This window comes from Chenopodium album, chromosome 5, assembly GCF_948465745.1.
Source record: "Chenopodium album chromosome 5, dcCheAlbu1.1, whole genome shotgun sequence".
NCBI lineage: Eukaryota > Viridiplantae > Streptophyta > Magnoliopsida > Caryophyllales > Amaranthaceae > Chenopodium > Chenopodium album.
Window position 1 is genome coordinate 1,872,066 of NC_137838.1, and position 70,515 is coordinate 1,942,580.

The 70,515-nt window shown below is 36.5% G+C and overlaps 5 protein-coding genes, 1 non-coding gene and 3 pseudogenes across 8 annotated transcripts; 6 read left to right on the forward strand and 3 right to left on the reverse strand.

Moving 5' to 3' along the window:
• Positions 1-1,948: 1,948 nt before the first annotated feature.
• LOC145631465 (DEAD-box ATP-dependent RNA helicase 7-like) lies at positions 1,949-6,835 on the forward strand. The gene is made up of 14 exons (XM_081683554.1): positions 1,949-2,540; positions 3,387-3,521; positions 3,645-3,785; positions 3,907-4,018; positions 4,194-4,264; positions 4,452-4,606; positions 4,698-4,809; positions 4,893-4,994; positions 5,151-5,211; positions 5,297-5,465; positions 5,557-5,653; positions 5,744-5,841; positions 6,178-6,311; positions 6,417-6,835. The coding sequence occupies exons 1-14, from the start codon at positions 2,073-2,075 to the stop codon at positions 6,614-6,616; spliced, it is 2,055 nt and encodes a 684-aa protein (XP_081539680.1). The 5' UTR covers positions 1,949-2,072; the 3' UTR covers positions 6,617-6,835.
• A 1,026-nt stretch (positions 6,836-7,861) lies between these two features.
• Positions 7,862-11,591, reverse strand: LOC145630007 (mitochondrial metalloendopeptidase OMA1-like). The gene is made up of 3 exons (XM_081682250.1): positions 10,283-11,591; positions 9,996-10,144; positions 7,862-8,356 (listed from the first exon to the last, which is right to left on the reverse strand). The coding sequence occupies exons 1-3, from the start codon at positions 11,219-11,221 to the stop codon at positions 8,107-8,109; spliced, it is 1,338 nt and encodes a 445-aa protein (XP_081538376.1). The 5' UTR covers positions 11,222-11,591; the 3' UTR covers positions 7,862-8,106.
• A 1,346-nt stretch (positions 11,592-12,937) lies between these two features.
• LOC145630008 (pentatricopeptide repeat-containing protein At5g66520 pseudogene) lies at positions 12,938-26,109 on the forward strand (annotated as a pseudogene). The gene is made up of 5 exons (XR_014111996.1): positions 12,938-14,955; positions 15,180-15,335; positions 15,625-15,726; positions 21,797-21,986; positions 26,013-26,109. The product of XR_014111996.1 is annotated as a pentatricopeptide repeat-containing protein At5g66520 pseudogene (transcript).
• On the reverse strand, positions 23,472-25,901 carry LOC145630009 (alpha-L-fucosidase 1-like). Its single transcript, XM_081682251.1, has 3 exons — positions 25,267-25,901; positions 24,928-25,167; positions 23,472-24,657 (listed from the first exon to the last, which is right to left on the reverse strand). Exons 1-3 carry the CDS (start codon positions 25,866-25,868, stop codon positions 23,979-23,981), a joined length of 1,521 nt encoding a protein of 506 aa, XP_081538377.1. The 5' UTR covers positions 25,869-25,901; the 3' UTR covers positions 23,472-23,978.
• Positions 26,110-27,052: 943 nt separating the features above from the next.
• Positions 27,053-28,606, reverse strand: LOC145631291 (3-ketoacyl-CoA synthase 5 pseudogene; annotated as a pseudogene).
• Positions 28,607-29,804: 1,198 nt separating this feature from the next.
• On the forward strand, positions 29,805-29,886 carry TRNAS-UGA (transfer RNA serine (anticodon UGA)). Its single transcript has one exon. It is a non-coding gene; the product is annotated as a tRNA-Ser (tRNA).
• Positions 29,887-30,864: 978 nt separating this feature from the next.
• On the forward strand, positions 30,865-34,589 carry LOC145630010 (subtilisin-like protease SBT1.3). The gene is made up of 2 exons (XM_081682252.1): positions 30,865-32,537; positions 33,325-34,589. The coding sequence occupies exons 1-2, from the start codon at positions 31,355-31,357 to the stop codon at positions 34,446-34,448; spliced, it is 2,307 nt and encodes a 768-aa protein (XP_081538378.1). The 5' UTR covers positions 30,865-31,354; the 3' UTR covers positions 34,449-34,589.
• Positions 34,590-35,907: 1,318 nt separating this feature from the next.
• Positions 35,908-50,125, forward strand: LOC145630012 (glycosylinositol phosphorylceramide mannosyl transferase 1-like). Of its 2 annotated transcripts, XM_081682253.1 has the most exons (6): positions 35,908-36,329; positions 38,170-38,566; positions 39,291-39,454; positions 39,542-39,612; positions 49,627-49,772; positions 49,847-50,125. In XM_081682253.1, exons 1-6 carry the CDS (start codon positions 36,070-36,072, stop codon positions 50,015-50,017), a joined length of 1,209 nt encoding a protein of 402 aa, XP_081538379.1. In that variant the 5' UTR covers positions 35,908-36,069; the 3' UTR covers positions 50,018-50,125. The 2 variants fall into 2 exon arrangements, with proteins under 2 accessions (XP_081538379.1, XP_081538380.1); XM_081682254.1 differs by having other exon boundaries at positions 35,911-36,329; positions 49,627-49,998.
• A 3,876-nt stretch (positions 50,126-54,001) lies between these two features.
• On the forward strand, positions 54,002-56,720 carry LOC145631467 (receptor-like serine/threonine-protein kinase At2g45590 pseudogene; annotated as a pseudogene).
• The last annotated feature ends 13,795 nt before the right edge of the window (positions 56,721-70,515 follow it).

Here is a 70,515-nt window from a genome sequence, read left to right on the forward strand (position 1 = left end):
TATAATAATATGTGTATATAATACAATATTTTTTATAATATAAAAAAGTATACGTATATAATATAATATTTTATAACACGTGTCCTTCATACCAAGTGTAGTCTCAATCACCACTACACCAATTGGTTGTTGGTGTAGTGGTGATTGAGACTACACTTGGTAGGGATGACCTGTGTGCTCCCCTGCAACAACAATCAGAAGGGGAGTGGAACCTAATAACCTAGAACTGATCCTCAAATCTGGAAAGGGTGAACCGGATAGAACACCCAAAAAACTCAATGCATATATGACGGGAATTAACTTATCCTTTATCTATCTTATACAAAACTCCAAAGTCTTTTTTTTTTTTTTCTAAATATGATAATAACATTTGTAAATTTTTGTTAATATGAAAGATATAAACCTATCAAAATGTATATATAGTTAAATTGTTTAATAACTTATATCGAATGCGTAGTTTTATTAAAATTATTTGCATGTAGTCATTAAATGTGTTAGATGTTGTGTAGCTATGCAATGTCCAAAACTTTAGTTGAGCGACTTAGATTTAGTGATTGTATGGTAAAAAGATATTGACTTCGATCTTGAAACCTAATAATAGTCTAATAAATTCTAAATAGAAAAATTAAAACAAAAGGAAATGAAAATAGTAAATGGCTTTAAATATTGAAATAAACATAACCTTTTAAATCAATTTAGCGAATTCCAGAGACAATTTTAAGGCACTTAAAATTAAATGGGGGAAAATATATGTAAAAAGAACATTTTTAGATATATAAATGTCCATGCACTATTATAAGAGTTTTGTTAACCTTTTTATAATTAAGGTAGGGATAAATCTTAGTAATATATACTCCGTATATTTTATTTATATAAAATTATCAGTATCCATACCTATATACAAAGTATTTGTGTCGTATACTATATTTAGTCAGCTGTTGGTTATATATATGACTATTATATAATATATAGTTTTTGGCACAATGCTTAACTTAGGAAAATATATGGTCTGGTAGGTCAAATATAAGGTTATTATTGTGTCTATAGATTTAATGAGTGCGACGGGTAAATAAAACATGTATATATTAGATTAATTGTAGCTACTGATGCGGATGGTATGAGAAGAAAATTTTAGTTTTTTTCTCAACGGGAGATATAAATAAATTAATCCACTTCTTATATAGCTATGTGGAGTATTATTCAATTATTTTTCAATTAATAAAATAAAATTATAAAAAATTAAAAGAAATTTAAATAACATAAAATACTATTCAAATAACGTTCCTTTAATTTTTTTTTTTATTGACCATTAGTACAAGTCCTTTAATAGTAAATGAATTATCTTTGTTTTTATTTTTATTTTTCCTACGGGTTTAATAATTTGATTTATAATCCGTGCATAGCACGGGCACTATGCTAGTATATACACTAAACAAAGGACTTATATGACAATAATTAAATATTGTAAGGTTACACAATTAAGATTGCATGTTTAACATTTACAAGAATATAGTAAAATAACCTTACAATAACCACAATTTTAAGGTGATTTTCTTATCGTTTGCTAAATACGCTAAATTAACACAACAATTAAACGTATGAGTAAATTATAAAACCATATCACTTTAATTAAACACAACAATTAAACGTATGAGTAAAAAATATTCATCATATTTCCCTCATTGCTTTTCTTGTGGTCATAACTCATAAGATTAATAACTTATAATAAAAGTATAAAACACATTAAAACCCCAAAACATAAGATATTTTTTACTTTAGTTGTAAAAAATATCTCCAAAATCCAAGCATATACTTTATGCTAATTCCAATTATACCCCCTAAAAAAAAATCCAACGGCAACATATTCAATAGAATAGGGTTTCATAATCGGACGGCTAAAATCACCCCGCCTCCAAAATCTAACAAACATATAAAACCACCTTAAACCCTAACCGTCTTCTCCCTCTTTCCCTCCTTCTGCAATTCAGAAAGAGGAATTTCGTCGCCATTAAACCTTCAATCTCTCTCCTCCATTTTTCAATCTCCTTCATTTTCTCTCTCCTCCAAATTTAATGCCTTCATTACCAATGATGATCGATTCCGTTACCCCAGAAACCCTAAAAAAGGAGAAGAAGATGAAGTCGGAAACCCTAGATTCCGACAGCACCAAAAAGGAGAAGAGCAGCAGTAAGAAGGAGAAGAGTAGCAGCAAGAAGGAGAAGAGCAGCAGTAAGAAGGATAAAGATGAGAAGAAGAAGAAACGTAAAGCTGTTGATTTAGATGATTTATCTGATAAAAGTGATACTAGCTCTGAATTAGTTCAGGCGGTTGATTTAAACCCTAAAAAAGCTAAAATAATGGAGGTTGTTGATGATGATGAAATTGAAAACCCTTATTCTCTTTCGAATTTTCGGCTTTCGAAACCGTTGAAGGATGCTTTGATTTCGAAAGGGATTAAGGCGTTGTTTCCCATTCAAGCTATGACATTCAATGATGTTTTTGATGGGTGTGATTTGGTCGGTCGTGCTCGTACTGGTCAGGTGTGTATTCATCTTTTGATTTTTCGAGCTTTGATTCTTAATTTTTTAAATTTTTTTTAATTTTTTTTTAATGATTTATGAATTTGATTTTGGTTGTATTATTATGGTGTTTGTATGAAAATTTATTCTTGAGCTTGATTATAGTGTATTACTGGTTTGTATGAAGAATTTTTACTGAACAAAGTTGTATGATTTTATTGGTTTCATGATTATTTATCACCAAGTTTAATTTTAGTGCTTTTATGATATGATTCATATGAAGTACTCCGTATGTTATTAGGATTAGTATGGGAAGCAGAGTTGTGGAATTCAAAGTTTGAATTTTTATGTGATTGGCATTGTGTTATAGGTTCATCTTATAATCTGTTTTGGGAATTTGTGAAATTCAATGACTGACTTTATGAAGAAAAGGATGAATGAATGTATTTTAATTTATTTTGCTGCTTAGATAGGCAAGCTAATTGGTTAATACACACTATATAGCTTTTGCTAAGTATTTTAATTCAATTTTGATATGTATGTAGTAGAAGATAGTAGACTCTGTCGTATTTGATGGTTTGAAGACTTTTAACCTATTTTGTGAGGAGGTTGGTATTAGAAAAATCCTATATTTCTTGACTATGGATGTGTAGTGTATTTGTCATTGAAAAATGAAGATAATTAACTATTATTATGAGGTTTTACTGTTTTAGTGAGATAATGTTCTGAAACTACAGGGTCTTGAGCTCATTACTTGCCTTATTCTTATGTTGCGAATCATTGTTGTATGTGTATAGTTGACCAAAATTTCTTATGGGCTTTTTATTTGTTTACTGCCGAAACAATTAACTCACCGTCAATATACAGGGTAAGACACTTGCTTTTGTATTGCCAATAGTAGAGTCTTTAGTGAATGGGCGCACCAAAGCTTTAAGGAAAACTGGCCATGGAAGGCTACCAAGCGTCTTGGTTCTCCTACCCACCAGGGAATTGGCAACTCAGGTACGGTGCAGAAGATGCACTTCAAATAAATTTTTGCCCCTATGTCCCTAATGTCCACAAGATTGATTAACATTTAAAATCTAATTTAGTTCATTTGTTTATTTCTACTTTGTTTGTGTGAAGGTGCTAGCTGATTTTCAAGTTTATGGAGGCGCCGTAGGGCTCTCGGCTTGCAGTGTATACGGGGGAGCACCCTTTCATTCTCAGATTAGCAGCTTAAATAGAGGTGTTGATATTGTTGTGGGGACACCTGGTCGTGTAAAGGTATTGTTTTTCTGTATGATGTATCATGCAAACCTGATATTGTTTAATGTTTAGCTCTTGCCTTAATTGATTCTTGCACTTGTGTCTCTATTTCTTATCTTGTTTGTGAATGTCTTTATAGGATCTTTTAGAGAAGGGTGTTCTTAAACTTGGTTCACTGCTATTCCGTGTCCTTGACGAGGCTGATGAGATGTTGAAAATGGGTTTCATGGATGATGTTAAACTAATATTGGGTAACCCACATCTAACTATATCCATTTAAAACTTATTGCTGTCTGCCTATAAGTTTCTATATTATCCCTTGCTAAGTTTGTACTTTGTAGTACCTCCAATCCCATCCATCTTTTGTCAAAATTTTAATTACCATTTTTCTACATTTTTTTGACAACCTATCTACTGCTTTTTCAGAAAAAGTTGATGACTTTAACAAAGTTCAGACACTTCTTTTTAGTGCTACCTTACCCAACTGGGTCAAAGAGGTTTGTATTTCCCTTAACATTTTAATTGATTAGAAACTTTTTATGCAATGAAAGTTTAGCCTAGTTATTTTATGTGTAAAATATTGTTGTGTACTGATTTGCGGTATAAAATCAATGTTTTGCCTTCAATAGAATTTGGTGATAAATATCTATTTTGTGTTCTAAACAAAGCTGTTGTCTTGTCAAGATTTCTCGAACATTTCTCAAGCCTGCTAAGAAAACCATAGATCTGGTAAGTGATCAGAAAATGAAGGCCAGCACCAGTGTTAGGCACATTGTTATACCATGCTCTTCCTCTGCAATGGCTGATCTCATCCCAGATATAATACGGTGCTATGCTAGGTTGGTTTGTTGTTTCATTCAGTTAATTCTACGCAGAAGCCCCTTGGCTCCTTACTAGCTAGCAACTTATATCTTTATCCTGTATATTCAGTGGAGGTCGTTCAATTGTTTTTACGGAGACAAAAGAATTTGCTTCTCGACTTTCCGGGTTGTTGACTGGAGCGCGGCCTTTGCATGGAGATATACAACAAACACAACGAGAGGTATATCAATGAAGTGACTTTATACAATAGTTCTTGTTGATGCGATGTGGAAATTTAACTAACCTGGGATTTGCTAATTTTAGGTCACCCTTAAAGGATTCAGATCAGGAAAATTTATGACACTTGTAGCAACAAATGTAGCAGCAAGAGGTCTGGATATTAATGATGTGCAGCTAATCATCCAAGTGAGTATAGTGTTCTTGTACTCATCTTGTATTATGACTGTTAAACTTTATATTTATGATTAATGATTACCGTAAACTTTTCTTTGTTATATTTGGGTTTGTGTGAACCACCACCCCAAATCAATTGGGACTAAGGCTTTGATGTTGTTGTTGCAGTGTGAACCTCCACGCGATGTTGAAGCCTACATCCATCGTTCTGGCCGGACAGGCAGGGCTGGTATGTGATCTTGATGGATGCTTTTTAAGTCTGTTTGAGCCGCTGTCATTGTGGACACTTATCTAAGTGATGATGGTAATTTCAGGTAATACGGGGATTGCTGTGATGCTTTATGATCCAAAGAAAGCCAGTGTCAATAAAATAGAAAGAGATTCTGGTGTTAAATTTGAGCATTTATCTGCCCCCCAGCCTGCTGATGTTGCCAAAGCAGTTGGTGTTGAGACAGCAGAGGCTATCACCCAAATATCCAACAGGTAGTACATTTTTTATAACTCTTCATTTACCTATATATGACGCCTAAACTGCAGTCATCTTATAAAGATGTACCCTTTTTTCTGCGTTCAGTGTTATTCCTTCTTTCAAGGATGCTGCCGAGGAGCTTTTGAGTACATCTGGTCTATCTGCTGTGGAAATAATTGCAAAAGCACTTGCCAAGGCGGCTGTAAGCTTCTTTATCTGATCTTTGCATTGATGCTGTGTTGGTTGAGATTTCTCTTAAATTAAATTTGATGAGGTATGCATCTTTGGACAGGGTTACTCGGATATAAAGGAAAGATCACTTCTTACAGGCATGGAGGGTTGTGTAACTTTACTTCTTGAAGTAGGTGGGAAAGAGATTTATAATCCAACGTAAGTTTTGATATTACTGACATTTGGACAGGATTTGCTGTTGAACCTTGCCTTTTGTTTTTGATTGGTTACTTTTAGCAACAAGATGCTCCCCTACCTAGTTATATATACATTGTGTTTGTTCGAGTTGACTTTTCTAACAAGTTCAGATAAATAGAAATGGAAAGTTACTGTCTTTTATAGCAGTTTGAAACAAACCAAATTAGAAAGTAAGATACTAAAAACAATGAGAATGCAACAGAGAGATGCCGTATTATTTGCTGACTAGTGCTTTCAGCAATTGCTACTTGTGAACTGGTTCTTACAATGCTGGTTTTAACTTTTTACTCTATCCAGCTTTGTCTATACTATGTTGAAGAGGTTCTTGCCCGAGCAGAAAGCAAACGAAGTGATGGGTGTGGCCCTCACTGCTGATAAGCGAGGGGCTGTTTTTGACGTCCAAGCTGATGATTTGGAAACTTTTCTTGTTGGTAAGTAGATCTTACACATTTCTGTCAACTAAGATTCTTTCTTTTGCTGAGTTAAGATGCTCTTGAGGGCTATTTGAATTTGCTCTAACACTGGTTACTATCCAGGCTCAGAAAGTGCTACAGGGGTGAGCTTGGATGTGGTTAAAACCTTGCCTCCATTGGAGGAAAGAGATATGTTTAGAGGAAGACAAGGCTATGGAGGTGGTTCTAGATTCGGTGGAAGAGGTGGCCGTGGCGGCGGATATTCAGATAGAAGGTACAGCTCTAATGGGTATGGTGGTGGAAGAGGGAGAGGTCGTCGTTAAGTGTTGTAGAATACAAAAATATCAAGAGAGGATTCTCATCTCATCGTGCACAAAGGTGCAAAAAGTTTTGATGACGAAAAGCATGTGTTGTATTTTTTTTTTCTTTTCTATTTTCATTTTGAATTTATTAATATTCTTAATTTTTCTTTTTGAGATCTCATTTTTGGGGTGATAAAAATACATAACCTGATTAATTGGAAACTCTAGTTAAGCAATGCATTTACATGGGTCAATACCTAAATACACAATTAATCGCAAATTTTGTTGTATCATCTTTAGATTAATGTAAGTTGTTTTCGTTCACGGTAGCTATCATCTTACTGTACTCCGTAATTGACTACTAGTTAATAAAATGGAACGTGTTCATGTCAAAGTGTTGTCCAATAGTCTAACAGGGGAATAAAAACATAGTCAATAGGAGGATGATTTACAATATGACTGAAAAGCATGTATAAAAGAAAATCATGTTAGATTGCAAAAACTTGTGTGTTCTTATACTACAATCCAAATCGGTTCGAAAAAATATCCATTTTTGTTAGGGTTCTTCTAAACAAGAGAAATGTACTTGAGCATTCAATTTAGAATCAATTCCTTGTCGTCAACCAAATATTTTTCGAGCAGTTAAGCTGTTACTGTTAGTAGTTTTTCAATGATGCTGTTGACAGTCCCTTGACACCGATTACCATCTGCAGCAATAAAAATAAAACCAGATTATGCCAATTATACGAACCTAATTCTCATGATAATATGAGTAATTACATTGCAATCAAAATTCACACTTGTTTTTGCTATTCTAAACTTTATTTTATACGGGGGACTTAAAGCATTATCGTATAATCAATATATTTAATGTAATGTAAAATAAGATTGGCAAGAAAAGCCCTCATATAATCAAATTGAATAAATGGAGTAATATAAACCCGAAAACTGTTATCATTGAAATTCAAAGCAAGTGTAAAATTGCCAACCAAAAACCATGAATTGGAAAGTAGAAAAACGATTGAGTATGAAAATACCTCGACTCAATGCGTCAGACTCACAAGAGTAGATCTCTTCTTGGTTGTTCGTGTTGCATTTGATTCTTGACAGTACTGCAGCTCTAATCACTTCTGCTATGCTTCGTCCTATTTTGTCACCATTTTCTCCAGAAAATCAGATTTTCAATGAATTTGTGATTGAAACTGGGAGGTTTTACAATCAGATTGAATAATGGGAGATTTTTTTAATTTTAATATTAGAGATGTATATAGAAATAATTTGATTTACATGGATAAAATTACAGTTATTAGTTTTAACTAATATTTGTTCAATGAGTCCAGTCGATAAAACTGGTTTCCATTGAAAGGCACATCCAAAATTGTGGGCGAAAACGCAAATCACATTGGAGTCCCGAATGGAAAAACTTGAACAGATGAATTCCATAAAAGATTCAAGAGTTATTTTGAAAACCACAAAACAGGCCAAGTTGCTGGAGATACAGATGTTTATGGTTACAGAAAGCCTTCAATTGCATGCCCTGCAGCAACTTCACGGTATATATTCACTGCTTCCTCCATTATATGAGCTCGAACTAATAGCTGTGCTCTTGTTTTCCCAGACGGATGGGTTGAAAGATAATCCCTTAGTCCGGATTCACCAGAGATCTTTCCAAGCTTCTCATATACCCGGGGTGCAGCTCGTGGGTCGTATCCAGCAGAAGCCATCAGAAGAAGTCCAATGTAATCTGCTTCTATTTCCATCCTACACGATAGACACAAAAAATAGATGCCAAAAAAGCCTAAGCAATTTTGAAATTTGTAGCAGCAAGTTCCATCTTGACAAATAAGAACCAGAACGATACAAAAACATTTGATTACTAAACAATGACTAGATAGAAATTGTCAAATGAAGGGCAACAAATTACATTAAGAACACATGCTAAATATGGACTTCTCTTCTTAATAGCACCATTGTATAAAAACTACAACAGAGAGGGGAGAGGGATGTGAAATAGGAGAGAACAATGTCCTTGCCAAAAACCCAAGATTATTAAGAATATGCAAGGTAGTCAGAAAGGTTTATAACAAAACGATTATGGAGGAATAAAATTGTTGATACGATCACTAAATGTTGGAGTAGTAGTATTGAGTATTGACAATAAACAGGAAGATTAACACCTGTGGCATACAAGTGATGAGCTATAATGATCGCAATGAATTTTAAAATGCCTTACGGTCCATAATTATAATTGGGTTAAAACTTAAAAGCATGATCAAAGGCACAGGACGAACACAACTAATTATATCCAAGAAATGCCCTTTGCTGGAAACACAGTTTGATTGAGGAAAGAAAAACAACATTAACTTTCAAGTGGCATGAAAGCTTTAAAGAAGAGGAATAAATAAAATCCGAAAAGGAAGAGCTTATGAGTCATTAAGTCAGACACTTCTAACCAAGTCAAGATCAACAGATAGAAACATGAGTATAATTGGAAAATATAATTGGAAAACATATCAAAATATTTCCTGGAATTTCCAACTTTAACAGGTTGCAATCCCTGTCTCAGGTAACTACACATAACATGTATACAAAGGTGAAAGCTATTTTTCGCTATCTATAATCTGAGGTTCCACCACTAAAAGGGCACCAGAGAGTCTGAGAGTGGATGTCAAGATTGATAATAATGTCTGATGAAACAAGTTAAATGTTACAAAGTATGTGCAGTAACAGTGTGACATAAAAGCAGCTAGATGGCCTAGACGACTAACTTCAATTAATTAAAGATCTAAGGCCTAATATGAAATGACGAAGAATTATTATACCATATGACCAGTTGTGCATAGTCACTAATGTTTGAACACAATCCTCTCCAGTAAGTCCAGTCAGTCAGTCACCTTACTACTCTCCAGCTAGGTTGCACAAAAACGGGTACGGATACCATCCCTATGCCTCCCACGAGTCCCACCCCAATTTAAATCAGAAAATGGTAATTCAAAGTTCACTAGGAAACCATCCCTCTTTAATTATCTTCTCTTTTATTCAGTTCTCAGAAAACAAAAAGACAATCAAGAAATTAAAATACTATGACAGAATTCACCAAAACCATCAGAGTCTAGTAATTTTTGCTCAATTTCTCCTTCTTTGTGAAGCTTATGATATGCCCTCAGGTGTACGAAGGATTCTGATAATACTTATACGTACAACGTAGCAGTATGAGAAGACAATTCAACTCTCAGTTATTATTTTATTGTAGGACAGGACCTTATGTTTTAAGGAAATTTATAAATAGAGGTTGAAAATAGAAGAAACTGAAAATTATGTCATGCAAAGGGATTTTTACTCCATAAAGAACATGCTATAGGAAATTATCAAAATAACATATTAAGAGTAACAGACTTACTTTCGAGAAAAAGGAAGCCTCAGTAAAAGATTTGACATTGCATTGGCAAAATCAGGCGCGATGAATTGAACAAGGATCAGTTGTAAGATTGCAAGCCACAAGTTCTTTGTAATCTGTTCTGCAGAATGTCTAGCCACAGCATGCCCAACCTGACAAAAAAGACACCCACATAAAATTGACATCCACCATGGAAGAGACCTGACATATCAACACTAATGATCAAACAATTCTTTCAAAACACAAGAAAGAACAACATAACAATTTCGCAAACCAAAGTAATTGCATACCTCATGTCCAATGATTGTAGCTACTTCAACATCCGAGTTAAAATGCTTGAGCAATCCAGTAAAAACAACAATCTTCCCACCGGGCAAACAAAAGGCGTTGACAACCGGTTCATCAACCACCAAAACTTCCCAATTCATCCCTTCCAAATGCTCAGTATTTGCCTTAGCATTATGCTCCCTCCCCTTCTTCCTACTATCCTTAACCCAATTATCATCAAGCACCTCCTCCTCCTTACGCCAACTCTCAACTGCATTCTCTTCCAGCTTATCAGTTAACACCTTCTGAGTTTCGTGTCCATTAGCCTCGTTATAGCTACCGCCTTCCACGGCATAGCCTGGATCACTCCACACTTGCTCATGGCTAATCCCTCTCTGCAATGACTCAATGATTTCTTTAGATATCAACCTAACCCTCACACTATCAGGGTGTATTGCAGGCAAAATTTTCCCCTTATATTGTTTCTTCAACTTTTCAAATTCACTTTCCCCAATTTGCCTCTCTAGGGTTTTTGACAAAAGGACCAAATGCTTCCTCTTTGTATAGGGCACAATCTCAGAATTCCCAAAATAAACAGTAATCACAACACCAGAACCAATCACAATTACAATGAACAAATGCCTAGGATTCTGAAACCATGATTTAAAACCTCTTGGCTTAAAATGATACATTTGGTTTCTGTCAACATAGTAATTTCTCCTAGTAATACCAGAAATCAAGCTACTTTGATTATTCTTTAACCCATTAAAATTCCCAAATTTTGAAGAAATTGAAGGTGACCCAAATAACCCAGAAGACTTAAATTGATTGCAAAATAAAGAAGATGAACTGGAATCAACTCTTGGGGCAGGAGATTGAACTGGGGTTTTAGGCAATAATCTAGAACTAAAGCATCTGAAAGTACTGTAAACAAACCTTGATCTTCTGTACCATGACGCCATGATTTTAGGGGAAGAAAATGTGCTTATCTTTGATCAAAATTCTTCAATTACTGGATCATTTATGAACTGGGTTTCAAGAAAAACGATCGATTTTTCGTATATTGAATTTGTTACAAGATTAACGATGCTGGAGGAAAGTTAAGTTTTTTTGTTTGAAGAAAACTTCGTTTCTTGAATGGCAAGAAGGGCGTGAATTATATTGAAGATTTAAAGCTAAAATAAGGGTGGTGATGTAGAAGAATCTGGAAGTTTGAAGCCATTGTCTGTGAATTTTGGGAGCCTTGGAGGTGATTATTGATTATTTAAATTGGTTTTACCCGGAAAAGGTGACAAGCTTTTATTTCTTCAAAAGAAACTCCGAATAATTTGTCAAAAATGGAAACGGGTCTATTATTTGATTGGCAATCTAATTTAATTGAACTATAGAGTAGAACTACAAGCTATAATCAATTAACTACTAAAAGCGAATCTATAGAGACATTTGTCAATATGTTATTAAAAAATTTCCCGCCAAAAGTACTTTCTCAAAACATCATTGTTGATTAAGGAAAAAATAAATTACATCTAAATTACGACATAATTTGTTTTATATAAAATATTTTAAATATTTTCTCTTGCATGGTTTTATTTTTGATATACTCTATATTTTTTTATACTCAAGTCATTATATTAAAAATTTTATAATAAAATTATCAAAAATATTTAACAACCGTGCATTGCACGAGATTTAACCTAGTGCTATATAAACACCAAAAAACAAGCTATAATGCTATATAAACACCAAAAAACAAGCTATAATGCTATATGCCTATATCTATATACTGGTAGAGTAGTAGTACAAAATATTTCAAATGTTCAAGTTAAAATCAAGGATATTTAGGGTAATATTGTAATACTCATATAATAGAGGTAGTGAATTATTTGATCGTACTTTAAAATGGATGATATAAATTAAAGTTGATTGTGATCGTCTTGATTTGAATTCAAATAGACATATATAGCTAAGTCGCTACAATTCCTATTCCATATAATATGTTTATGGACAAAAATAGGAAGTCAAGAAAGTTACTCAATCCATTAAATACAATTTGACACAACTGATTTGATTGTCGCTTTTACAATCTTATACTCCGAGTAAAGTATTCAACTTATATAAAGATGAATCGTTTAAATCTCGTTGAATAACCTGTCAAACTAAATAACATTAGGTTTAGGGTTGTTTCACTTGCTTAGCACCAACACTAAAATCATTAAAACTAAATTCCATTAGTATTTTTTTTTAGAAATTGAAAAAACTATGTAAGTTACCCTCGATATATAATTCACTATAGGAAAAAAAAAAGTTCCATACTACCAAAGAGGATGTTACTTAAATTTTTGCCCAAATTTAGTTGAAGGGCACTATTTGATTTTCCTAGCAAGTAGCAACAATAAAAAATTGCGTGATTAGTTAGAATAAAAAAGAAAACTTTGACCAATATTATTGGTGGGTAAGATTTAACATTATGTGAAAATTTATAATCGTGTTAGATTTTCTTACTAATAATTTAACTAGTAGTTTACTACAAATTACAAAAGATGTAGACTATATTGAAGTGAACTAAATTAAATCAAATGGAAGAAATTGGAACTAAAAAAAAAAAAAAAAGCCTAATTATTCTATAGGGTTTAATTCTTGGTTCTCATTATTGACATTTACAAATAATCTCATCACAAATGTAGAATTTGGAATCTTTAGCTTTCACTAATTTTACAGTTTATAACGACTCTTTGAATACTAATGTAACCGCGCAAAAGTTCTGGGAAATCTGCAACAATGATAGAACCCATTACTTCATGGTTCAAAATCTCAATTTCCCGGTTATTAAATCAATGCAAAAGCATGAAACAGCTCAAAAGGATTCATGCCCAAATTCTTAAAACCCCTAAAATTTCAGAATCAGACCGTTATTTTCTCACTACTCGTCTACTCTTCTTTTGCGCCATTTCTGAAGCAGGTTCCCTTTCTTATGCTAACAAAGTTTTTACTCATTTGGAAAGACCAAATCTTTATGTTTATAATGCTTTAATTAGAGCTTATTCTAGTAAATTATATTCTGGGCAGTTCATTGATTCTTACCCCTCTTTAAATCTGTATATTCAAATGCTAAGAAATGGGATTTACCCTGATAATCTTACTTTCACATTTATCTTAAAGGAGTGTAGTAGAAGGGTTGATGGGTTAATGGGTTTGGCTGTTTTATCACAAGTTGTGAGATTTGGGTTTAATTATGATTTATATGTTGAAAATTGTATGATTAGTTTGTTGTGTGAATGTGGGTTTTTGAGTTGTGCACAGAAGCTGTTTGATGAAATGCCTGAGAGAGATGTTGTTTCGTGGAATTCGATGATTGTTGGGCGTTTGAAAAATGGGGAGCTTGGTTTAGCATTGAGTATGTTTAGGAAAATGGAGGAACGGAATATTTTTACCTGGAATTCTATGATATCGGGTTTTGTTCAAGCTGGCAAGCCAAAGGTTGCTTTGGAGTTGTTTCAAGAAATGCAGCTGATGAGGGATGGTGTAATTTGGCCTGATAAGATGACGTTTGCTAGTGTTATTTCGGCTTGTGCATCTCTTGGCGCAATTCACTATGGTGATTGGGTGTATGATTATCTTCAGAAGAGTGGGTTGGAGATTGATATGGTGACTGCAACAGCATTGATTGACATGTATGGTAAATGTGGTCGTGTGGATAAAGCAGTCAAAACCTTCAGAGATATGCCTAAGAAAGATGTTATGGCTTGGACTGCCATGATCTCAGCCTATGCTCTTCATGGGTTTGGGAAAGAAGCTTTGGATCTTCTAAATCAGATGGAAAAGCTTGGAGTAAAGCCTAATCATGTTACTTTTGTTGGAATTTTGTCAGCATGTGCTCATGCTGGCTTAGTAGAGGAGGGCCGCCTGTGCTTTGACATGATGACACATGTTTACTCTATTGAACCCCGTGCTTATCACTATGCTTGTATGGTTGATATGCTTAGTCGAGCCTCGCTCTTTGATGAGGCAGAAAAGCTTATCAATGGCATGCCAATGGACCCAGATGCCTATGTTTGGGGTGCTTTGCTCGGTGGTTGCCAAATGCACAAGAATGTAGAGCTAGGGGAGAAGGTTGCTTTGAGATTGATTGAATTGGATCCCCTGAATCATGCTTTCTACATCAACCTTTGTGATATATATGCTAAAGCTGGTAGATTTGATGATGTAAAGAATATAAGAAACTTCATGCAAGAGAAGGGAATCATGAAGGCTATGCCAGGCTCCAGCATGATTGAAATTGATGGTGTTGCTCATGAATTTTCTGTTAGAGGATCACCTGAACTTGTGATGGATGAACTAGTTTGTTTATTGAGTAGACTTAATTATAAGATGAAGATAGGCTCTCACGGAAATGATCTGGATGAATTTAGTCAATAATTGTGAATGTTTATTGATATTATGGGATATTGGGATGTGAATGTTTTCAGTAGCTTGAATTAAACAACTGCGCCCTAGTTGATAAACTGAGAATCACCCCTATTGCTTTCTTTACTTCCAAAAAAAATAGGGGAAAGCATTGCAAGCATGCCAATGAGAATGATCATCATTCCAAACCTCTATTGCCAAATGTCAAGGAGCCTTGCGCTGCTTTCAGAAAAGTTACTCTCTCAGAATTCAGAAGCACGTCAAGACCAGAACTTCTTGTATCATTATAAAGGTAACATCTTTTGCCATACATGAAAAGGATGTAACTTGTCATGTTATCATATTCTTGACAGCTCCTGATTATAGTTCAAGTTAAAGAATTTCAGATCAAAGGATACTGTGTAGCTCCATAATAGAGTACTTTTCTTGGTCTGAGTAGTACACTGCTTGACTGCTTCTTTGACACGAATTTCATGCTTAAAACATCTTCAATGAAGCTATCTTGGACTTGGACAGGTTTCTAAATCATGAATGAGAATGCATCGTCCACATCTACAGCTCTAATCTAGATGAGAACCAGCTGTTGCTTTCACAATAAACAGTCTGTGCTAGTGTTGCTAGATGCTATTTCAATTTCTAAACAGAAGATGGAAGTGTTAGACGATTAAAATTGTAAGTGCTGGGATTGGTCATTTAAGCAAAATATTTGCCGTTCCTTGTTTCGGGCTCAAAAGTATTGTTTCTAGTTAGCATCACTTTTTAGCTTGTAAATTAGATGACTTGATCTTTAGTTTGATAACACTGCTACACAATTAGCATGTTTTGCAATTGCTTTCATGTAGAAGTTGCTGAGAGGTGGATGCAACAAGCAAATGTTTTGTGCCTGTTTGACATATAATGATGATCTGACTTTCTTGTTATTTATAGATTTGCTCTGATAACTGAATCAATTCTGATGCAGCCTCCAAATTTCACAGAATATGACCTCATTCAAGATTATGAGATTATCTACTGTACAGTTATTGCCCTCTGCACACAGAAGCATGCCAAACATATTATCAGGGTATGAAATGTTGACATTTTGCTTTGATTCAGAGTAGCGTAGCAAACTTGGTTGATATTTGAAAGTTTAGTGCTCTCTGCACGTAGAAGCATGCGAGACAGTGTAATAGACCGACTTTAGGGGGTAATTAAGTAAAAGACAAATTTAATTAAGAAGAAGAGAAGGAAAGAAAGCAATCAGCTTTTTGTATGTTTTAGGAAAATTTGTCAGAAAAAACCTTTTAAAAGGCTCATTTTGCAAGAAAAAACCTTTTAAAGCATTCTTTGTTTAAAAAAACCTCGACGATCACTTTTTTTGTTGAATGAAACCTGAGTCTTCTTTTCCGGCTTTGACCATGACTTTCAGGCGTTGACTCCCCTATTTTCCTACTTGCTGCCCTTTATTTTGTTATTTGCACTCCCCTTCTAATTGTTCCCCTAATTTTCCCTCCAACTAAGTTGCTCTGTATTCCCTCTCTCATCTCTCTCTCCTCTACTCCATGAATGCTCTGCAAAACTATCCCATCAAAATGGGTTTCTCCCTCTCTCTCTCTGCTCGCAATTAATACATGATCAATAAAATACGGTAAGTGTTAAGTAATCTATTGTATGTTCGAAAATAGCCCAAAAAAATTGGGGTTTTACTTTGTTCAAGACAAGCAAAGTTGCTCACTTTTTTTTTACTGTATTCAATGGGTAAAGGTCGAAGGAAGACGACGCTTGGACGCAAATCAAACTTTCCCAATTACGTAGTGAAGTACAAAGCCAGGTATGTTCTTCATTTGCGCAATTTGCGTGTCAATTGGTAGATAATATCACCAAAAATCAGCGTAAATCAAACATAATTAACCTAATTGTTGTTGGTTGCTCATTGATTTTGATCTGTGATGGCTTAATTGATACATGCAAACTTGTTTTTGCTTATAAATTGATTTGAATTGTGACTTTGTTGCCCTAGATAATTGAATTTCTGGAATTTTGTTGTTGTTGGTGTGTTTATCAGGTTTAATGGTAGAGTAAATGTGTTTGAACCTCGATTTATATTCATGGAACCTATTAACATTAGGATGTACTATGGTGGTCATTTTGTGACTAAGAAAAACACTACAACTTATGAGAGAAAACCAAATGTAGACCCAACAAAGTGGGGGATGGCATTACGTGTGAATGTGGAGGAGGTTTGCTATTTTGAGTTTGCATACTGGATTAAGTCTGATTTAGGCTTTGATGAGATTGGGGAAATTTGGTATAGAAAAAAGGGATGCTCTTTACACACTGGGAGGGCTAAAATAGAGGGAGATAAAGACATAGCAGAGTTTCTTGATGCACCTGAGAAGGATGGCTTTTACCACTTGTATGTTGTGCATGCAGAGAAGGTGGATGATGTTAATAGGAGGTTAATATATGGGCCAGGTGTTGGTTTTTATACAGATAGTGAGAGCATTAGTGAGAAAGGCAGTGAGATGGCAAGCAATGGGGGTAGTGTGTCATTAAATAATGTAGAGGGGGGTCCACAAACACAAAAAGAGCATGACTCTCAAACTAAAAACCCTAGATCTGAGTTGCCTGGTAGTCAAAGTGCATTTCACCAAACAGTTTCTGAAAATGTTCTCCCTCTCAAAAAAACAAAGCTTCCAATAATTTCTGCAACCAAAAAACCACCCACCCAAATTATTGACATAAGTACCCCTTCCAATTCTGCCAATAGCTTCCCTGTTCTTCCAGATTTAGGGGTTCTTCCTACACTGTCTACATTGCCAGAAACAAACCCAGAAATAGGCATTGAACAATTGATGCTCAATGATTTTGAATTTACAAACCTGACTGATACAGATGATGATGAGGAGTTAGCTGGGGGTGAGGAGTTAGCAGGGGGTGAGGATTTAGTGGAAGATGATGCTGATTTAAGTGAGAATGATTATGAGGACAAAGATGATGATGATTTGTTTGATGAGTTTGTGGATCATGACATACAAGAGAGGGTGACTAGGAGTTTAGGGGGTCTGTCAACTGCAGTTTTAGATGATGGTGGATATGATGTTGAGGATGGTTTGCAGATTGGAGATGATGAGGACATTGTGGACTCAGATGGTGAAGTACTTAGTGAGGTAGGTTCTGATGATGAGGGGCCAGTGTATCCTGAGTTCAACCCAGAGGTTGATTTCAAGGGCAAAGTGGTGTTGACTAAAGGCTTGAAATTCCCAACTAACAAGTGCTTTAGGAGGGCTTTACAATATCATGCAATTGACCATGGTTATGACTTTTATTTTCTACATAACAACAACCAAAGAGTGAGTGCATATTGTGCTCATAGATGTGGGTGTCCTTGGAAGAGAGCTAGAATTTTGGAATGCACATGCAAGGCAAAAAGAAAGTGTAGGTTTAAGATACATTGCAGAAAGTTAAAAGGTGAGGCAACTTGGCAAATTAAGAGTTTAAGGCTTAAGCATATATGTGGGCACCAAGTTAAGAACTCAAAGATAACTTCACAGTACCTAGCTGAGAGGTACCTTGAAGACTGGAGGGATGACCCCACTTGGAAGTTAGGTGCATTCATTAAAAGGGCAAGAAGAGAGTGTAAAGTAGAAATAGGCTACTACTTAGCATGGTATGCTAGGCAGAGGGCTTTCAAGATGATTTTTGGAGATGCAGATTTAGAATATGAGAAGGTTTGGGACTATGCAGCTGCCATATTGAAGTATAACCCAGGTAGTACAGCAATTGTGAAGGTAGATGGAGTGCAAAACCCCCAACCTGTATTCCAGAGATTATATGTGTGCTTGCAAGCCTGCAAGCAGGGATTCATGGCAGGATGCAGACCCATCTTGGGAGTGGATGGTGCTCACTTGAAGGGGGCATATCCAGGCATCCTTTTGACAGCAGTAGGGAAAGATGGCAACAACAACATCTTCCCTGTAGCCTGGGCAGTTGTAGAGGTGGAAAATGGAGAGACTTGGACCTGGTTTTTGGAGCTACTAAGGAAGGACATTGCATCAGTTGCAGATTCTGTCACTTGGGTTCATGAAGCTGATGAACTCACTTACATGAGTGACAGGCAAAAGGTAATTATATTGCTAAATGTTTAGTCCATTTTTCATATCAATATCAAATTTAGTTTGCTAATTGCTTGCTGGAATATTTGGAAACAGGGACTATTGGATGCATTTGCTACAGTGATGCCTAATGCAGATACTAGGTACTGTTGTAGGCACATTTGGAGCAATTTCAAGAATAAATTCCCTGGGACTGTATACAAGGAGCATTTTTGGAAAGCTGCAAGATCAACTACAGAGGTACATGGCATAGTGTAGTATTCTTTGGTTACATATACATATTATTCTAAGACCCTAACACTTGTTATGTTGCTGTTGTTGTCCATAGCATCATTTCAAGCAGCATATGGAACAGATCAAGAAGCTCAGTGCAGATGCATACAACTACTTAAATGCCATTCCACCTGCTCATTGGTCAAGGCACAAGTTCAGCTCTCATTCCAAGTCAGGGATGCTCTTGAACAACTGTTGTGAGAGCTTCAACAATGTTCTCAGAGAAGCTAGAACTAAGCCTATTCTGCAACTGATGGAGTGGGTAAGAAGATATGTTATGGGAAGGTTTTTTGCAAAAAAGGAAGGGCTCAAGCATTTCACTGGTTTGATTATGCCAACTGTTTTGAAGTTTGTGCATAGAGGTTTGCAACAAGTGTCCAACATGAGGGTTACTCAAGCTGACTTGATGGAATTTGAATGTGATGACTCAGAAGACACTTATGTTGTAAACCTAGAAACCAAATCTTGCAGCTGCAACAGATGGACACTTATGGGTATTCCCTGCTGGCATGCACTTGCCTGTATTCAATTGAGAAGGCTGGACATAGAGCAGTTCATTCACCCAGCTTATCATGTGGAGACATACACCAAGACATATGCTCCAACCTTTAAAGCAATGCCAGGTCATCAACAATGGGAAGTCACCCCTTATCCAAAACCATTACCTCCTCCTCACAGAAACCTACCTGGAAGGCCTTCAAGTAAAAAGAGGAAGAAAGAAGCTGGAGAAGAGAAAAAAATGAAGACTGTGAAAAGGGCAAAAGTGCAAAATAAATGTTCTAACTGTGGTGGGTTGGGGCATTACAAGAATAAGTGCCCAACCCCACCTATTGAAAAGCCAAAGAGGCCTCCAGGAAGACCAAAGAAAGGTGCAGCAACAGGGCAACCAGTAACAGGGCAAGCAGCAGAAGCTACCTCATCTCAGCCTTCACAGCAGACCATCTCACTGTCTGCACCACATGGAACCCAGAATGGTACCTGAATATTGCTATGAAGCTTAACATGTTTATTGTTTTGTTAAAAAATTTGTGTACTTGGTCATAATAGTGTTTATGTGAACAATGTTGCAACTTTTGCCTTTACCAAGCTTAACAACATTGGTACTTGGAACAAATTTTTTGTGAACAAACTCATGATGTGGAGATCTGTTTATGATCACATCATTTTGTGTAATGTTATGAATGATTTCAAAATTATTGTAGCTATAAATAAGCTGTTTTTGCTTGCTTTGTTTTGGGTTAGTTATACCACTAATCAAATAGTATAAAGGACTAATTAAGGAACATGAACCAAAAATTGTTTGATACCAAAAGCTTGTTTTTTTTATTCGATAATAAGGGGTACAAAATACACAAAATGCTTAGCTTTTCAATTAACTTAAACCCCCCACCAAAATAGCCAAGTCTACTTAGCTAAAAACAACAACTTACCTACCTTAGCCCCTACATACTTACCAAACCACCAGCCCTAGCATTCTAACTACATAAACATTTTCATCACCACACTAACAAACACAGAGACAACAACACAAATGACAGGTAGCTTAAACCCCCCTTGCTGCATCTCTGGTGCAGAGCTTCTTTGCATCCCCCTTTGAAGATTGTTATGATCTTCAAGGCAAGCATTTCTAGCCTTCATAATAGTCAACTCGGTTGCCCTCCTATGCCTCTCAGCAAGCAGCACATTAATCACATCACGCTGCCACTCTGTTTGCTCCTCATCCAGCCATTTGAAAGTGTTGCAACCTCTTTCTCCGGTGTCGTGGTTGTACTTTTTGCAAGCCTCGAACCTTCTTCCCGGATTTTCATGTGTCCAAGAGGTCCTCTTCGCACAGGGAAAGCCACAACCGCAATTCACCATTTTACCTACAAAATTATACAAAAGAAAACAGAGGTATTAGAGATAAGAGAAGAACCCAATTGGAGATTTGAACACCATAGTTGTGAAAGAAATTGCTGAAGAACCCTATTTTACCTTTTGATTGATCTGATTTTGGGGGGAAATTTGCCCTCATTCGAAATGAAGTGATTTGGGGAGGGCTATCCTAGAATATATATAGGAGGGAAATAAGGGAGACAAAAAAAAGGAGGGAAAAATTAGATGCTGTAGGCTGCAAGTAGGAAAATAGGGGAGTCAACGCCTGAAAGTCATGGTCAAAGCCGGAAAAGAAGACTCAGGTTTCATTCAACAAAAAAAGTGATCGTCGAGGTTTTTTTAAACAAAGAATGCTTTAAAAGGTTTTTTCTTGCAAAATGAGCCTTTTAAAAGGTTTTTTCTGACAAATTTTCCTATGTTTTATTATGGTTTTTCCATTTTTGTTAAGTAGTCACATGTAAGCTTTAAGGTCAACCTTAGTATAAGTAAGTTAGTATGTGCAACATAGAAGGTAGGCAGAAATTGAGTGAACCTCTTGAGAGACTTGTAGCCTCAAGCTACTAAAGAGATTTGTAGCCTAAAGCTACTGAGAGATTCATAACCTCAAGTTATGACTATCCTTATGTAATCCAACCTTCAATCAATCAAATGTTCAAGCTTTTAGCCTTAAATTAATATTCTTTGTGTTAATCTTGGGGTCAGAAACCTGGTCTATAACAGACAGCTAATTGGTGTGTGAAGCTGATTGTTGTCTAGCAAAGCATGGTATTATTGGTATCGAGTTGTTTGTTGTATGTTTGACAGTCTTTCAGCTTTTTTCTCGCTCTTTTAAGAGTTACAACTTATCCTCATCTTGATCTTATCTTATGGTTCTGTTTTTTTTGGTGTTAGTTGAGAGAGTTTAGGATGCTCTAATTGTTTGGAGTAGAAATTGGCTCCTTTCCAGTGAAGGCAAGTTAAAGCTGTAAAAGTGTGACAAATTAAACCTCCAAAGTTCTCACAAGCTTGAATCTGGAGGATATAGTTGAAAGAAACTATGTGAGACCTAGGTGCAAAGGAAGTTGTCCTGATCACTTTTCAAGTAAGTATGTTTGAATTTCAGTTCCTGAATCTTTTCTGATGAAAGGTCATGCCCTTAATCCTTTTAAAATATATGGTTGAACCATCTTGCAAGTATAATGGTTTTTAAGTTCATGAATTTCATCTGAAATTTGTAACAGATGTAAAATATTCACTATATGAAGTGCATGTCATTATTGGCTCCCCTGCCCTGGGATGGAGGTAGACCATGGTTGTTTTCATAATGGTAGCACGATTAACATTTGCATTGCCTTCATGATAGAAAAGTGAAGTGAAAGGTAAATAAAAGGAAAAGAGAAAATAAAGAGCTAAACTCTTTATACCTAAATGTTAGGCGCTAAATAAAATAAAGTACGATCTTTATCTTTTAAGAGTGAAAAAAGTTAGAAATATTGAGGAAAAGTATGACCTTCTTGTTCTGAGTCTACCCCTGTTTAATGGCTACAATTAACCAATAGTCTTACTCTATTATATGATTAGAATGTCAAACAACAAAATGTAACTAGCTATAAGCATAAGACAGTGACCTTCAAAATGCCAAAAAAATATACTTCCTCCGTTCTTTTATTATTGCACCACTTGCCATTTTTGGAAGTTTCACAAATATTGCACCATTTCCTCTTTAGGAAAAAAATTATTTGTGTTCACACTACAAATACCCAACATACCCTTGCTTTTCCACATTTACTTTTTAGTTTATTAATATGTCACATGGGCAATTTTGTATTTTTACCTTTCTCTCTCTTACTTTTTTCCACTACCAAACTATTTGTACCCAGCAATAATAAAAAAACGGAGGAAGTAGAAGAAATGTATAGTACAATGTAGAGATCATGAACCTATTTTGGGAATGAGAGTAAACATATGCCACTTGAAAGAAAAAGGTGAAAGTATATGATAATATGATTGTAATGTGAATAATTTAAAGCACTCTTTTTATCACACATTGACTAAGCAAATAAAATGCTGTTTGATATGGATTTCTCTATACCTCATTTATAGCAAATTCAATAATACTCTGTAAATGGTTTTCTGTGAGCGTGTCATTACTATATTTCTACATTCCCCTTTGTCTCAAATTGATTGTTCCATTGCCTTTTTACACCATTCGTAAGGAAGGTTAAAACCTGCTCATGCTTCGCACATAATTTGTTCTTCCTATTCTTCTTCTTTTGAGTACATCTTCTTTATTGAAATAACAGTTCATTTTATTTTTTTATCTCTGCACTTTTTATCTTCTAGAGCCTTTTCTACGGATTACCTAATCATAATCTTCATTCATGGGAATCTTATAAAGTCAAGTGTGATACTGATTAGTGATTACTGACAGTTACACTCACACACCGACAGTATAGCATGATCCTAACAACTCCACGTGTGTTTCACTAATTCTGTAGACTTCTGCTACACATTTCATTGCTTTTTTGAGTAGTACTTTTTTAGTGTTATTGTTCACCTTAATTATAGAAGAGTTTACTGTAAAATGTAAAAAGTGCTGGATTTCATTTAACTCTCATTGAGTTATTGGGATGCTTACACTATATTCCATATTAGAGTTAAAAATAAGTACTCCCGTGACTCCATTATAGGAAAAATAAAATTTAAGCATGAAGAATAAGTACTTTGTAGTTCGTAGTATGGATTGAGTTAGGAACTAACAAGTGCACGCGCCCACACTTTACATGCGCGAGTGCATGTAATGGCCGGATGATATGGGGGCCTTGCGCATGTAGATAATGTCCACTTCTAGCCAAGTTTATTGTAGGAGTGCTTCAAATACCACTTGGAAAACCAACACATGTAAACCTTGTGAAGTTTCCTTGCACTTCCTAAATCTTTTTTGGGAGTTTGGATATACAGATAGACAAAGACAGGAATATTGAGTAAAACAAAGCTCCCATTAATTTTGTGTACGTCTGTGAAACATTTTGTTGCCTTATGTTGTCATTATTCACCTAAATCAATGAAGAAAGCACATAATTCTTGTTTTCACTCAAATCTCATTGGGATGATTATAAGGGTCGAGAAACAATCCAACAGAAGAGATCAAAGGCAAGTCCCGTGACTTTACTACCCTGATCTTCACCCTCTTGGCATGCACACCCCCAACTCCCAACCAATGAAGCCTTTTATACCCTACGGTTGTCCCTTTTGCAACCTGCTTTCCGTCTACGTATATCTCATGCTGTTGGATCCTCTGACCTAGCCCGATTGCCTCTTGGATCATGATTACATTGAATCTAAGCCCTTGATTATCCGCCCTTATCTCAATCCATTTGTCTTCCTTGTCATCTTCACTAGGTGCCCAATAAGTCCATAAGTGGTCCTGATCGAGCACATTTTCTGGTCCAAAACTACTTCCTTTTCCCCCCCTTTGGCTACTTGATTTAACTAAGCACTTCTGCGCTAAATTCTGAGAGAAAATTGTGTTGATTGCATTTCGGAACTCTGTCAGCCGTCTGATGTCAATTTCGGAGATGAGACCACTGGAGTTTGGTGGTACATTTAGTAGTAATACACAGTTTCTTCCTACAGAATTGTAGTATATTTCTAGGAGCTCACTTAGCTTCTTTGGTTCTTCAGATTTATGCCAAAACCACCCTGGTCGAATCGATACGTCACATTCTGGTGGTAACCAGTCTGTTCCTTCAGAATCTCCAGTGCTAAGATAGCTGCACTTTTAACAGAAATCAGTTGTTGATGACACAAACATCACATAAACCATATTTGCATGATACAAAATTATAAACTCAAAATAAACCAGAAAAATAAACATTCTTTTTTTGATATACTAGCATTCCTGTAAGACAGTATACTGTATTTGCTGCATCTGGAGGAGTGGAAAATGATTGGGATGGTTTGAAGCCATTCAATCAAATTTCTACTATGAGTAATAAACCATACTACTTTTGTTTTACCATTTATGCATAAGGAATACTCACTCAACAATGCTGGCATTGCCGATTGACAACGATGTCCTGTTAATTGTAGACCAGCATGTGTTCCCAGCAAATCCTTTTTCATTTCCCACCCATCTGACGTCTGGACCGGCATCAGAAAATATGTTGATTGAACTCTGGAGCTCCTTAACCATTGCAAACCAATCCCAAAAATAGTAGGACATGTTTGGTGCATTAGAACCTTTGGCTCCATCAAACCAAATCTCTTTGATACCTCCATATCTGTGATAACAGAACAACTCACATTAATTAGTCTGATGAGTTTCCGAGTCCAAGTAACATAGCTACCTAGTGAGTAATTTCAATAGTGGACTTAGTTACCTGGTTAGAAGCTCTTGTAATTGAGCAAGGTAGTACTCATTATACGCCTTCTCGTTGCCATATCTCTTATCATGTCTATCCCATGGGGAAAGGTACAGCCCTGCATCAATTCCATGAGCCTTGGCTGCAGTAACAAACTCCTGAACAACATCCCCATGACCCTGTTTCCAAGGGCTCTGGGCAACAGAATGGTCAGTGTACTTAGAAGGCCATAAACAGAACCCATCGTGGTGCTTAGCTGTAAGAATGGCCAATGATATCCCTGTCTCAGCTGCAACCCTGAACCATTGGTCAGGGTTCAGTCGAGTCGGGTTGAAAACGGCTGGTGATTCATGGCCGGTGCCCCATTCGGAGTCAGTGAAGGTGTTGACACCGAAGTGGAAGAACATTATTATCTCTCTTTGTTGCCATTTTAGTTGGGAGTATGAAGGGAGTGGTAGGATTGGCAAAGGTGGTGGTATTGCTGGTTTTTGTAGGGAAGTTGTAGGAATAATAAAACCAAATAGGTGTATGAGGAGGAGCAGAAAGTATAAAGGAATACAGACATTAGCCATTTGTACTTTTTGCTCTTCTTTTAAAAACATTAGGCCATACATACACATGTTATATAGATGTGGAACAGTGGAAGTCTACCTGTTGCCTCATGGCTTATCTATTAATAAAGTAGGAATAACATTTTTTTGAAATTAATATTGCTTTCTCTATGTAAACCTGAAAACTAACTCTTAAATTGAAAAACTGTGAAGGGAACTGATAGGTTGAGCTCCAGAAAATTTTGCTAATCCCCGATCACCACCACTAGAGGCGTGTTCGAAGTACCGCCACAGTCCACGGCTATCCAAGGTATTGTCAAAGTTATTAACCACGATAATATTTGAATTGTTACCATACATATCTAATGACATGAGATTTAATTGTTTTGTTGGTCTTTAAGATTAACTAGTAGTTACACACTTCGGTATCTAGTACTATAGTGAGTAATGAGTATAGTCTACAATAGTAGAAAGCTTATAGAATCAATAGATTGATTAAAAACCATGATGCATTCTAGCTTGCTTTTTTATGCCTTTCCTGATTCAAAATCTAAATTTCACATTCTATACTATGAACTTTTTATGAGGTTGTGTATGGTTGTATAACTTGAAAACAAAAACTCATACTTTGGTGTTAATCCTAATTAGTTGGTCAAAACTTTCAAGTTCTGGTTAGTTTTTGTTAAGTTTGTGAAATAGGGATTGTAATAATGAGATAAGGAAAGCTAAAGACAACAGATAAGACATATAAAGAGACATGGTACCAAACAGAAACAAAAGATCATTTCTCCTGTTTGTATCCATCCTTCCATTATTTCTTTGTTTCTTCACCCTGCCCAAAGACTGAATGGTTCACAAGTGAGCACTATTACATATAGCCATATAGGGTCACTTTGTATATTATTTGGTGTATTGGCGATCCATTTTTTGTAAAACAAAGTGAATTGGCTTGGCGAAAATTATAGGATACATGTACGAGTAGTTTGATTTATATGAAGAATTAGTTTTGGGATGAAAGTTTGTTGTCGACTCATCCTTGTAAGACCGTTGGTTTTACTTTTTGGTTGAAGTTTTGTTTATTTATAGTAGACTTTCATTTACAAGGCTTAAAAAAGTGTTACTAGATAAAGTTTTATGTGGAACATGTTACAACAATTCAAAATTACAGTACACATACATTATTCTATCAGTACTGCACATTTTAAACAGAGCATATTATAAAACTGATGTATTCATGTCTGAAGAGATTATTCTCAACTATTAAATGCTAAAGCTGGATACTTATATATGGATCCAGCCCATGGGCCCTTCTTGGACTCACCAACAATGGGCTTAATACATTCTAATACAATACTTGTACACTTAGGCCCACTTCCCATCCCAAGCATCCAAACTCTATCTCCTTTTTTCACTCTCTCCTTAGCTTCAATGTAGGCCAATTCATACCACAAAGAAGAAGAAGACTGGTTCCCAAACCTATGCAATGTAGCCAAAGCTGCCTCCGTTTCTCTATCCCCCAATCTCAGCCCTTTCCCTATCTCCCTTATCACTGGCTTTCCGGATACCGGCAAGCAAAAATGTTGGATGATCGTTTTGAAATTTGGCACATAAATCTCAGCTGATTTCTTCCAATATTTCTTCTTAGCAATAGATGTAACAAACTTTAACTTCTCCCAAGTAGGCAACATAAAGGATCCGAGAGCGATTAGTTGGGCCCGGATCATATCCGAAGCAGCTTCTAAGATGTCCTTATTAAGAGTAACCCCAGTAAGCCCATTAGAATCCTCTTCTCGAAATGCTGACTTATAGGCCCAATCATTGATGGCTTGTTGGGCCCTAGAAGTCCAAATAACTCGATATTTGGACTTCTTCCGGGCTAGTTTTTGATTCGACAACAAAATGGCCGCCCCACCCATTCGGAAGAGGCAGTTTATTACCAATTTGGGCCGTTCATTACCCGAATACCAACCCGTAGTTAGGATCTCAGTACTCAAAACAACCGCATTCGACTCTTGATGGACCAAGAGCAAGTTATGGGCCAGGCCCAAAGCAATCATACTAGCACCACAGCCCATTCCAGAGATATTAAAGCTCTTAACATTGGGCCTTAGTTTGAACTTGTTAACAACTAATGATGTTAAACTAGGAGAAGGGCAAAGCCCACTACAATTAACAATGAGAATGTCAATGTCAAGAGAAGAGAGATTGGACTTTAGTAGAAGATCCTCCATCATAGGGAAAATGACCATTTTAGCCTCTTCGACGGCGTCGTAATGGGCGGGCTTAGGAGGAATGTAATGCAAAGGTGGTGGGAGATAAGTCTCTGGGCCTTGGCCCGAAGAATTGAGGATCTTGGACATAAATTCCGCACTTTCTTTGTTAAAATAGTTGATTAGATGAACATGTTCTATAAATGAAGAAAGTGGGATTCTACAATAATTTGGAGGTTTATAACATGAAAAATCTACTAGGTATATGTTAGGAGGTTTTGAATGAAAATAATAAGCTATAATGTATGAAATTATGCATACAGTTAGAATAATAATATGGAAAAATATATCATATTCTAGGAGAATTAGAAATGATTTAAATGAAGCAAAGACTAAAGTTGCTAAGAACTTGAGATGTTCTAATACTGGTAAGTTGTGAAAATTTTGTAGGATTGAAAGTAACTCCATAGAAGAGAGAAAAATAAAATAAAGGGGAAATTGGGAAAATAAGGGGTTATTTTTTCTTATTTGATGAGAATGAGTAAAAGTTAAGAAGTATATATATATATATATATAACTCTGAATATAATGGAACATAGAAAATTTTAAGAAAAAATTCTAGTACTAGCAATTAAAAAAAGTGGTATGTTAAATTTATTGGACATGCTTTCATAAATAAACTAGTAGGTGGTCGCATTTACTATGAGGTAATTAGGTAAAAACAAGAGTCAAATTGCAGTAATTGGAAGGCATACCTAGTAAACTGTAAACGTGTATGCCTTCTGCAAATCTGCACCAATTCATATGGTGAAAATTTGTTACTGTAGTACCTTTGAATCTTTCTGCTAGGTTTTGATTTGTTTAATTTACTGTATTATTGTTGTGTTGTTTCTTTAATTACTATAGGTTGTTTCTAGTTTGGAAGCAGGTGGGTAAAAGTTACAAGTAAAACTTATTAGAAATTTAGAATTCAAGATTTCTTAATGTAATGAAGTTTATTTATCTTACACTTTACTTTCGGTCAAAGTAGTGTATATAGTTGCTGGAATGGGAAACCCTATAGGTTTGAATGAAGATATAAAAAAAGGCATGCCTAGGACATTGAGGTAAACAAGATTCAATCCCATGTGTTGCGTATCACCTTAGTATGTTAGCTAGTTTACATTTACTAATTATATGCATTATGAGCATATATGCATATTATAGATAGTGGTGTTAATTTGGTGAGGTTCAGTCAGGTTATGTCGGACCTATTTTATAGTTGAATCATGCTATATTAGTAATTTAGTATGTCTATACGTATCGATATATGAACTGCGTTTTTTCGGGTCGGGTCGGATCGAGCCAGTTTTTGACACTAGTTTTGGAAAACTTTTTTTTAAAAAAAAAAAAAAATCCTAACTAGTTGAAATTAAAGATAGACTACAGTTTAATATCCTCCATCTCAAAACAAGGTATAATTTCTAAATTTAGATTGTTCCAAAAATATTAATATATGAGAGGGTAAATGAGATGAATGATACAAAATATTGTGTAATCGTTTGATCAATTATATGCTTCTTAAGAAATTCATTTCTATAAAATTTACGGAGTACTTATTACTTTTGAATTTAGATCGTTTTGAAATACGTAGTAATAAGATATGAGAGGGTAGATGAGATAATTGATACAAAGTACTTTGTTATGTAATCGTTTGATCAATTATATGCTTCATAAGAAATTGACTTCAAAAAAATGTCATATTTTCAGGTGCAAAATATTTATATAAATTAGAAGCGACAAACCAAACATAAGAGTCGATATGTCCGAGTGGTTAAGGAGACAGACTTGAAATCTGTTGGGCTTCGCCCGCGCAGGTTCGAACCCTGCTGTCGACGATTTTTTTATTTCCAATTTTTATTTTATTTTATTTTATTATTATTTTTTTTTTTCGTGGAAGACCGTAAAGGAATTACAAAAATAATTGGAAGCCCAATAAAGGACATCGTGGAGGTTCAGGCCCATATAATTTTATATGATCATGAGCCCAAACCCAATGATAATCTGCTAAAGAATTAATGTGATTTTTGTTTTTTTAACTCATGTGATTTTTCACTTATAGTACTTCTACCGTTTTTTTTTTTTAAATATTACACCACTTGCTTTTTAAGGAAGTATTACAAATATTGCACCATTTTTATGTTAGGAAAATAAGTACTTGTGTACACACTACAAATACCAAATATACCCTTACTTTTCAACACATGATTATTTAGTTTATGAATACCATTACATGGACAATCTTGTATTTTTACCTTTCTCTCTCATCCTATTTTCCACTACCAAAAATCTTGTGCCAACCTCCTATGGTACAATAAAAAAAGAACGGAGGAAGTATAAAATCTAAAAATACAAATTACGGACGTAAACTAGTTTAATTGTATATATAATCCAATATTATAATTTCATTTCAAATTGGCTAACTTATGAAATTGTTTTCTAATAATCTTCTAAGCTCAACAATTTCATAAAGTTAGCCGATTTGTCATTGGCAAGAACCCAGAGGTGGCAGGCGGTCCTCAGATGAGGTCATTAACTCAATTCCTACATGCAAGTTGCGAGCCACAGTAGGGACCAATCTTACTTTTAATGAAATCATCTTTCCACCAATCCACCATAAATCCATCTTGCTAGATATTTTCCTGAATTCCCTCTTTCATTTTTTCATCACGTACCAAAAGGTACTAATCAATGTTTTCTTCATTTACTAGTATAACATAATTTTGTAAGAATGCTCGTTTAAAAAAAAAAATGGTACGTATACACAACTACGAGAGTATCATACAGTAATAATTTACACAAGGTGAAAAAACAAAAAACACGTAACGACAATGTTATCCATTAATGCGTATAACCAACCTTTAAAACTCGATAATTCAAACCCGAAGTTACATTAAATTTACTGTCACTCTCTAATACTCCATAATTCAAAGTAGCTAGAGATAGGACCTCTGTTTATCAAACATTGAAATAAAAATAATTCCTGTCTAGATGAAACACTCTATCCTAGACAGAAAAATCAGTGCCTCTTCTATTACATGAAAAAAATTGGAACATAAAAATAAAAAAGACCATATCATATATCATATGCCATGTTGCATTACATTACATTGTCATCCCAAATTAATTTTCACCACCATCTTCTGTACTACCCTATTTTACTCTGCATTCATGGCATCACCCACCTCCTTTAATACATTCACATAATTACGACACTTATATTTTGCACTCTTCATTTCCCACTTCACATTTTTATTTTTCTCTCTCCTCTTTTTTTGAGAGAAAATTAACAAGAAGAAAAAAAAAATGTTTAAGGAATCAAAATTTTTGGTAGTATGTTTTTTGTTATTTTTATTATGTTTTAATTTTGTTGTTGCTTCAACAACAAAGAAGACATATATTATTCAAATGGATAATTCAGCTATGCCATTGGTTTTTACTAATCATTTTGATTGGTATTCTTCCAAAATTGGCTCAATTGTTGCAGATGAAGATAGCAGGATTATCTACAATTATCAGAATGCTTTTCACGGGCTTGCGGCCCGACTCACTGAAGAAGAGGCTTCTAGATTGGGCCGAGATCATGGGGTTGTGGCTTTGTTTCCGGAGACAATGTACCAACTGCATACTACTAGAAGCCCAATGTTTTTGGGCTTGGATAAAGAGGAAGTGGTTATTGACAAGGCCCGAGCCCAAGGGAATTACGACGTCGTTGTGGGGGTGTTGGACACCGGGATCTGGCCTGAAAGCCCGAGTTTTAATGACTCGGGGTATGGCCCGATCCCGGCCCGGTGGAAGGGTGCATGCGAGCGGGGTCGGGCTTTTGACCCGGATCGGCATTGTAATAAGAAGATTGTTGGTGCAAGGGTGTTTTACAAGGGGTATGAGTCTGCCACGGGGAAAATAAATGAGGAGATGGAGTATAAGTCTCCTAGGGACCAAGACGGCCACGGGTCCCACACTGCTGGGACCGTGGCCGGGTCCCCAGTGCATGGTGCGAGCCTACTTGGCTACGCACAAGGCACGGCCCGAGGGATGTACCCTCGGGCCAGGATCGCTGCCTACAAGGTGTGCTGGACTGGGGGGTGCTTCAGTTCAGACATCTTGTCGGCGGTTGATCAAGCAGTGTCAGATGGAGTGGACGTACTCTCTATCTCTCTAGGAGGTGGAGTGTCGTCCTACTTTCGGGATAGCTTGTCAGTGGCTACATTTGGAGCTATGGAGAAGGGAGTATTTGTTTCGTGCTCGGCGGGTAATGCTGGGCCTGAACCGGTTAGTCTTACCAATGTCGCCCCGTGGGTTGCCACCGTCGGGGCGAGCACGTTGGATAGGAATTTCCCTAGTATTGTTAGGCTTGGGAGTGGGAAATCATTTAGTGGGGTGTCTATCTATAAAGGGAGAATGCATTTGTCACCTGAGAAGCTTTACCCGGTTGTGTATTTGGGGAGTAACTCAACTAGTCCGGATCCGAATTCCTTGTGCTTGGAAGGTATGCATACCAATACTTGCTACTTCTTGAAGAACCTTACATTTTTATAAGTCATGTTAGTCGACCCCAAATTATTTCGGAACTAAGCCTGTTGTTGTATTAGAATGTTAATGGAGTATATTTCACATTGCTACTGTAGTAATTTATGCATTAGAATGAATTGCTGAATTGAATTGAATTGGTGTTATTGGTGCAATTATGAATACACAATCTCAATTATAGTTAGATAAGTATTGTGAGAGTTAATTAATTATTGTGTAGGTGTAATGAGAATTATGATGCACTGTAGTGTTAGATGAAAATTTTAATGTCCTGCAGTTGTTAGAAGTTATAAGGGTACTCCGTAGTCCGTACTAGTCAATTAGCTATGACACTTCACATGCAAGGTTGATAGTTGATTAAATGTAAAAGTTGACGCGTTACTAATGTTGTGCAGTTTTCGTTTTATACTCCATTCAATCCTACGTCCTAATATTTTGTTGGTCGTGTTTGATTGGTGGAAAGTTTAACTTACTAAATTTAGAGAGTGACGTTAAGTTTAGACGGTGTGAGATGAAAACATGGCCTACCATTCCTTTGTCTGAAATCACCATTTGTATAAGGTTGTCACTCAATATAGCATGATACATGAAAATGACAAATTTTTATTAAGTGTAGTACTCTACTAGCCAAAATAAGAATATTCTAAAATGACTAAGAATGCATTTGATGCAGTGTAGACTGTAGAATATAGAATAGCAATGTTTGTACACTTGTTAACTTGTTTACTCATTTCATTGTTCAATAGGTACTCTTGATCGACGAAAAGTGCAGGGAAAGATTGTGATTTGTGACCGTGGAATCAGCCCTCGAGTTCAGAAGGGTCAAGTAGTGAAACAAGCTGGAGGAATAGGCATGATCCTAGCCAATACTGCAGCTAATGGTGAGGAGTTAGTAGCTGATTGTCACCTGCTCCCGGCAGTTGCAGTGGGAGAAAAGGAAGGCAACATCATAAAGCGTTATGCATCGCGTGCAAATGCCACAGCAACTATATCTTTCCTTGGCACTAAAGTAGGCATCAGACCATCACCTGTGGTTGCAGCATTTTCCTCCAGAGGACCCAACATCCTATCTTTGGAAGTCCTGAAGCCGGATATGGTAGCCCCTGGCGTGAACATCCTTGCAGCGTGGACTGGCAGCACAGGCCCCTCAGGCGTGTCTGCTGATACAAGAAGAGTCAAGTTCAATGTACTGTCGGGTACATCAATGTCGTGCCCTCATGTTAGTGGGGTGGCCGCCTTGATCAAGGCTAGGCACCCAACTTGGAGTCCTGCTGCCATAAAATCTGCTTTAATGACTACAGCATATATCCATGGTAATAGTAGGAGACCACTAATTGATGCAGCAACTGAGACACCCTCAAGCCCTTTTGATCACGGGGCTGGTCATATAAACCCGGTGAGAGCTCTCAACCCTGGTTTGGTCTACGACATTACCCCTCAAGACTACTTCGAGTTCCTCTGTGCCCAAAATCCAACTCCCACACAGCTCAAGATTTTCTCAAGAGGTGGTAAATTGGCTTGCCATAACAAACTTTCCAAGGCAGCAGGGGACTTGAACTACCCTGCTTTATCAGTTGTCTTTACATCAAATGCGAGCATCTCTAGTATAACTGTTCAAAGGACAGTCACAAATGTCGGTCAACCTGTATCGAGTTACCGTGCTAGAGTCACCCCGTTTAAGGGTGCTAAAGTGGTTGTTGAACCAAAGGTCCTGCACTTTACCAAGCTGTATCAGAAGCTGTCTTACAAGGTTACATTTAAGACGGTTTCGAGGCAGCCAGCACCAGAAGTTGGGTACTTAATGTGGAAGGATGCAACTCACAAAGTAAGAAGTCCTGTAGTGATGATGTGGTTACCACCGTCCAATTAGAATCACTGAGGATAAAGACACTTCATTAGTTTGAATTGGGACAGTAGTAGGTTCAAGTTATTTACCATGTACTTGGTTTTTTTTTTTTTTTTTTTTTTTTTTTTTTTTTTTTTTTTTTCTTTTTTGTTACTGTAATGGAAAAGGACTTCAATTTATCTCTGAATAAGACTAAGGGCTGGACCTTTTTTTTTTTTTTTTTTACAGGAAGAGGATATTGTATTATGATATGGTATGAATTAATGAATGCAATATTACAGTAGAGTTTTTTTAAAAAAATTGGGAAGAAACAGCTTTTTGATTAATTTAATTAGTGGTAAGAGTACATATATTTGGACCTTCTCAAACTTTATTTTGAAGATATTCCCTCCGTCCCTAAATTATATTCCTCTACTATGTGAGCAATAAATGCTAGATGTAGGAATATAATTTAGGGACGGAGGGAGTATTATTAAATTGGATTAGTATTATTTGTGACAAACCAGCTAAAATTAAAGTCTATTATGACTTGCCTGTCAAAAAAAAAAAAAAAAAAAAAAAAAAAAAAAAAAAAAAAGGAAAAAAAAGTCTATTATGACTAGGTTATTGAAGTTGACTGTCAAAATTGGTTAATGTGGCAAGTTAATTGTTAAAAAAAAAAGATTAGACAAGCTATTAAAAGGATGAGGGGCGAGTGTTAATGAGCTTAGGTAATACCGTAACACATTAACACATATGTAGTTAAGTTATAACATTAAACTTCAAAATTTTTAAATCAACTTCAAATTTATGATAATTCGAACTTGACATATTTAGGGCCTGTTCTCTTACGTTGAAATTCAGTTCAGTTCAGTTCAGTTCAGCTCAGCTCAGTTCAGTTCAGTTCAGTTCAGTTCAGCTCCTAATTTCCTTCTCTTATAAAATATTCAGTTCAGCTCAGCTATGTTCAGTTCGGTTCGGTTCGGTTCAACTCCGTTTAGTTCAGTTCAGTTCAGTTAAGTTCAGCTGAGTTCAGTCAATGAGAACAGACCCTTAGTAGGTTCCAAGTTAAAATTAAAGTATATAGACGATTTTAATCAACCATGCTCACTCAAATATCATACGGTCATGCCTATACGTATACAAACACTAGAAAAGTAGAAACTTGGTAAGAGTATAAAAAATCTTCAAGTCCATAAACATATGACCAAAAAAAAAAAACCCAATTTCTTCCTCCCAAAATCACCTACACAAACTGTCAATTTTTGCTCTTAAAAGCCCAACAGTACAACAAATGTTTTTTTTTTTTGGTGTTTAGAGAGCCACAATGCCCACAAGGGCCGGGGCGAGAATCGATCTCAAAATCTCCTGAAACAGGAGAGAAGCTCTAACCACTTGAGCTATCCCTCACTCTCACGGTACAACAAATGTCAGTGACATAGTTATACACTAATTATACTTATATATCAACAATTCAACACTAATTTGCATAGAAAAAAAAAAAAAAAATCAATACTGATATTACGGCGTGCCATTCTTTCAAAAAAAAAAAAAAATAATAAAATTACAGCGTGCCCTTAGAATTTTCATAACGAATAAAATTCAACTACCAGATCGAACTATCCAACACCCTTAAAACAATTCTTTGCCGGAGTTTCGCCGGAAAATGACGACACTTAACCTAATCGCCATTAGAGACGGCGAAAATAACGGCGGATTTTACTCTCCGGCGAAAGAAAAAGCTGCCATTAGAGGTCCTTACCATCAACGCTTCCAAATTTTCCGGCGTCTCAGTCATATAGCTAAGCTTAAGCTTCTCCTTCTCATTTTATTTGCGTTTTGCGGCGTCGTTTTTTTCTCCTCCCGAATTTCCTCTTCATTTGGCTGGAATCTTCACTCCTCTTCTTCTTCTTTTTCTCCTTCTAGGTAATTTTATTTCTTTTATTTGTTCTTTTCTGCAATTATTATAATTTTCTGTTTATGTTTTGTTGATTTTAACATTTGAGTATTGAATTGTGATTATATATATAATTATTATATTTGGGAATTAAGATCTTGGTTTAATTGGGATTGCTATGAAATTAATGTCACTAGTAAGTTCATAAAATGGAAAATTTTAATAGAGATAAACATAAAGCATATGAAACTCCAATTACTATGATTGTTAAATTGATTGGATATGGGATTTCTTTGAACTAGGCGTGTAATTTATGAAAGCAGTCTACTTTAGCTTTTGAGTGATCTGGGTTTTAGATTGTGTGTTCTTAGAGTCTTAGGCATATAGCAAGAATTATGTAGTGAACTCGGGTGTGTTGGCGAATTGATGTACTACCTCCATTTCATTTTATTTGCAATTTTGGGTATTATTTGTGAGATATTAAATATTCCAAAGTTGCAAATAATATGAAACGGAGGTAGTAAATTCTAATGATTTGAAGTTTACTAACTGTTTTGGGGTTAATCTAGAAGGCTAGAATGATATAAGTATATGTTTGTGAAAAATTGTTATTTTGTTGATAAAATTGGACTTGGGAAATGTTAAATTATGAAAGAGTGGTTGATCATGGATGGTATAGTGCAATTTAAAACTAGTTCATTAGACCTCTATTAGGGAAGGTGTCACTCTTTTGGCTAGTAGGGTGGGTTGATTCCTTCCATTTCCTAATGTTTTAGATTATTATCTCGGCACTTGGTGGATGATCAATCAAATTTCTGGATCAAAGTAGTTTTGGATGCTTGAATAGAGACATAAAGAAGTAATAGAAGGAGATCTAAGGGAAGAGTCTAGACTTTAGATCAACTTTTTACTTACGGGAATTATATTGTGCCTCTTACTTCCTAATGACTTGGGTGATTGTCGTTTTGGTATTCCTGTAGCTGGTAATAAATACAATTAACTGAATTTGATGGGAGAGTAGAATATTATAGAAACATGATAAACATAGCTTTTAGCTCTTTTTGACAAATCTTTTGTAATGCAAATCAGTATTGAAATTTTAATAGATTAGTCTAAGCATTGTAATATTTTTTTGTTTGTTTGTTTGTTTTGCCTCTGATAAGGTAAGCAACATAGAGGTGCTAATGTGATATTTAATGGGGACTAGCTTGTATGGCTGTTACAACTCTTACACTGAAGTAATGATGGAATGATGATGTATGAGTTTGTTGAGTTCAGGGAAATCATATCCCTTTGTATGCAGTGCTTAATACTCCATACTCTAGTATCATCAATACAAATTTATTATTTTGTTTTCTATGCTTGCTTAAAATTTTGTGTAATATTTAAGTGGCTCAATTTATTGGATGACTGTATTGCAAAGGGAAAGGAGATTTTGATCTAAATCTAATGGTAGATAGATTTATATATTTTGGAATGTATACGAAAGTTATAAGTGTATAATTATGCGGAATTTCAAAACTATCGGGATCTATAGTAATCTCTCTGATAAATTGATTAGTTGTGTTTTATTGCCTCTTACTATAAATATTTTTGCACTTGCTTTCATTTCATATTTAGGTTATATGCTGTATACTCCTGAATATACTTCCTTTATATGTGTGTGCATGTGCAGGGGTGTGGAAGCATGCACTGTAATTGCATTTCTGCGTGTGCATGTGTGTACAAAGCTTGTATACTTGAGTGTTTAGGGTCCTTAGTAGAACTTTATCATATAGCATGTTCTTTGTTTGGAAAGAAATTGAAGGTGCTAGAGTAAACTAGTTCTCTACTGATTTGTTTCCCATATAATTTTTTCCTCCTTCACAGAGGTGGATATACTGTACTCATGAATACATGGAAGCGCAATTCTCTTTTAAAGCAGTCGGTTGCTCATTATGCTTCATGTCATGGTACCGATGCAATACATGTGGTATGGAGTGAGAGTGATCGTCCCTCAAGTAAATTAAAAAACTATCTTAACAAGATTGTGATAGCGAAGTCCCGTACAGCTAGGAAACCCAACTTTAGGTTTAATGTGAATGAGGAAGATAATCTCAACAACAGATTCAAACCAATTAAGGACCTGAGGACTGATGCAATCTTCTCTGTTGATGATGATGTCATTGTACCTTGTGATGCACTAGACTTTGCTTTTACCGTGTGGCAAACTGCTCCATCAACGATGGTTGGATTTGTTCCTCGCATGCACTGGCTGGGTGAAAAGGTAGACCTATCGATAAGTTATATGTCCATTTCTTCCCTCCCCCGAAACTAGTTTTAGGGTATCATATCCTAATTACTGTAGATATGAAAGATGATGAGTGACAACTTCACTGAAGCTGAGTTTTGCCACCATGTGGTTCATAAGTATCAAAGTAACAGTCTGTCTTAAGATGGTGGAGAGTCTATTTAGAGAAGTGACATTATGAGCTCGAACATCATTCATGCATGTTTTTTTTAACCATCAATCAAGTTCATTAGTAAGATTTTTACTGGCCAGTCAAAAGAAGTATGCTTCACCCTTCACCTTGCTTGTGAACATTGCTGGAGCTGGCTACAGAGTCCTTCCAGACAATTGTTGCATTAGGGTTTTCATTTTTGAAGGGATATGGGAAGGAATAGCTTCATCAATCCCCAATAGAAAGCTTCTCTCAAAAACAATAGCCACATTATTAAGATCTTAATTTTGTTTCTCTAAAGGTCTTCATGGGTTTTGAAATTGAAGAAACAGCTAAAGCACGACTTATGCATTGCTGAAAACCATTCAATAGACACGGGTAATAAGGTATGATAGGATTGAATAGATGATTTGTGTGAACAGTGGTGCAGAGGATTTTAACTTTACTTTTGTAAGGAGATAGAATATTGAATTGAGATGATGTATTTATCAGACTATCAAAATATTATGCTTTTGGTTCTTACACACCCACTCTTTTTCTGTATGGCAGAAGAATAGCCATGCGTATTATGATTATGGAGGATGGTGGTCTGTTTGGTGGACGGGTACTTACAGTATGGTTTTGTCAAAGGCAGCATTCTTCCATCGGAACTATCTTGATATGTATACCAATCAGATGCCAGCATCCATCCGTGACTATGTAACAAGAGAGAGGTTTGGGCAATTTCTTACTTTGAATCATTTCTCTTTCCAAGGTTAATTCCACCTTTTCACGTTCCTGGTTTGTTAATTACATCACAGGAACTGTGAAGATATCGCGATGTCCTTGCTTGTCGCCAATGCCACAGCTGCTCCTCCCATTTGGGTCAAGGGTAAGTGCTACTTTATTTCAAAGATGTTATGATCTGCCCCAAGACCATGTTTCCCTTATTACTCTTTTTTTTTTAATTATTATTATTTTTTTATTTAATAAATAAACTAAGAGCTCAAGATTAGAGCTTTTATGCGGGTCGGGTTTGGGTTGGGTCATGCTTGGGTCGAGTCACGTCGGGTCATACTTCTTATCGGGTTTAGGCCGGGTTTAGGTCGGGTTAATAACAGGTCGGGTTACATTTGGGTAGGGTGAACAATAGGGTCGGATTTAATTCTGGTTTTCACGGGTTACAACGGGTTAGGGTAATTCTCGGGTTCGAGTCGGGTTCGGTTCAACTCAATAATTTGCGGGTTAAAATCAGGTTGGGTCATTCTTGGGTTTGAGTCGAGTTCGATTCAAGTCAATAATTTGCGGATTATAATCAGGTCAGGTCATTTTCAAGTCCGGTCATTCTCGGGTTCAAGTCGGGCTCGGTTTCAAGTCAATAATTTGGGGTTTATAATCAGGTTGGGTCATTTCCAAGTCGTGTCATTCTCGAATTCAAGTCGAGTTATGTTCAAGTCAATAATTTGCAGGTTACAATCAGGTCGGGTCATTTCCAACTCAGGTTATATTCGGGTTCAGCTAACTATAAACAGATAATTATCATTTTTATCAAGCTAATTATTTCCTTTGACTATAATATATATGGCAATATACTAGGAAACTATATTCTATAATTTAGGAAGATAATTATCTCCTTTGACCATAAAACAAATATATATTATATTTAACTCTTAAATTTGATGATGATGTTCCTTTCTGGACCGACTTGGGCTCCCTAGACAAAATGCTTTGATTAACAATAATAATGTGGTCTAAATTGCATTTAAGGTGATTTGAAATCGGGTCAGGAAAAATTGGGTTGAATTTAGGTCGGATCAATAACAAGTCGTGTTAATTTCGAGTCGGGTTAATAACACATCGGGTTGAATTTTTTGGTTGGGTAAGTAATAGGTATGGTAAAATTCGGGTTGAGTCAATAACAAGTCGGGTTGAATTTGAGTCAGCTCAATAACATGTCAGGTTGATTTCGGGTCGGGTTTGTAACAGGTTGGGTTAAGTTCGGGCTGTTGGGAACAGATCGGGTTGAATTCACGTCAGGTTAGTAACAAATTAGGTTTAATTCGGGTTTTGACAGGTTAAAACGGGTTTGGGTAAATTTCAATTCAAGTCGGGTTCGGTGCATGTTAATTAAATTGGCCGTTGTAAACCGGTAAATCGGTGCAAGTTGTAAACCGGTAAATTTGCCTTTTAAAAGCAGATTGCCTTTCAAAAGCAAATTGAATGGATCCACACACCCAATTGGATTCCCGAAGGATATTAGGGATCATGGTTAACATTTCGGCAATTTTTATTTTCGGACTAAAAAAAGTCTAAAAATTCCAAAATTGAAGGTTAATATCCACATTTTTTGAGAAATTTTGGAGGTTTCGTGGCCAGGTATAAAAAAGTCTTGAAATTTTATGGGATTCATCCCGGGGTCATATAATGCCGTTTGGAATTATATATTATCATTATTTGTTGTCATAAATGTTCATAGTAGGCTTGAATTAATTAATTAAATTGGTGCAAGTTATAAACCGGTTAGTTGGTTGTTTAAAGGCAAATTGGATGGTTCCACCCACCCAATTGGGACTCCGAAGGATATTAGGGACCATGGTAAACATTTCGGCAATTTTTATTTCCGGGCAAAAAAAAATCAAAAGTTTCAAAATTGCACGCTTAATATCCACGCTTTTTGAGAAATTTTGGAGGTTTCGGGACCCGGTGTATAATAGTATTAATATTTTAGGGGATACATTTGGGGATCATATAATACCGTTTGGAATCATATATGATCATTATATGTTGTCATAAATTTTCGAGTAGGCTTGAGTTAATGAAATCGGTGCAAATTGTAAACCGGTAATTAAATTGGCCGTTTAAAGACAAATTGGATGGTTCCACCAACCCAATTGGACTCTCAAAGGGTATTAGGGACCATGGTAAACATTTCGGCAATTTTTATTTCCGAGCGAAAAAAAGTCCAAAAATTCCAAAATTGAAGACTAATATCCACGCTTTTTGAGAAATTTTGTAGGATTCGGGGCCCGGTGTCGAAAAGTCTTGAAATTTTAGGGGATACATCTCGGGGTCATATGATGCTGTTTGGAACCATATATGATAAATATTTGTTGTTATAAATGTTTGTGGCAGGCTTGAGTTAATGAAATCGATGCAAGTCTGATGGTTCCAACCACCCAATAGGACTCCTGGATGGTATTAGGGACCATGGTAAACATTTCGGCAATTTTTATTTTCGAGCGAAAAAAGTCAAAAAATTTCAAAATTAAAGGCTAATATCCACGTTTTTTGAGAAATTTTGGAGAATTCGGGACCAGGTGTTGTAAAGTCTTGAAATTTTAGAGATTACATCTCGTGGTCATTTAATGTCGTTTGGAACCATATATGATCATTATTTGTTATCACAAATGTTCGTGGTAGGCTTGATTTAATGATATCAGTGGAAATTATAAATCGGTAAATAGGCCGTGTTTAGACAAATTATATGGTTTCACCCACCCAATTGTACTCCCGAAGTGTATTAGGGATCATGGTAAACATTTCGGCAATTATTATTTCCGGGCGAAAAAAAGTTAAAAATTTCCAAAATTAAAGATATCCACGTTTTTTGAGAAATATTAAAGGTTTTGAGGTCCGGTATTGAAAAGCCTTGAGATTTTAGGGAATACATCTCGGGGTCATATAATGTCGATTGGAACCATATATGATCACAATTTGTTGTCATAAATGTTCGTGGTAGGCTTGAGTTAATGAAATCGGTGCAAGTTGTAAACCTGTAAATTGACCGTTTAAAGACAATTTGGATGTTCCACCTACCTAATTGGACTATTGAAGGGTATTAGGGATCTTGGTAAACATTTCGGCAATTTTTATTTTCTGGCGAAAAAAAGTAAAAAATTTCACAAATTGAAGGCTAATGTCCATGCTTTTTGAAAATTTTTGGAGGTTTCGGGGCACGATGTCGCAAATTCTTGAGAATTTAGGGAATACATCTGGGGGTCATATAATGCTGTTTGGAACCATATATGGTCATTATATGTTGTCATAGATGTTAGTTGTAGGTTTGAGTAAATGAAATCAGTGCAATCATGGTAAACATTTCGGCAATTTTTATTTTCGAGGAAAAAAAGTCCAAAAATTCCGAAATTGAATGCTTTTTGAGAAATTTTGGAGGTTTCGAGGCCCGGAGTCGAAAAGCCTTGAAATTTTAGGTGATACTTCACGGGGTCATATAATGTCGTTTGAAACCATATATGATCATTATATGTTATCATAAATGTTCGTAGTAGGCTTGAGTTAATGAAATCAGTGCAAGTTGTAAATTGGTAAATTGGTCGTTTAAAATCAAATTGGGTAGTTCCAGCCACCCAATTGGACGCCCGGAGGGTATTAGGGACCATGGTAAATATTTCGGAATTTTTTTATTTCCGCGCGAAAATAAGTAAAAAAAATTCCAAAATTGAAGGCTAATATCCACGCTTTTTGAGTAATTTTAGAGTTTTCGGGGCCCGGTGTCGAAAAGCGTTAAGAATTAGGGGATACATCTCGGGGTCTTATAATGCCGTTTGGAATCGTATATGATCATTATATGTTGTCATAAATGTTCTTGGTAGGCTTGAGTTAATGAAATCGGTGCAAGTTGTAAACCAATAAATTGGCCGTTTAAAGGCAAATTGGATGGTTCTACCCATCCAATTTGCCTTCCAAAGGGTATTAGGGACCATGGTAAACATTTCGTCCATTTTTATTTTTGTGCGAAAAAAAGTTAAAAAATTCAAAAATTAAAGTCTAAGATCCATGCTTGTTGAGAAATTTTGGAGATTTCGAGGCTCGGTGTCGAAAAGCCTTGAAATTTTATGATTACATCTCGAGATCATATAATGCCGTTTGGAACCATATATGATCATTGTATGTTTTCATAAATGTTCGTGGAAAGCTTGAGTTAATGAAATCGGTGCAAGTTGTAAACCGGTAAATAGGCCGTTTAAAGGCAAAAAGGATGGTTCCACCCACACAATTGGACTCCCCGAGAGTATTAGTGACCATGGTAAACATTTCGACAATTTTTATTTATGGGGGAAAAAAAGTTAAAAAATTCAAAAATTGAAGGCTAATATCCACGCTTTTCGAGTAATTTTGGAGTCTTCGGGGCCCGGTGTCTAAAAGTCTCGAAATTGTAGAGAAGACATCTCAGGGCAATTTAATGTCGTTTGGAATCATAAGTGATCATTATTTGTTGTCATAAATGTTTGTTGTAGGCTTGAGTTAATGAAATCGGTACAAGTTGTAAACCAGTAAATTGCTTGTGTAAAAACAAATTGAATAGTTCCACCCATCTAATTGGACTAAGGGTATTAGGGACCATGGTAAACATTTCAGCAATTTATATTTCCGAGAAAAAAAATCAAAATCCATGCTTTTTGAGAAATTTCGAAGGTTTTGGGGAGGTGTCGAAAAGAAATGAGATTTTATTAGATACATCTTGGGGTCATATAATGATGTTTGAAACCATAAATGATCATTATATGTTGTCATAAATGTTCTTTGTAGGCTTGAGTTAATGAAATAAGTGCAAAATGTAAACCGGTAATTGGCCGTTTAAATGCAATTTGGATGATTCTATCTTCCTAATTGGACTACCAAGGGTATTAGGAAAATTGGTAAATATTTCGGCAATTTTTATTTTCGGGAGAAAAAAAGTCAAAAAAATTCCAAAATTGAAGGGTATGCACGCTTTTTGAGAAATTTTTGAGGTTTCAGAGGCTCGGTGTTGAAAATCTTTGAAATTTTAGGGGATACATTTCGGGGTCATAAATGCCGTTTGGAACCATAAATGGTCGTCATATGTTGTCATAAATGTTCGTGGTAAGCTTGAGATAATGAAATCGATGCAAGTTGTAAACCGGTAAATTCACCATTTAAAGGCAAATTGGATTGTTCCACCCACCTAATTGAATTCCCGTAGGGTATTAGGGACAATGGTAAACATTTCGGCAATTTTTATTTATATTAAAAAAAAAAGTAAAAAAATTTCAAAATTTTAGGCTAATATCCATGCTTTTTGAGAAATTTTGGAGGTTTCAAGGCCCAGTGTCGAAAATCCTTGAGATTTTAAGGGATACATCTCGAGGTCATATAATGCCAATTTGAAACCATAAATGATCATTATATGTTGTCATAAATGTTCGTGGTAGGCTTGAGTTAATGAAATTAGTGCAAGTTGTGAACCGGTAAATTGGTCGTTTGAAGGCAAATTGGATTGTTCCACCCACCTAATTGGACTGCCGGAGGGTATTAGGGACCATTGTAAACATTTCGGCAATTTTTATTTACGGGCAAATAAAAGTCAAAAAAATTCCAAAATTGAAATCCACGCTTTTTGAGAAATTAAGGTTGTTTCGAGGCGTGGTGTTGAAAAGTTTTGAGATTTAAGGGGATACATCTTGGGGTCATATAATGTCGTTTAGAACCATATATGATCATTATATGTTGTCATAAATGTTCGTAGTAGGCTTGAGTTATTTTAATCGGTGCAAGTTGTAAACCGGTAAATTGGTCGTTTAATGGCAAATATGATGGTTTCTCAAACCCAATTGGACTCCCGGAGGATATTAGGGACCATAGTAAAAATTTCGGCAATTTTTATTTTCGGGCGAAGAAAAGTAATAAAATTCCAAAATTGAAGGCTAATATCCACGCTTTTTGAGAAATTTTGGGGGTTTCGAGGCCAGTTGGCGAAAAGACTTGAAATTTTAGGAGATTCATTTCGAAGTCATATAATATCATTTGGACCATAAATGATCATTATATGTTGTCATAAATGTTCGTGGTATACTTGAGTTAATGAAATCGGTGTAAGTTTTAAACCGATAAATTGGCCGTTTTAAGGCAAATTGGTTGGTTCCACCCACCCAATTGAACTCCCGAAGGGTATTAAGGACCATTGTATACATTTCGGCAATTTTGTTTATGGGCGAAATAAAGTCAAAAAATTCCAAAATTGAAATCCATGTTTTTTGAGAAATTTGGGATGTTTTGAGACCCGATGTCGAAAAGTTTTGAGATTTAAGTGGATACATCTCGCGGTCATATAATGTCGTTTGGAACCATATATGATCATTATATGTTGTCATAAATGTTCGTAGTAGGATTGAGTTATTTTAATCGTTGCAAGTTGTAAACCGGTAAATTGGCCGTTTAAAGACAAATAGGATGGTTCCACCCTCCCAATTGGACTTCCGGAGGGTATTAGGGACCATGGTAAACATTTCGGCAATTTTTATTTCCGAGCGAAGAAAAGTAAAAAAATTTCAAAATTGAAGGCTAATATCAACGCTTTTTCAGAAATTTTAGAGATTTCGAGGCCCGTTGTCGAAAAACCTTTAGATTTTAGGGGAAACATCTCGGGGTCATAAAATGTCGTTTGGAACCTTATATGATCATTTTATGTTGTCATAAATGTTTGTGGTAGGCTTGAGTTAATGAAATCGATACAATTAGAAATTGATAAATTAGCCGTTTAAAGGCAAATTGGATGGTTCCACCCACCCAATTGGACTCCCGAAGGGTATTAGAGACTATGGTAAACATTTCGGCAATTTTAATTGCTGGGCGAAAAAAAGTCGAAAAAATTCAAAAACTGAAGGCTATATCCATGCTTTTTGAGAATTTTTGGAGCCTTCGCGCCCGGTGTCGTAAAGTCTTGAAATTCTAGGGAATACATATCGGGTTCATATAATGTCGTTTGGAACCATATATGATCATTATCTGTTGTCATAAATGTTTGTGGTAGGCTTGAATTAATGAAATAGGTGTAAGTTGTAAACTTTAAAGGCAAATAGGATGGTTCCACCCACCTAATTCGACTCCCGGAAGATATTTGGGACCATGGTAAACATTTCGGCAATTTTTATATTCGAGCGAAAAAGTCAAATTATTCCAAAATTGAAGGCTAATATCCACGGTTTTGTAGAAATTTCGAATATTTCGGGACCTGATATCGAAAAGCATTTAGATTTTAGGGGATACATCTCGGGGTCGTATAATGCCGTTTGTGTCCATATATGATCATTATATGTTGTCATAAATGTTCGTGGTAAGCTTGAGTTAAAGAAATCGGTGCAAGTTGTAAATCGGTAAATTGGTTGTTTATGGCAAATTGGATGGTTCCTCCTAGCCAATTTGACTCCCACGGGGTATTAGAGATCATGGTAAACATTTCGGCAATTTTTATTTCCGGGTGAAAAAAAGCCAAAAAATTCCAAAATTGAAGGCTAATATCCACGCTATTTGAGAAATTTTGGAGGTTTCAGGTAGAGCTTTTAATTCGGGTAAATGGGCAGGTTTGGGTCGGTAAGAGTGGGTCGGGTCAACCCGGATTAATTCCATAACCTATGCGGGTCGGGTTTGGGTTGGGTCATGCTTGAGTCGGGTCACGTCGGGTCATACTTCTTATCGGGTTTGGGTTGGGTTTATGTCGGGTTAATAAAGGTCGGGTTACATTCGGGTCGGGTGAACAATAGGTCGGGTTTAATTCGGGTTTTCACGGGTTAAAACGGGTTAGGGTAATTCTCGAGTTCGAGTCGGGTTTGGTTCAAGTCAATAATTTGCGGGTTAGATTCAGGTTGGGTCATTCTCGTGTTTGAGTCGGGTTCGGTTCAAGTCAATAATTTGCGGGTTATAATCAGGTCGGGTCATTTTCAAATCGGGTCATTCTCGGATACAAGTCGGGTTTGTTTCAAGTCATTAATTTGCGGGCAATAATCAGGTTGGGTCATTTACTAGTCGGGTCATTCTCGGAGTCAAGTCGGGTTATGTTCAAGTCAATAATTTGTAGGTTACAATCAGGTCGAATCATTTCCAAGTCAGGTCATATTCGAGTTCAACTAACTGTAAATAGATAATTATCATTTTTATCAAGCTAATTATTTCCTTTGAATATAATATATATGGCAATATACTAGGGAACTATAGTTTATAATTTAGGAAGATAAATATCTTCTTTGACCGTACAACAAATATATACTATATATAACTCTTAAATTTGAGGATGATACTCCTTTCTTTTGCTGCCTGGACCGACTTGGTCTCCCTAGACAAAATGCTTTGATCAACAATAATAAGGTGATCTAAATTGCATTTAAGGTGATTTGAAATCAGGTCAGGAACAATTTGGGTTGAATTTAGGTAGGGCCAAAAAAATGTGTGATGATTTCGAGTCGGGTTAGTAACAAATCGGGTTGGATTTTTGGGTCGGGTTAGTTATAGGTCTGTTAAAATTCGGGTCGGGTCAATAACAAGTCGGGTTGAATTTTGGTTAGGTCAATAACAAGTCGGATTGATTTCGGGTCGGGTTTGTACCAGGTTGGGTTAAATTTGGGTCGGGTTAGAAACGGTTCGGGTTGAATTCAGGTTAGGTTAGTAACAAGTCGGGTAAAATTCGGGTTTTGACGGGTTAAAACGGGTTTGGGTCAATTTCAGTTCAAGTCGGGTTCGGTTCAGGTCAATAATTTACGAGTTACATTTGGGTCTGGTCATCTCCAGGTTAGTTCATGTTCGGGTTCGGGTCTCACATACTCGGGTCAACACGAGTCTAGGGTTGGTTTCAGGTCGGGTTTGGGTCACCATTTTTTCGGGTTCAGATGGGTTGGTTAATAATTGGGTTTGAGTCGGTATTTCGGGTCAGGTCAACTTTTGACAGCTCTACTCAAGATAGTGTCTGTATAGCTGTGTACTTGTCAAAGCTATGTATCTGAAGGCTATATTAGTCATGAGACTACAACAAGGTTCTATGGGTTTACCTCAAACTCTCAAAGTCTCGCAAGAACTTGAACCTTGCTTTAATTTTGATTAGGAGCATTATAGCATGTGTGATTACAATTTACACTACTCCCTCTATCTCACAATGACTGTCCTGAGATTTTAACCAATGCTAGCATAATGGGAACAAGCAAAGATGATAAGCCATACCAATAGAGAGTACCATGGCCTTATGACGGAGTGAGTTTCTTTTGTTTTTTCTTAGTTTCATATACTCATAGAATCTTAGGAAATTATGGGAGGCACTGTTTGCATTCCTGTTGGGGGCAGACTTTGTAGACTAAATATTCGTTGCAGTTTGGTGCTGCTTAGTAGCATACCCTCCTTTGAATTTTAGCCTTCTGCATTTTCTTCTGTTAGTCACCTCCAAGAGTTTCAATAGAATACACTGTGTATATGAATATTAAAATTTAATCTTTAACATGAGCTTGGAAACTTTATTCTGTGGGCTGTCAGTGTCCGAAAGTGGGTTAGCAGAATTTTGACCTTTTTTTAATGGGGTGTGTGTGCGTGTATTGGAACAAGCCTAGAATTGTGAAACTAAGAGAGGGTGGGTTTGGGGGTGGGGGTGGGGGGGGGGGGGGGGGTGCAAGGGAAGGGAACTCCTCACGCCCCCTGGCAGGATTCTAACATTGTCTGTGTGGTAATTGGTAAACACACCCATGATATACCCAATTGTAATGTCTGTCAGTGTAACGCTGCATTGTCCCTATTAAGTGACATCACTTAGAGAATGAAATTAGTGTCGTATATGTCTATCAGTGGATCCACTGAAGTTGTTTTCTGTAATACTATTATACTTTGTTAGTGATTAGCCAGAGGAACGATTCTTGGGACTTCAGCTGTCAAAGCCAGTCAAGTAATTGTGGGCATTGTGGCAGCCAATTGAAAAGCTAGTCATAAATCAATTGGACTCAGTAGTGGTAAATTTTTGGTTGGATTCAGGAGACTTTTAGCTTATTTTGTGCAGGATTATCAAAATTCTAAATAAAGAAAAGTCAAGACTTTGCTCTCTTATTGTACATGCAGAAAAACTTTAAAGTCACTAAAATTTTGTTGCGTCAACTAAAAATTCTTTATTTTGCAGGGAAAATACATGAGCTTGGCGCATATGGCATTAGTAATTTGAAAGATCACAGTAGCAAGAGACGCAAATGCCTGAACGATTTCATTTCCCTCTATGGTGCTCTTCCTCTTGTATCAACTAATGTAAAAGCTTTGGATTCAAGAAACGTATGGTTCTGGTAGCTGTTTTTATGTTCTTAATCCTAAGTTCAATTCATCTGACCTCGATGTTTTGCTCATAGGTTGTTGTTACAAGTTCAGTTACCATTGTTGGTTTCCTTGATCATGCGAAGTCTGCATGGCAGGTCCTAATCGTACTGTATAATACAGCTGTGTATATCTGTAATGTGATCATAATTGTGCTAGTTATTAATCAATCGGAAGTAGTTTTGTACGACACCAGCTCAGTATGATCCCGTCATTGGTAGCATATTGCGTCTGTCTCGCAATCCCGAGTTATGTAGCCCCAAGGAAAAGAAATCCAACTGTCTAATTTTCTATACTTCATTGATTTTCTTCCAGTCTTATCAGTGCATCACTATCTTCCGCTGATTATGGTTGTTAAATTATTGAAGCCAAAAGCATTATTGGGAGTGGACATGAATTATCACGGACATAGATACTGACATTTGGTGCATAATTGTTTGCAAATTTATTATAATTTATTAATTCAACTAATGGCTTTTATTCTCAGGTAAGTGACAAGTTTGCAATTAGATTTTGCAAAATTTACTCGTGCTTGATTTAAATTACTTGATTCCAACTCGAGGTGTAATTGATATTAAATCACCAAAATTTGATCACACTAAGAGTCTGTTCTCTTCAGTTTAATTTTAATTCAGTTTAGTTTAGGGTTCGTTTGGCATCGCTGTGGTTTTCTGTTTTTTAAAAGTATATTATATATGTCATATAATGAATCAAAAATTATTTAGACTTATTAAAATCATGATAATTTTAAAAACTGACAATAGAAAAGTAAAAACACCTTTTTCTTGTTTTCTGTTTTTGGTTTTTAGTTTTCAAAAAAACAGAAAACTGAAAACAAAAAATGATGCCAAACAAGCCCTTAGTTTTTAGTTTTCTTCGCTTATAAACAGTTCAGTTCAGTGAATCAAAACAAGCCCTGAATAACAACTCGAAATAAATTGACCTATCTAAAAAGTAGATAATGTATTACACTCCATATTGAAGTAATTAATTATACTACACTTCGTATATGAATATGACCCGATTTGAATAGTCTATGAATAGATGAGTAAAGACTAAATACGGTCCCTGAACTTTCGTATTACGCTCACTTTTAGTCCCTCAAAAACTATTTGTGCCCTAGTCCCTCAACCACCTTCTTTGGTGTTTGTCAGCCAAAAGTTGAGGGACTTTGATGACTAAGCAAGAGTTTAGGAACCATGACTCATTTTATTTTTTGTTTTTCTTTTTCTTAAGAATTTATTTAAAAATAAATCTTTTAATTATTTGTTTAAAAAATATTAATAAAAAACCAGCTACCCTTAAAAAGGCCAGCCACCTTTCCCCTCCCGCTGCCGACAGCCAGCGCCGGCGACGGCGACCAACACCGCCAGCCACACCCACCACACGCACCACCAGCACCATAAAAATTCAACAAACTCCACAAATCAATCGATCATACAAATCAAAACCCCTAATTTATCACAAAATCATGAATTCTACACAAATTATTCAACAAATTGGGCAAAATCATACTTCCTCTGCTTCTAAATCATAATAATTAAATAGTTAAATAAATTAATCAAACATTATCAGTTGCCAAACACTTTTCAATCACGATAAACTTCACAGACCACCATCACCGTCGATCCTGCTGCCCTCATCTCAACTACCCCTCGACACTCGTCGCCACATCTAGACCACCGTCGTTGCTGCCACCCCCATCTAAACCACCACCGTACCCGCCCTCTTCTAAACCACCCCCGCTGCTACTCGACTCTCTTTTAAATTAAACTACCACCCCGCTGCCATCGTCCAAACCACCACCACCACTGTACCACCCATATTTATTCCTTAAAAAATGGCTTGAATTTTTGAGATCTGAAGAAAGAAAATCAAGAAATCCCCACCCTAACCCTAAACCCACCTAAGCCTACAGCCACCACAAACCCAGCCTAAGCCACGCACCACCACCAGCACCATCACATAGCCACACCCACCACACGCACCACCAGCACCATCACTACCCAAAAAATTAAAAAAAAAATTCCTCAACGTAACGTACCTTATGAAATTTTCAACGTTTGGTTTATATGGTTAAATTCGACCATGAAAACCTCATATCTGGAATTTTCATGGTCGAATTCGACCTAAAAAACCATTAATTGATAGTGGTCGAATCCGATCAAAAGCCCTGGGGGTGGGTGGCGCTGGACTTCAAAAACCAAGGATAGAGAATGAGAAGGGAGGGGGGAGGCGGATATGATAGAGAAAGTGGGAGGAGGGACGAGGGAAGCAGAGATCAGAGAGAAAGAAACTGAGGAGATGGAGAGGAGAGAGAATGAGAAGAGGAGGCTGGGTTTAAATACATATTAAAAGATTAATTTTTTAATAAATTCTTAAGAAAAAAAAATGAGTCATGGTCCCTAAACTCTTAATTGCTTAGTCATCAAAGTCCTTCAACTTTTGACTGACAAACACCAAAGAAGGTGGTTGAGGGACTAAAAGGACACAAATAGTTTTTGAGGGACTAAAAGTGAGCGTAATACGAAAGTTCAGGGACCGTATTTAGTCTTTACTCATGAATAGATCCGAGTAGTAGATTAGATTATTAATTAATACTCTTATTCTGTGCCGTGCTAAATACTCTGTGAATAATGCAAATTGATTGATGGGATTAAACCCACCTTAAAAGTAATGGCACGAAGCTTGAAGAGAGTGTCTAATCTCAGAAGAGATGAGCCAAAGATCATACATTTTAATCGTTGAAAATTTCATAAAGTTTATGCACCTTTTTGCCTTTTGTCTTTCTCAACCTTGAATTTCAGAGATGTGAGTTACATTCTTTGATTACTTACCAAGGCTATCATAGCAACTTTATGTCCCACAAAATTTTTAATTGCTATCCCTTTTTTTTCCATACTTGTACGACAATATTGACAAGGCTAGAAAGAAACATATTCATTACTAGACAAACTTTACGTGGGAAGTTTTCCTTGCGTGTTTGAGACGGGGTACGCTACTAACTTCTTTTATATGTAAGAAGTAGAACATTTTAGACATCGTAATTTTCTGTGTTTTTGTCAATGTAATTACTCTACGTGTTACGGTCTTACTATATAATTATATTAATCGAATGATAATGGATTGTGTTCAATCTTCCCTATTCAAGCATACAGCTATACTTCCATGTCTTTGTGATATGATCGTATCTAATGTGAGCTGTAACAATGACTTATTTGATCATTTCTACCCATGCAAATGTTGAAAAATCCTTGATTAATCTCGCAAAAAATGACATGGTTGACTAAGTCTAAAAGTGTATATATTTCATACAAAAATTATATGGTAGGAAAAGAATTTCACAAATTTGACTTGTATATAAAGTGAGTATTTTTTCTATAGTAATAGTCGGCAAAATTGATTATAGAACTGTGCTTCTAAAAAGGTGGGGTATTAACAATTAAAATGAAGTAAAAAGTTGACATAATGGTGAAGAATTGTCAAACCAATACAAGGAAAAAAAAAAAAGAGAAAAGGTTGGGTGTTTTTTTCTGGTTTGTTTGCTTACTTTAGGTGAATATTACAATTTGTTGATTTAAGTATTAAAGCTTAAAAATTGAGACTAATGAAGAAGCAAACAAGAAATAATACCAACTCTATATCTAACCTCATAAAATTAGATTTTTTGCATCAAAACAAATCTCACACGTGGATAGCTTGCTTGCTTGGACCCTTTGTTTAATTAAGTTAGACTTAAAGAGTACTATTTGACTCTAGTATCTTAGATTTTCATATTAAGTCTTTATAGAAGCCAAAAACATTTAAACCAACCATTCAAAATATTAGAGATGAGTGATACGTGTAAAATTTGTTCAATTAAATTAATACAAGAACAATTTTATGAGTTTGTAATAAATTAGTGACATGTTCTTAGATTGATTGAAATAATAAATTGATAAGTTCATACATAAGTATGATAAAAACGAAGAGTTATTTCCTAAAAACATTTTCTACCTACTTTTAGCCAAATAAAGTGGATATCACATGCTATACTCATTGTTTAAGCTAGAACCTTAAGCCTTAACAAAAAGTACAATTTATTCTTAATCTTCTTTCAATTAATCTCCAATGAAGCATATAGGAATCTAATTAATATAGATAAATAGCCAAGTCAATCTCTCCAAATATAAGTTGATGGTAATTTTTCTTCTTAAACATCAAACACTACAAGTAATACGTATCAATTAAGTCGGAACAACTTCCTTACAACCTACAGCCGGGATAAACAACGTGGTCCATGGATAAAACTCATAAAACAACTCAAAATCCAAATCTCGTCCAAAAAAGAAACAAAAAGAAAAAGAAAAAGAAGGCAGGTAAGAGTACAGAAAACGAGGGAGAAAGAGAAAGAAAACATACTCTTCTTTCTCTCTCCTCGAGTAACAGAAGCAGCTCCTCTGTCTTAATTCCTAAATTAGTACTTTCTCTTTCCTACTTTTATTCTTCTCCAACGGCCATTTTCACAATACCATGACTCTTTCACTCTATCAATTTCCCAGATTTATCAAAACCCCTTAATCATCATCTTCTTCTTCAACCTTCAAGCAATCATCAATGGCGTCTTCACCATCTTCAAACCCCAACTTTCTCTCTCCTCCTTCACCTCACCTTCACCACCACCATCATCACATCACTGCTTCTCGTCTCCTCCCACCTCTCCTCGGTGCTACCCTCACTTTTTCTCTCCTCTTCCTCTTCGCCTCCTTCTTCCGCCGTTTCTTCCACCGCCTTAAACGCTCCCCTTCTCTCTCCTCTTCTTCACCCACCCTTCCTCGCCGTTTCTCCTTCTCTACTCTCAGACGCGCCACCGCTAACTTCTCCGCTTCCCGCCGGCTCGGTCAAGGTGGGTTTGGGTCCGTCTTCTCCGCCACCATCTCTGTTTCTCGCACCCGGAAGCTAGCCGTTGCGGTTAAGTTGCTCGATTGTGGGTCCCTTCAGGGTGAGCGTGAGTTTCAGAACGAGTTGATGATTGCGAATAAGCTGGTTGAGTCGGATCGAGTTGTGAAACTTCTGGGTTTTGCTTCGTCTCGGAAACGACGTCGTATGTGTCTGGTTTATGAGCTTATGGTGAATGGTAATTTGCAGGATTGTTTGCTGCATAGGAAATGCGAGGAGTTGATGGAGTGGTCTAACAGGTTTCGGATTGCTGTTGAAGTTGCTCAAGGTTTGGCATTTTTGCATCATTGTTGTGATCCTCCTGTAATTCATGGTGATGTTAAACCTAGTAATATTTTGTTGGATGATTGTTTTAGGGCTAAGATTGCTGATTTTGGACTTGCTAGGTTAAAATTGGGGGAAATTAATGATGGGGTTGTTGTTAATATTGCTGGGGATAATCAGGGGATTAAAGGGGGTTTTAATGCTAGTGTTGATAATGTTGTTAATAATGCTAATGTTGGTATTGATTGCAATAATAATAATAATAATAATGTTGATGTTGGGGTTGAGGATACTGGGTCAGTGATGGAAACTGAGAGTGTGACTACTACGGTGGGGTTTGAGGAGGGGAGTGTTGGGATTGATCTGTCTCCGATGAGGATAGAGACCTCGCCGGAGATGGTGACTGCGAAGACGTCTCCTTCAGAGTTTAATGATAAGGGGTTTGATTTAGAGGGTCAGTTTAATAGGATGGATTTGGAAGAAGTTGGGAAAGAGGTGGGGAAAGCGCGGAGTTTGAATGTCAGTGGAGGGGGGGCTGGGAGGGTGAAGGATTATGTGATGGAGTGGATGGGAATGGAGGTTGGGAGGGAGGGTTTAGGTAATGATTGTAATAATGGGGGAGCTTCTTCGAGCTCTGTAGTGCCCAAGAAAGGTGGGAAGGCGAAAGGGAAGATGAAGACGTTGGATTGGTGGGTGTCGATGGAAGAAGGGTGGAGTTCGAAGAAGGAGAAAAGGAGGCCGGCAAGGGAATGGTGGAAGGAGGAGTATGGTGAGGAACTTGCAAGGAAGAAAAAAAAGAAGAAAAAGAAAAAAAAGAATCAAGAGTCCAAGAGTGATAATGAGGAGAATTGGTGGCCTAGGGATGATGAGGTGTATGCTGATAAGAAGAACAAGATGTATAGTAGGAGTAGGAGGAGCAGCCGGAGTAGTGTTGATTGGTGGTTGGATGGTTTTAGTGGAGATCTTAGGAAGGCCCGTCACACGAGCTATGATTCAATGAGTGGGGATATCCCCAAGAGTGGTGGGATTAGTAGCACCCCTAGTATGAGGGGGACTGTGTGCTACATTGCTCCTGAGTATGGTAGTGGTGGTGATCTCTCTGAGATGTGTGATGTGTACAGCTTCGGTGTGTTGCTTTTGGTTCTTGTTGCTGGGAGGCGGCCTTTGCAAGTGACTGGCTCACCCATGTCTGAATTCCACAAAGCAAATCTTGTTTCATGGGCACGTCAACTTGCTCGTTCTGGAAAGCTCCTTGATTTGGTTGACAAGAGAGTTCGTTGTTTGAACAGAGAAGAAGCTCAACTCTGTATCATAGTTGCTCTCATGTGCCTGCAGAAGTCACCAGCTCGTCGGCCTTCTATGAAAGAAGTTGTAGGGATGCTCTCTGGTGAATTAGCTCCTCCTCAGCTTCCAAAGGAGTATTCTCAATATCCTTTCAGGTCCCGGAAAAAGAATTTCCGGTGAGGTTTTGTTCAAAATGCTGCAAATTATGGTTCAACACTATACCTATTATAGGGTTACTTGTTAGCACCTAGCCTTGCTGATTTTTTAGTAATTTTTTATCTGGTGAGGGATTGCATATTCTTATTCTTTTGAGAGTTCTTGTACAATAACTGTAACTCCTAAAACCTCAATGTTGAGTTTACCTTCTTGTACAGCTATAAGTTATACTTGAATGAAAAGAAAACAATACACGTGCTTTGCAAATCTTTTGTCAATTAGGATTAGATTAGCTATTATTTCCTTGAATTCTGGCTGTTTGAAATCATTCATGGAATCATGGTACTAGCCATCAAGCAATCTTAACCTGTGAGCTGTGACCATGTGAGAATCTATGTATTGGATATTTCTGGTGTGGTTACAGACCACAGATCTTAGTAAATCTTTCTGGCTTTTGCCTTTCTGTTGTACTGATTCTTTCCTGGGCAGTAGGGAAGGAGAATATATCTTCATTTTGGTTTTTTTTTTTTTTTTTTTTTTTTTTTGCAAATTCGACACTCCTTTCTGATTTCTGTTATCTATCAATCTTGTTGTCAAGCCTAGGCTTTGTCTTCTGTTAAGTGATATTGACACTCGGTTAAATTGCTGATGCATAGGAATAGAACATTGGCACACCAAACACACATGAAGATGAATTATATAGATTTATGACCAATTTTTGGACCTAGCTTTGCATTTTTGTTCCCTCTTTTTGTCTTTGATTTTGGTAGATCTGCTACCTGGCTTAGATGCTTGCTTTATTATGGATCGCCCTGTATATTGCTTAGTCTGGTACAATTTTTTTACACTGACTTCTGCTTCCTTGCTGAATCTGGTATTGATGCTTACCTTTTATTTTCTTTTACCCTGTTATTTGTTTCTCTACTGAGTCTGGTATTGATGCTTGGTTTATTCAATTCTATATTCTGCATCAACATTTCCCACAGTATCTTCATTTGTCTGTCAGTATATAGTGAAGTCCCTGCTCTTGAGCTGGATTTTTCTGGATTTATATTATTGACTTCTTATTGCTGTTGTATCAGTGTCGTAGAGTAATTATACGGATATCTCATAGTTAGGCTCCTATTCCAAGGAAGATCAATTTTCATTGTTCTCACTGCAGCATACGTTCCATGTATTATGTATGCTTCTTAATATATGGATATCATTCTGGGTTTTTTTTAGGAACGTAGTTTTTAGTGGGGAGGACTATTGGAAGCTGATTTTGAGCTTCTACTTGAACTATGGTGACATGTTTGATGCAAAAGTTATTTATTCAGTTATATGTAGCTGGCTTTGAGATTGTTTTGGTTTCTAGAACTGCTGTATCCCCAGACTGTTAATCAAGGCGCAAGGGACTGCAGGATTGTGCTGCAGCTCTATGAAAGTGTAAAGGTGCTGAATCTTTGTTCTGGGGCTCTCTCTTTAATCCTTTGTGTTAAGTCATGTGTATGATCTGAATACTGATCATTTGGTTCTAGTTTCCTGTACTGTTTAGCCTAATATTTCATCTACTACTATTCTGAATCAGGTTTCCAGGCACGATATGAGCACCACTGGCTGGGTATAATGTGACCTTCCAAACCGCTAAAAAAATGCAGGTCTGACCCATTCATTGGCATGTTTCTGTATTTTCCAGGTTTCTCCATTTTATAGAGGGGTTAAGCGGTTGCTAATTGCTATCACAAAGATTCTGGCTTCTGCATTAAGATGTAAAAGCTGCCTTCTAGAGTATGCTGGTTTTACATCATTCCCGTCATTCATGTGGATAATTTCTTCTGACTTTGTAGAATCTTTATAGATAGTAGTTATTGAGTTTGTGTTTCTACACTTTGGAATAATTTGAGACCTTTGCTACGTGCAACCAGTGCCGAGTCTGGTACCACTTTAGATCTTAGATGGTCTGATGTGTGATGACAATAGGATAAATTGAGGTCTCTTAAGTGCAACATGGAGTTTATGCCACATTCCAGGCCGCAAAAAGTCAGTCCAAATCCAGTAATGTTGTGTCGTGCCTGATCAGAATGAATCGCAAATTGAGCCAGGCCACCATGAACAACTCTAAACGTACTGTCATACTTCATGTACAGTTGGAATTCATTGCCGAGGCCATGAAGGGCTAATGGCAGTGTTACTAATAGCTACTGAAGTGGGCTTCTCAGCAGCTATTTCGTGAATCGTGACTGATGATAGCTGATTCTTGGAGGTTGGCCTCTAGAAGTTCTTTCCTTTGGCCATTGAAATGTCAAATATCTCACTATTTTTATGCCATGATGATGTTGTCACTCTTTCTTGACTTGTTGGTGTACATTGGTGATGCCATGATGATTGTGCCTCTTATTAGAACTGTCAATTCGGGTAAACAGCTCGGGTAAGAGTGGGTCGGGTCAACTCAGGTTGGGTCAATTCAGATTAATTCCATAACCTATGCGAGTCGGGTTTGGGTTAGGTCATGTTTGAGTCGGGACACGTTGGGTCATACTTCTTATCGGGTTTGGGTCAGTTTAGGTCGAAATAATAACAGGTCGGGTTACATTCGGGTCGGGTGAACAATAGGTAGGGTTTAATTCGGGTTTTCACGAGTTAAAACGGGTTAGGGTAATTCTCGGGTTAGAGTCGGGTTCGGTTCAAGTCAATGATTTGCGGGTTAGAATCAGGTCGGGTCATTCTCGGGTTTGAGTCGGGTTCGGTTCAAGTCAATAATTTGCGGATTATAATCAGGTCGGGTCATTTTCAAGTCGGGTTATTCTCGGGTTCAAGCCAGGTTTGGTTCACGTCAATAATTTGCGAGTTATAATCAAGTTGGGTCATTCTCGGATTCAAGTCGAGTTATGTTCAAGTCAATAATTTGTAGGTTACAATCAAGTCAGGTCATATTTGGGTTCAACTAACTATAAATAGATAATTATCATTTTTATCAAACTAATTATTTCCTTTGACTATAATATATATGTCAGTATACCAGGGAACTATAGTTTATAATTCAGGAAGATAATTATCTCCTTTGACCATACAACAAATATATACTATATTTAACTCTTAAATTTGAGGATGATGCTCCTTTCTTTTGCTGGCCTGGACCGACTTGGTCTCCCAACACAAAATGCTTTGATCAACAATAATAAGGTGGTCTAAATTGCATTTAAGGTGATTTAAAATCGGGTCCGGACCAATTTGGGTTGAATTTAGGTCGAGTCAATAACAAGTAGTATTAACTTTGAGTCGGGTTAGTAACTGATCATGTTGAATTTTTGGTTTGGGTAAGTAATGGGCATGGTAAAATTCGAGTCGGGTTGAATTTGGGTCGGGTCAATAACAAGTCGGGTTTGATTTCGAATCGGGTTTGTAACAGGTTGGGTGAAAATCGGGACGGGTTAAGAACGGGTCGGATTGAATTCAGGACAAGTTAGTAACAAGTCCGATTAAATTCGGGTTTTGACGGGGGTTTTGGGTCAATTTCGGTTCAAGTCGGGTTCGGTGCAAGTTAAATAAATTGGCCAATGTAAACCAGTAAATTGGTCGTTTAAAGGCAAATTGGATGGTTCCACCAACCCAATTGGACTCCCGGGGGCTACAATGGACCATGGTAAATATTTCGGCAATTTTTATTTCCGGGCGAAAAAAGTCAAAAAATTACAAAATTGAAGGCTAATATCCACGTTTTTTGAGAAATTTCGGACGTTTCGGGGCCCAATTTCGAAAAGTCTTGAAATTATATGAGATACATCTCGCGGTCATATAATGCCGTTTGGAACCATATATGATCATTATTTGTTGTCATAAATGTTCGTGGTATGCTTGTATTAATGAAATCGATGCAAGTTGTAAACCGGTAAATTGGTCGTTTAAAGGCAAATTGGATGGTTCCACCAACCCAATTGAACTCCCGGAGGGTATTAGGGACCATGGTAAACATTTCGGCAATTTTTATTTCCGGGCAAAAAAACAAAGTTAAAAAAATCGAAAATTAAAGGCTAATGTCTGCGCTTTTTGAGAAATTTTGGAGGTTTCGGAGGCCAATGTCGAAAAGTCTTGAAATTCTATGGGATACATTTCAGGGTCAGATAATGCCTTTTTAAACCATATATGATCATTATTTGTTGTCATAAATGTTCGTGGTAGGCTTGTATTAATGAAATCGATGCAAATTGTAAACCGGTAAATTAGTCGTTTAAAGGCAAATTGGATAGTTTCACCCACCCAATTGAAATCCCATAGGGTATTAGGGACCATGGTAAACATTTTGGCAATTTTTATTTCCGAGCGAAAAAAAATCAAAAAATTTCAAAATTGAAGTCTAATATCCACGCTTTTTGAGAAATTTTGGAGGTTTCAGAGCCCAATGTCGAAAAGAAAGGAAATTTTTGGGGATACATCTCGAGGTCATATAATGTCGTTTGGAACCATATATTATCATTATTTGTTGTCATAAATGTTCATGGTAGGCTTGAATTAATGAAATCGATGAAAGTTGTAAACCGGTAAATTGGTCGTTTGAAGGCAAATTGGATGGTTCTACCCACCCAATTGAACTCCCGGAGGGTATTAGGGACCATGATAAACATTTCGGCAATTTTTATTTCCGAGCGAAAAAAGTCAAAATTCCAAAATTTAATGCTAATATCCACGTTTTTTGAGAAATTTTGGACGTTTTGGTGCCCGATGTCGAAAAGTTTTGAAATTCTATGGTTTACATCTCGGGGTCATATAATGCTGTTTTGAACCATATATGATCTTTTTGTTGTTGTCATAAATGTTCGTGGTAGGCTTGAATTAATGAAATTGATGCAAGTTGTAAACCGGTAAATTGGGTGTTTAAAGGCAAATTGAATGGTTCCACCCACCCAATTGAACTCCCGGAGGGTATTAGGGACCATGGTAAACATTTCGGCAATTTTTATTTCCGGGTGAAAAAAGTAAAAAAATTCATAAATTGAAGGCTAATATCCACGCTTTTTGAGAAATTTTGGACATTTCGAGGCCCAATGTCGAAAAGTCTTGAAATTCTATGGGATACATCTCGGGGTCATACAATGCCATTTGGAACCATATATGATCATTTTTTGTTGCCATAAATGTTCGTGGTAGACTTGAATTAATGAAATCAATGTAAGTTGTAAACCGGTAAATTGGTCGTTTAAAGGCAAATTGGATGGTTCCACCCACCCTATTGAACTTCTGAAGGGTATTAGGGACCATGGTAAACATTTCGGCAATTTTTATTTTTGGGCGAAAAAAAAAAAAAAAAATTCAAAATTGAAGGCTAATATCCACGCTTTTTAGAAATTTTGGAAGTTTCGGGGCTCGGTTTCGAAAAGTCTTGAAATTTTAGGGGATACATCTCGGGGTCATATAATGCCGTTTGGAACCATATATGATCATTATTTGTTGTCATAAATGTTCGTGGTAGGCTTGTATTAATGAAATCGATGCAAGTTGTAAACCGGTAAATTGGTCGTTTAATGGAAAATTGGATGGTTCCACCTACCCAATTGAACTTCCGGAGGGTATTAGGGACCATGGTAAACATTTCGGCAATTTTTATTTCCGGGCCAAAAAAAATCAAAAAATTCCAAAATTGAAGGCTAATATCCATGCTTTTTGAGAAATTTGGACGTTTCGGGGCCTAATGTCGAAAAGTCTTGAAATTCTATGGAATACATTTCGGGGTTATATAATGCCGTTTGGAACTATATATGATCATTTTTGTGTTCATAAATGTTCGTGGTAGGCTTGAATTAATGAAATCGATGTAAGTTGTAGACCGGTAAATTGGTCGTTTAAAGGCAAATTGGATGGTTCCACCCACCCGATTGAACTCCCGGAGGGTATTAGGGACCATGGTAAAAATTTCGACATTTTTCATTTTCGGGCGAAAAAAAATCAAAAAATTTTAAAATTGAAGGCTAATATCCACGCTTTTTAAGAAATTTTGGAGGTTTCGGGGCCCGATGTCGAAAAGTCTTAAGATTTTAGGGGATACATCTCGGGGTCATATAATGCTGTTTGGAACCACATATGATCATTATTTGTTGTCAGAAATGTTTGTGGTAGGTTTGAGTTAATAAAATCGTTGCAAGTTGTAATTCGGTAAATTGGTCGTTTAAAGGCAAATTGGATGGTTCCACCAATACAGTGGGAATCCCGGACACTATTAGGGACTATGGTAAACATTTCGTCAATTTTTATTTCCTGGCGAATAAAAAGTCAAATATTTCAAAATTGAAGGTTAATATCCACGTTTTTGAGAAATTTTTTAGGATTTAGAGTCTGGCCTGGTGTCGAAAAGTCTAGAAATTTTAGGCGATGCATCTCGGGGTCATTTAATGCCGTTTGGAACCATATATGATCATTAATTGTTTTCATAAATGTTCGTGGTAGCCTTGAGTTAATGAAATCGGTGCAAGTTATAAACCGTTAAATAGGTTGTTTAAAGGTGATAAGTTGTGTATTATTGTAGGTGTTTTTTTAGAGTTCTTTTAGTTAGTTTTCGAGTCTAGATTAGTTGTTCGTAGCTTATTTTGGCTTAATTTGGTTTATTTGTGATCATATGATGCTTCTTTGGGTAAATTCGTTGTTTTTGATGTATTTCAGGAACTAACACTACTAAAAATTGGCCAAATTGCGACCGGCGCAAACGGTAGCAAAAAATAGTAAAAACGGTTGCAAAACATAATTGCGACCGGCAACGGTCGCAACATGGCAGTCGTTATTATCTTGGTTGCAAAAAAAATATATTACGACCGTTTGACGGTCGCAGATTTTTAACGGTCGTTTTACCTATTTTCAACGACCGTTAAAAAACGCTTGCAAATATTAGAAATTGCGACCGCCTTATGAAACGGTCGCAAATATTGAATTTAGCAACCGTCATAAGCCGTCGCTAAAAGTATTAAAAAAACAAAAAAAAAAAGAAAAAGACGCACCCTTAAACCCAGATCCACCCAAAGCAGATCCCACCCAAACCACCACCACTGCCCACCCTACACAACCACTAGTCGCCGCCTCTACCCACCATTACCTTCACCCACCTTCAACCACCCATACCCACCACCACCCACCCACCCTTAACCCAGAAATTCGAACACAACAATTAAACCCAGAAATTCGAATAAAAAAATTCAAACACAACAATTCCAACCCAGAAATTCGAACACAACAATTTAACCCAGAAATTCGAACACAACAATTTAACCCAGAAATTCGAACAAAAAAATTCGAATACAATAATTAAACCCAGAAATTCGAACAAAAAAATTCGAACACAACAGTTAAACCCAAAAATTTGAACAACAAAATTCGAACACAAAAATTAAACCCAGAAATTCGAACAAAAAAAATTCAAACATAACAATTAAACCCAGAATTTTAGTACAAAAAAATCAAATAAAAACGTAATAAACCCTCATAAATCGAACCTAAATTCGACAAATTAACTCACAAATCCGAACCTAAATTCAACAAAAAATTCGAATGTAAATTCGACAATTAAACCCACAAATTCGAACCTAAATTCAACAAAAAATTCGAACCTAATTTCGACAATTAAACCCACAAATTCGAACCTAAATTCGACAATTAAACCCACAAATTCGAACATAAATTAAACAAAAATTCAACATACCTTTATCAATATTTTTTCCTCTAATGGTTCATGTCGTCGAATTCGACCACAAAAACTCCAGATCTGGAATTTTTATGGTCGAATTTGACCATTAACACCATAATTCGTATGTTGCTCGTTGAATTTATCAAACTTTGTTAATTGCTCAGTGAAGAATCAGCAAAGGCTAGCTAGCTTTGGTGTAAAAGAGAACGGAGGGAGGAGAAGAAGAGAATAAAGGAAAAGGAGAAGAGGAAAGAGATCTGGGAGAAGAGGAAAGAGAAGGGGAAACAAATCAGGAAAAGAAGAAGAGGAAAGAGCGAGAGAGAGGGGAAGATGAGAGAGGCGTGAGGAGAGAGAATTAAAAAAATGAGAGAGGGGAAGAGGAGCGGCCGAAACTGATTAGGGTTAGGGTATGCTCCTCTTTTATAGTACCATTTTTTTTAAAAAAAAAATAGATCTTTTGCAACCGGCATTAGCGGTCGTAATTTTGCGACCGACTCTCAAACAGTCGCAATTGTGGGAATTTGCGACCGCCACGAACAGTCGCAACAGCATTATTTTTATTTTGAATTTTTTTTGACATATATTTTAATTTTAAAAAATATCTAAATACCTTTGCGACCGTTTTTTAGCTCAAAAACGGTCGCAAATCTGCGACCGTTTTCATGACAGTCGTAGAAAAACGGTCGCAAATTGGCAGAATTTTAGTAGTGTAATGAGGTTATATAAAGGTATTATGAAGTTGCGAATCTTGATCATAGCTTGTAATTCACTTTAAAGGCTAATGTTTGGTGTTGAAGTGAAAAGAAGCTAAATATCATCCAGACACACCCATGTCACTCAGAGACATGGGCATGTCAATGTGTTTTGAGAAGGCAGAAAGTTGGAAGTTGAAGTTTAATCTGAGGCACGCCCACGTCCATTTGAGGCACGCCCTTATCGAGTCGAGTGTTTCGAGCTAGTAGCTACGTGCTAAGGGAAGCATGGTCGTGTTGAATGCAGGCATGCCCATGCCACGTTGAGTGAAGTTGGCCCAGCGAGACACGACATTTCAGATTTTGATACGCCCATGTCTCGCTGGAGATTGAAGAAAAATCGATTTTTGACTTTAGGCACGGGCATGTCTTGTGTGACACGCCCATGCCTGGACGAATTTGGTCGGTTTTAAACTAATTTCTTTCCTTATTCTATCCTATCTTTTAGCTTTTTATAAATACCCTTTAGCATTATATTTTCATGATCTATCATCTTAGAACCCTAGTTTTCTCTCTAGACTTTATTTTCATTGTAATTTAAGATTATGCACTCAAGTTTCTTCATTTATCTCTCATAATTCAAGATTTTGTATTTACTTATTCTTTTAATTCCTTTTAGTATTAATTATGTTTTCTTCAATTCTTGTTATTGTTTTCATTATTACATCTGAGTAGTTTCCTTATTCCAAGATCTAGCGGAACCCGAATATGATTAATGCATGATTTAATTCTTTAAATTCTCTAATGATAATTGCAATTGATATGCTTGATTGATTATGCTCATGCCAATACTAGATTAGGGATAAATAGTATTGTTATTAATCCATTGTTTTAATCGCAACGGGAGTTGGGTTTTAACGGGTTTGAATAAATCAATTAAGGGTTTGAATGAAGTTCATCACGGGAGTAGTTGAATGGATGATTAGGAAGTTAAAGTAATGTGCTCAAAGTCTTTAATTTACATGATTCCATGGAAGTAGGCTTGATTGTGATTAGGGAAGCCATTGATAAATCGGGAGAGACCATTGGTACTATATAGGGATTACTTTTCCTCATTAATCAATTGAATTATATGTTAGGGGTAGAACGACTATTGCATTAATTGTATTCGTGGTAATGCTTGATCTTGGATGTTTTTAACATTGATTTGTCTTATTACTTAGATTTAATCGTTTTAATTAGTTCTTTAATTATTAATTCTCACTTATTTGATTTGGTTACTGATGAGTCATATTTATATAGAGTTTATAGGCACGTTTATGCTAAGTTTATTGTTGCTTTTTAGGTCTTTTTGTTGCTTTTTAGGTTGCAAGTGCATAAGTTGTTTGTTTTGTGCTCTATTACGCTCCGTTTGTGTTTGTCTTGATGTTTCAGGTGATTTTGTAGCCATTTGGACGCTTTCGAAGTGTTTGGAGTTGATTCGGATGATATTTAGATGGAAGTCGACGAATTGAGATTATTAACCGTAGATCCCACATTAGTGGATGTTGATTTTGAGATTTATATGCATGAGGAATGAATATAGCATCCACGAGGGTTGTTATGCACTTTTCGGAATTGAATTTGAGTTAGAAACGAAGTTAAACGATATTTTACAAAGTGGCAAAACTGACCTTTGTCCACTCTTTTGATCATAACTTGAGTTCTACGGATCGGATTGATGCGATTCAAATTGAGTTAAAAACTAGACTTGAAGAGATTTCCAATGATAGGTCACATGACTCAAGAAGCCTCCTAGAACAGAAGTTATGGTCGTTTTAATCCGAGCTAGGTAGCCTGCGACCATACCCCGCGCCCAATCGAGGCTCCGTAGCTACTGCCAGGGCGCGGGGCTGACCTGCGCCCGCAGATTTTGGCGAGTGAACAGCAGCCACGAGGATTTGTCGCTGTCACGTCTTCACTCGTCCCTTTTGCACCGATCATCTTCGTGCCACGTCATCATCTATGGTCCAATAGTAATGCAGCTTATGTATTTTTTTATTTTCTTATTTCTTTTCTTTAATTTATTTATCTTTAGATTAGATTTAGGAAGTTTCTAAATATTCCAAGGGATTAATTTTCCCTTATGCCTTTTATATCTTTTATTATTTTACGTTCTTTTTAGTTTTCTCTTTTGAACCCTAGTTTCTCATGGCAACTACTAGAAAACAGGCGAATTACGACGGAAAATTCCCGTCGAAAACACCTTGTTTTCTGTCGGAAAACTGGTTTCCGACGGAATTCCGTCGGAACTGTTTGTCGCCATACATGTTGTCGGAAAAAGGGCTTATTCCGACGGAAATTCCGTCGGAAACGTGTTTTCCGACGGAAATTCCGTCGGAAACGTGTTTTCCGACGGAAATTCCGACGGAATTCTGTCCGCCGGAAGTGAATTCTAGGGTCGGGAAAGTCCGTCGGAAATCTTCGACGGAAATTCCGTCGGAAAATGCTTTTAAAAAAACAAAAAAAAAACCACCTCCCACCCCCCCCCCCACCCACCTAAATCGCGCCACCAGCCTGCACCACCACACACCTAAATCGCACCACCACCCACCTAAATCGCACCACCGGCCTGCACCACCACCCACCTAAATCGCACCACCAGCCTGCACCACCACCCACTACCCAACCACCAAAACATCTACTAAAACCTCTACCAAAACCCTAACCCACCCAAATAAACCCAGATCTACAACCCTAACCACCACCCACCTAAACTACCATTGTCGCCGAAATCCACCTAAAACCACCACTTCCGCCGAACTACAATCAACCACCCACCTAAAACCACCACAACCGGCACCGAAACAAGCCAACCACAACCCAAAAATTAAAAAAAAAAATAAATAGAATCCCGACCCAACCCCCAAAATTCGAACACCAAAATTCAAAAAAATCAGATAAAACAACAAAAAAAATCAAAAAAATTACACATACCTTAATTCGACATAATAAAACCTTGAAATTGGGTTTAGGAGGCCAAATTCGACCACAAAAACTCTAGATCTAGAGTTTTCATGGTCGAATTTGGCCTAAAAACCTTTGTTTTCTTCATGAGGAGAGAGAAAGGGCGAAATTGGAGGAAATTGTTGTTGATTCGTAGTCGATGTTGGTGTTATATTGATGTTGGTGTTGTTGTTGTTGATGTCGGTGCTGGTGGTACTGGTGCGACGTTGGTTAGAGTTGGTGGTGGGAGATAAAGAGGGGAAAGAAGAGGATAAAGAAGGGGGAAGGAAAACGAAGAGGAGAAGGAGAACGGGGATGGAGAACGAAGAGGAAAGAGAAGCAAAGAGAAGAAGAAAGAAAAGGAGAGAGTAGCAAACGAAAAGAGAAGGTGAGGGTAGAGGAGAGAGGAGAGAGAAGGGGAAAGAGGAAAGAGGAAAGAGGAAGGGAGAAGGGGCGGAAGACTGGAAGAGGATTTAGGGTTTTCTTAAGGGAGTGTTTTTTTTAAAAAAAAAAATAAATATTATATTCCGTCAGAAATCCGTCGGAAACTAATTATCCGACGGAAAAATCCGTCGGAAATGTAAAAATCCGTCGGAAAATTTCACTTTTTCGACGGAATAAAGTGTCCGTCGCAACTAGTCCATCGCTATTTCCCTTTCATTGAGGTATTTTATTTCTATATTCTTGCTTTTAATTATGTTTTATTTCTTAGATCTAGTTTTATTTATTTATTTCATGCTAGACTAGTTTATTTCTAGGGTTTGGGAATCCATGTTTATATGATGAATCTTGTTTGATATTATTGATATTTTGATTATTGATTTCTCTAATTGATAGTGTTTATTGTTAATCTTGCAACCTGATCAATTGTTTGATTAATTCTTGTTAATAAGAGTTTGAATCGAAAGATCTTACTTTTAGAGGCTTACCTACACTTAGCAATTCTGATTATGTTAGCGACCGAACAACATATGTTGAATTGAGAGCGTTAAGACCTGACCGTAGGCTTAGCAATTACTCTAGATAATTGATTGATTGAATTGTTTTTGATATTTGATAGATTTAGAACTATAAGCATGGTGAACCACAACCCTAGGTCTTTTTATCAATTGTTTTATTCCTATTTTAATTTAGACTACTTCCCTATCCCAATTTCGTGACATAGTTTAATTTCTCCAATTTCTTAGAGGTTTGATTGAATACCATCTCCCTGTGGATTCGACCCTACTTACCCTACTACATTGTTAGTTGGTTTTGTTAGGAATTTATTTTTGACAAGTGTACGACAACCTATCAGTTACTTGCTTAGTAGTTACTTGAGTCTAATTAATTAGTTGAACCATAGTCTCTTGGGATCCGATCCTTACTTGCCCGTCTACATAGTAGTGATCTTGTTAGGTTATTTTTGTTAGGTACGCGACACGCCTATCACAAGGCAAATTGGATAGTTCCACCCACCCAATTGGTTTCCAGAAGGGTATTAGGGACCATGGTAAACATTTCGGCAATTATTATTTTTGAGCGAAAAAAGTCTAAAAATTCCGAAATTAAAGACTAATATCCACGCTTTTTGAAATTTTTTTGAGGTTTAAGGTCCCGGTATCAAAAATCCTTGAGATTCGAGGAAATATATCTTGAGGTCATATAATGTTATTTGGAACCATATGTGATTACTATTTGTTGTCATAAATGTTCGTGTTAGGCTTAAGTTAATGAAACAAGTTGTAAATCAGTAAATTGGCCGTTTAAAATCAAATTGGATGGTTCCACCCACCCAATTAGACTACCAGAGGGTAATAGGGACCATGGTAAAGATTTCGGCAATTTTTATTTTCTTGCGAAAAAAAGTCAAAAAAATCCAAAATTGAAGACTAATATCCTTGCTTTTTGAGAAATTTTGGAGGCTTCAGGTCCCAGTGTCGAAAAGAAATGATATTTTAGGGGATACATCTCGGGGTCATATAATGCCATTTGGAACCATATATGATCATTATTTGTTGTCATAAATGTTCGTGGTAGGCTTGAATTAATGAAATCGATCGATGCAAGTTGTAAACTGGTAAATTGGTCGTTTAATGGCAAATTGGATGGTTCCACCCACCCAATTGAACTCCCGGAGGGTATTAGGGACCATGGTAAACATTTCTGCATTTTTTATTTCCGGGCGAAAAAAAATCAAAAAATTTTAAAATTGAAGGCTAATATCCACGCTTTATGAGAAATTTTGGAGGTTTCGGGGACCGATGTCGAAAAGTCTTAAAATTTTAGGGGATACATCTCGGGGTCATATAATGCTGTTTGGAACCATATATGATCATTATTTGTTGTCAGAAATGTTCGTGGTAGGTTTGAGTTAATAAAATCGTTGCAAGTTGTAATTCGGTAAATTGGTCGTTTAAAGACAAATTAAATGGTTTCACCAATCCAGTGGGACTCCCGGACAGTATTTGGGACTATGGTAAACATTTCGTCAATTTTTATTTCCTGGCGAAAAAAAGTCAAATATTTCAAAATTGAAGGTTAATATCCACGTTTTTTGAGAAATTTTAAAGGATTCGGAGCCTGGTGTCAAAAAGTCTAGAAATTTTAGGCGATGCATCTCGGGGTCATTTAATGCCGTTTGGAACTATATATGATCATTATTTGTTTTCATAAATGTTCGTGGCAACTTTGAGTTAATGAAATCAGTGCAAGTTATAAACCGTTAAATAAGCTGTTTAAAGACAAATTGGATATT

What these genes read in the sequence shown, in the direction of transcription:
- LOC145630010 (XM_081682252.1), top strand. Translation starts at nt 31,355, where the DNA reads ATGTTTAAGGAATCAAAATTTTTGGTAGTATGTTTTTTGTTATTTTTA. An exon ending in GAATTCCTTGTGCTTGGAAG is followed by an intron (nt 32,538 to 33,324) that starts GTATGCATACCA and finishes ATTGTTCAATAG; the next exon opens with GTACTCTTGATCGACGAAAA.
- LOC145630007 (XM_081682250.1), bottom strand. Translation starts at nt 11,221, where the DNA reads ATGGCGTCATGGTACAGAAGATCAAGGTTTGTTTACAGTACTTTCAGA. An exon ending in CTACAATCATTGGACATGAG is followed by an intron (nt 10,145 to 10,282) that starts GTATGCAATTAC and finishes CTTTTTTGTCAG; the next exon opens with GTTGGGCATGCTGTGGCTAG. An exon ending in AGGCTTCCTTTTTCTCGAAA is followed by an intron (nt 8,357 to 9,995) that starts GTAAGTCTGTTA and finishes TCTATCGTGTAG; the next exon opens with GATGGAAATAGAAGCAGATT.
- LOC145631465 (XM_081683554.1), top strand. Translation starts at nt 2,073, where the DNA reads ATGCCTTCATTACCAATGATGATCGATTCCGTTACCCCAGAAACCCTA. An exon ending in TACAACAAACACAACGAGAG is followed by an intron (nt 4,810 to 4,892) that starts GTATATCAATGA and finishes TGCTAATTTTAG; the next exon opens with GTCACCCTTAAAGGATTCAG. An exon ending in ATCACCCAAATATCCAACAG is followed by an intron (nt 5,466 to 5,556) that starts GTAGTACATTTT and finishes TTCTGCGTTCAG; the next exon opens with TGTTATTCCTTCTTTCAAGG.
- LOC145630012 (XM_081682253.1), top strand. Translation starts at nt 36,070, where the DNA reads ATGACGACACTTAACCTAATCGCCATTAGAGACGGCGAAAATAACGGC. An exon ending in TCTTCTTTTTCTCCTTCTAG is followed by an intron (nt 36,330 to 38,169) that starts GTAATTTTATTT and finishes CCTCCTTCACAG; the next exon opens with AGGTGGATATACTGTACTCA. An exon ending in TCCTCCCATTTGGGTCAAGG is followed by an intron (nt 39,613 to 49,626) that starts GTAAGTGCTACT and finishes TTTATTTTGCAG; the next exon opens with GGAAAATACATGAGCTTGGC.
- LOC145630009 (XM_081682251.1), bottom strand. Translation starts at nt 25,868, where the DNA reads ATGTGTATGTATGGCCTAATGTTTTTAAAAGAAGAGCAAAAAGTACAA. An exon ending in TTACAAGAGCTTCTAACCAG is followed by an intron (nt 25,168 to 25,266) that starts GTAACTAAGTCC and finishes CTGTTATCACAG; the next exon opens with ATATGGAGGTATCAAAGAGA. An exon ending in GGCAATGCCAGCATTGTTGA is followed by an intron (nt 24,658 to 24,927) that starts GTGAGTATTCCT and finishes TTAAAAGTGCAG; the next exon opens with CTATCTTAGCACTGGAGATT.